At 38.5% G+C, this 68354-nt stretch overlaps 1 protein-coding gene across 1 annotated transcript; it reads right to left on the bottom strand.

Annotated features, from left to right (window-relative positions):
• Window positions 1-26518: 26518 nt before the first annotated feature.
• Window positions 26519-67407, bottom strand: CENPF (centromere protein F; the record flags this gene model as incomplete). The annotated part of the gene is made up of 19 exons (XM_080342727.1): window positions 26519-26728; window positions 29047-29240; window positions 31203-31679; window positions 32404-32590; window positions 34190-34351; window positions 35085-35261; window positions 36353-36505; window positions 37060-39360; window positions 41023-44477; window positions 45746-45881; window positions 49567-49689; window positions 51300-51428; window positions 53852-53977; window positions 56694-56896; window positions 58419-58686; window positions 61414-61505; window positions 63310-63425; window positions 65590-65786; window positions 67246-67407. The coding sequence occupies 19 exons, from the start codon at window positions 67405-67407 to the stop codon at window positions 26519-26521; spliced, it is 8868 nt and encodes a 2955-aa protein (XP_080198853.1).
• Between the last annotated feature and the right edge of the window lie 947 nt (window positions 67408-68354).

The following is a 68354-nucleotide window of genomic DNA, read 5'->3' as shown; positions in this document are numbered from 1 at the left end:
TTTAACTGAGTCATAACAGCCATTCATTTGTTGTGCTCAGGACGGATGTCAGCCTCGAGTTCATTGACTACTTTTGCTCTTCTTTTCCCAGCACGGTCCTTCAAAACTTCCTTGCTCTTTTGAACCTCATCAGGAGTTAAACATCAGCCAACTCTTTTAAAACACTTGGTAGGAATTAAATCAGAATTCCCACTGCGAGCCAAAAATGCAGGCATAAGCCAAGGTGTGGATTCTATTTCTAGCTATAATCACTGAGTTTTGTAACATCTGGTAAACAACTTAGGGGAAACCTGTTCCGGCTTTGGATCCCAAGTTCATACTTGAGCCATAATGTTCTGTCTTAGACCTGAAAATAGGAGGAGGCAGCTGTGGAATCAGTCTAAAGTGTTTGCTGGCCCTTCTCACCATTTAAAAAACAAACAAACAAACAAATAAACAAATAAACACATAAGTAGACCTGAAAGGCACTAGTTTTTGGTGGGTTTTTTTTTAATGGTTTAGTTCATTTCATGCTGATTGAGCAATATTATCAGCTAAACTATCTAAACTGTTTACACTATGTCAAGTTTACCCTCCTTTTGTGCACGGGCCTTTCACACAGCAGCAAAGGAGAGACATAATGTTTTATTACCGGCAGGCCACAAGAACTGCTAGGAAAACAGAGTGGGGGCTGTAGTATCTGAATCGTCCTGTGTTTTTCAAGACTAGATTTCAGCTAAATCTCTTTTATTTTCTGTACTTTTGTCACATGGACAAGATATCAGTACAAGTACCAGTGAGATATTGTACAATAGTACTGATAATCAATGCCTGCCACAGTAGGAAGAATGGTAAATTAGCAAATAGATGAGCTTAACAAGAAGGCTGTTGAATACATTTACCTAAATAACTGCTGCACTGGCCGTGCCACATGATTCTATTCCCTGGGAAGCAGCAAAGGGATAATCAGGAGATACTGGCTGTTGTGGGATTCAGGAGAAATGCTGAAACATGACATGCCCCCTTTGCCCTCTGTTAATTATCCCCAGTGTTGGTTTTACCATAAACCACAGCTAGTTCTTAAATCTGTCAGCTAGGACGTGAGATCAGATGGCAAGGGCTGTCTCATTTTTGTTTTTCTAAAAGGAAAAGAAAAAAACACCTATAATTTCAGATAAAAATTTTGCATGTTCTTTTCTTTGCCGTTCTTAGTCATTGCTGATTATTATCAAAAAGTATTTGGAGAAAGACAGAATGGGCAGGTGATCCTTTTCTCTGTATGTCTCTTGCTGATGAGTGGGTCCACGTGGCTGGGCCAGGCTGCTCCATGGTGTGTCCACAACTGACTATCAAACAGACTTGTAAAAAGTACACGTGAAAGCCAAAAATGTGACCTGGAAACCTAAGAATGACTTCCACTCTTAGCCCCTTCATTCCTGCATCTGGCTAGTGTGCCAGATCACCTCAGAGAGAGGTTGTTTTAGGAAGAGAAGTGTAGGAGGGGAGAGACTTAGGAAGGAAGTGACCTGGTATTACTGGCAGCTGATGGGTGTTGAGAGAAGACAAGATTCTGCAGCCTTGGAAACGTGAGAAGGGGTGCAGGGAAAAATGTGAATGAGAAAATATAGTGCGTGAGAAAAAGGAAAACCAGAGAGATCAGTGCTAGAAAGGGGGTGAGGCATACAAATCCCTTAGCCAAGGTGTCAGCAAACCAGGGTGTGCTGCAGGAGCCCTGGGGCTGCCTCACGCGGGCTGAGGCTCATACAAACCCGATGGTCTGGGCAGTGAAACCTGGCGATGCCAGGAGAGGGGAAGGAGAGTTGCTGTGAGACATTCTGGCCTAGGAGCTTTTGCTAACTACTCAAAACATAAAATCGTCAGGCAGTGGAATAGTCCTTGTTTGAACAGGCTCGATGCCATGTGGCATATTTATACTAAAAATATCAGTGAAATACTAGACGAAGTGCGTTTAAAACCTGTGGCTCTTTGACCTGGAACATTTTATTTTCTTGTCCTTGGCAAGGCGTGGTGAAGGCTCAGCCATGGTTCAGGTAGACAGTCATTGTCCTGCCTCACCTGCATGAAACGAAAGGGTTGTCAGGCATTGGAACAAGCTCCCCAAGGGCAGTGGTTGAGTCACCATCCCTGGACGTGTTTAAAAGACACATAGATAAGGTTCTTAGTGACATGGTTTAGTGCCAGTATTAGGTTAACAGTTGGACGTGATGATCTTGAGGGTCTTTTCCAACCAAAATGATTCTATGAAATGCGGAGAGGCACAGATGTCACTTTTTCCCAAGGCCTCACAAGTCATTCGCACCCCCATGAAAGAAGCCAGGTAACCTGGCTGGCGGTGCTGTTGCAGACTGCCTTATCTGTTGTTTTTCATGTGACTGCAGAATGCAAAGTCTTTAATCAGAATTGGGGGTACTTTGATTGGGCACTGTTGAAACCTAGATAAAAGGGGAAGGTACTAATCTCTGCATGAATGTGATTGAGCAAGTACATTTTGTTATTTGTTCCAGTGAGTTGTATAATCCTGCTTCCCAGTCATCCAAATAGGATTTAGCATTGTCAACCATGTTTTTCTTAATAGGATGATACGATGAACTCATGTCCATGCAAGACTGGAAAGCCAGATTACATGCCTTAGGAGACTATATGTCGGTTTTAGCTGTTAGTGAAATCTGGTTTTTTAAATGATCAGGTCAGAGCCTTGAGGACACCCTACAGGGGAATCAACAAGAGATGGTGTGCCTCATAAAAGAGCCATCACAAAATTGGGAGGAGCCAACCATTTAGTGCGGCATCTAAGTGGGGTTTAAAAAAAAAAGTCTCAGTTATTCCTTTTCCAAAAGGAATATTACTTTAATTAGAACTCTGTGACCCTTCTGCTGATTCAGAAATGCACAATAATAAATTCAGGTCTGTGCATTTCCCCCTCAAAAGAAAACCTTCAACCTGGCTGCTTTGCCAGGTTTCAACCATTATTCTGTCATGGTACTAGTAGGATGCACTGCAAGTACATGGCTTCAGAGGAGGAGCTGCTTCTTATCAGCAAAATATTTGCAGCATTTTGGGAGCAAAAGTTCTAGCACATCACCACAATTGCATTGTAAGGGGGCATTAGGCTAACCAAGAACCAGTTGTGCATTTTGTCAGGAATAAGTCAGTATTAGTAACAGTAACAACAACCAGCAGAAGTCTCATTTTGCTCCCCTGAAGCCTTGCCAGCCCCCTAGAATTGCCTGTTCGAGGGGTCTCTAAAGCTAGACCTCTGGGCAAGGAGCAGAGGACATCTCTGCTGCCTGCTTGGCAGTACTGACACGTGCCACCATGTGCCAGAGCTCTATGGGGCAAGGAAATTCTGACAGACGCATTTTCAACCCTAAAGAACCATACATAGCTCACAGGACCCCAGTGGACCCAACTTTACCAATATTTTGTGTGTGAAACCTTAGTTTCAGCTAGGGCTGCTGGGGCTATTATTTTTTAAACACTATGTAAAAAGAGAAAGGGGGTTTCTTTGCACATTACAGTTTACATCCCTTTTTTTGAGGTATTCTGGGAAGGACCACAACAGGTGAAAAAGGTTAAAAATTTTGGTCACGTATCATTCTTGTTTGCATTGCTAAAAGGAAGGTTCTGGCAAAAGATGGCAAGTTGTGATAATGCTTTGTGGTCTTGGGCAACTCATATGCCTTTTCTTATTCCTCTGTATTCTTGTTATTATTTTAAAACAATGTTTTATATGTATAAATACATACTATGATATATAATATTAATTCTTATTATGAGAATAAGTATTGTTATTGCTACTCTCGCTTGCATATTTCCAGTGAGATTGGAAGATCCAAAGGAGTAGGTTTGTTTCTGTCTTTTTTGTCTGGGGTGCTAGCAGAAGTGTCACCCTACTCTTTTCAGACCAAGTTTGACAGATACTGCAAGTACACTTACATGGCTTTTTGATCCTCACAGACCGCAGTGACAGCCTGACTTGGGTCACCCAGCTCTTAGTACATGAACTCGAATCATTACTTGATTGCCTCAGCTTTTCTTCTGTTTTGCCCTGCTTCAGCTTCTGTCTAGGGTAGAGGAAAGAGTGGGCAGGAGGTAGGAACAATTGAGATAGGTTGCCATACTCTCTTATCCCTCTAGTAGCTTATTACTGTGTGAGTGACATAATGGAGTCCTGAGTTGCATTTATTTCAAGTTAAGAGGTGTGCTGAGCATGGAAGCATCAAGTGCCAACTCTAAAAAGCAGATTGTCTTCTTTGTCTGCTACTTAGTATTAAGAAGACAGAAGAGCCTTTAGTGGCAAAAAGAATGAAGAGTAATACTCTATGACTTGACCATTGATTAAACTGGAACAGGTTGTGTTTGCTTATTTAACATGTACAGACAAGGATCAGCAGAAAAGAGACAGACTAATTCAAGCCCTTGAGAAATATAAGAAGGATCTTTTATATGGTCTGCCTGCCTCATCATGCAACTCCAGAAGTGTTTCTCCAAGCCAGCAGAAGGTATGTGATATTCTGACAGCACAGGATCTGTCACACACATAGTACTGGGTCACGTAAGAGCCCAGTTTCCCCTTAGTTGGCTGTACTCTGAAGAGCTGGGAAGTGCCTGTAACACTTACTAAGTGCAGGTTTATTCAGTGTAGTTCTTCATAGTCGAGTCGAACACAATATTTGACTCTCAGTTTTGGGATTTGGCAGCTGTCCTCTCATCTGACTATTGCTATCCCCACATGGCCTGAAATCACAGGTACTCATGTCATGACAACATGTACATGACTAAAACGTGTCCCTGCACTGACAACATGCTAGTCACAAACCCACACATCTTCTCTTCGCTCTTTTGGCAAATGGAGTTAGAACTTTTAACAAAGTATTTCCTGAGTGCCCAGCAAAAAAAAAATTACAGCTTATTTATTAAAATAATTTTTTGGTGTGTGTGGCAACATTCTTATTAGGATGATTTCTGTACACAACATTTTCAAGAGAACTAAATCCCAATGATTTTCTTACTATTCCCACTGAATGCAATGCAATAACTTCACGTTGTTCTACAGTATCCTCTGAATTTCAGGATGGTGTTTACTGGTAAAAGTAAAACCCTAAAGTAAATAATCCTAATTCTCAGTATTCTGCCAGATACCAGAAAGTGTACAACCTCGTGCTACTGTGAGTAAGCCTGTTCTTCACTAAATTCTGCCAGAGGGCCTCACCTCAATAGACAAAGACTTGCAAAACGTTTCATTCTGCCGTAGTCCAGAGTCCCTCTGGGACAAAGATTCCTCAGCAGACTATATTTAGATTGTAAAAATTTATATTTGTTGAGAATTATAGTGGGTTTACCACTAGATTACCAGTGATGCTGTTTATAAAGAATGTGATCCAATTCAAACACCTGCATTATTTTGATTTGTAAAATCTTGCTCCCACTGAGAGAAGCATCAAAATGTTAGGCCACAATTTCATCTCTTGTATTTCTGAAAATAATAGTGGTTCTCTTTGAATTCAAACTCATGAGACAGAGTCACGCCCATACCTGCATGGGCATACAAGGAGAAATAACAGAAGATGCCATCAAAGAAGGACTGTAAGGTTGCCACTGAGTTCCATAGATGACAATGCACAATATCCAAGGCAGGAAAAATGTCCTGTTCTCCCTCTGTGAGCCCTGGCAAGTAAGATGGGATTTGTGTAGTTTCCCAAGGCTAGTTGTCATTAGCAACCTCAACCTTGTAACAAGAAGGAAAAGGAAACTAGAAAAGGGACTAATTAACTAGCTCTATCGCAGCGGCAGGGTGGCTTTACTCCTAACGGCCATTCCTGAAACTCGGCAAGTCATTCAGACCACTTGAGACAGTTTGAAGACAGGTTCTTAAAATTCCTCCTGTGTGAATCAATTTGCAGGAGACATTGATTTCAGTGAATTTCTTTTGTGATTTTTCTGTTGGTTACTTTGTTCTTTAACTTACAGGCAGGGTGGTCACTGTTGGAAAATGGTCACCTATATTTGACATCGGGCAGGAACAGCTGCTCCAAGACAAAGAGAGAGCAGGCCCCCTCCATATCATCTAAGAAGATCACTTCAAGAACTCTGTTGCCAGGTTCTACTGCAAGAAAGAATACCCATACCCAAAGCAGTGCTCAGCATGCTTTGTCTCAGACTCCTGTCCACAGCTCTGGTACAGACAGATCATCTGCTTCACCACTCCAGCCATCTCACAGGCATTTAAGCAGTCGTAACATGAAGAAAACATTTACAAACTCTTTCAATAAAACATATTCTGGGGACCTCCTTAATAAGCATTCGATTTACTTCACAGAAAAGACACAGTATTTTACCCCTCGAATCTTAAAGACATCACACCAATCTTTTCTTGTAAAATATAGGTATTATAATCCTCCTCCTCCAAAAAAGATCTCCCCTGGCAGACCATCACTTCAATCAGCAGATGTCACTGATGAAAAGAAAAGAGAGTTGCACAGGTACTTCCTCAGTTTGTTTATACATCAGTGCTAAATGTGAAGTAATTTTACTTTCAAACACAATATTTTAAGAATAACTGATTTTCACTGTGCTTTCAATCTTTCAGATTTTTAGAAGATGCACATGTGAGACCACATTCAGATCCTTTTTCTCAGCAGCCAGCTGAGGTTGGTGCAACCAGTTCGTTCCAAAGGAAAAGAATGAACCCCACTGTTCATACAAAAAAGTTGTGTGGAAAAGAGATGGTAACAGAATCAGTGGCCTTGGGAAATATACATTAAGAGCAAAACAACAAAAAAAATTGAATTATCTTGTGAAAAGTCGTTAAGACTGCAATTGAGAGATCCACATCATGTGTGGCTAGACGGGGTCAACTGACTTCTGTGAATAAAACAGGAACAGCTAAAGTAACTGGTCTCTCTAAGCAACACAGATGAGGCCTTATGCGATGTGAAGAAGAGTGTGTTCCAACACAAATGTGTTCTTCTGAAACCAGATCTTTTCCTACTTGACTGGCATCTTGCTGCACACTAAACTTTCAAGCAGTCATTCCAGCTTTTGGTTGATTTACAGCCTTTCACTCCATCCAAATAATAACTTGGAGCCCAGACACATCGAGGCGAAGCGCCCATCACGCCGCCCGCGGGCCGCACAGGACTTTGGCTGGCGGCCGCACTCCTTTAGTCACCTGGGTTTTCAAGATGAATGGGGGATGAGTGTAGTGAATTTTAGTGCTCTTCAAAATCAGGGACGTTTAACAGTAGTCAAGGCCATGCATGATAGAGAGGTTTTGTATGATTTCTTGGCCTGCTCACCCCTTTGCAGAGTCAGTGTTGAATTTCTATAAAGCCAAGCAAGGCATCACAGGCGTGATTTGTGGTAGTCTTATGCTACCTGGGACTACTCCATCCCTTGTTCCAACCACCAAAACCTTCATTTTACAACATTATCAACAGAAGCTCCTTTTTCCCATTTGATAACCCACAGCAAAAGATAATTTCAATAACAATCTGCTTTTCTAAGTCTTCTTTCAAAGTTACACATGTATTTTGCTTGTCCTCTTAAAAAAAAAGTTTATCTTATTTGAATGAGATCTGCTAATACTTTCTATTTTGTCAGAAATTTTCACTCCTTTATAGCATATGCATCCTTTTTCCCAGGTTATACCTGCTTGTTTCCATCTCTGCTAAGACAAACCTACCTAATAATAATACTTGTTATTTTTTTAGATGAATGATTGACACTCAAGACATTTATTTCACGGAGCTGGCCTGTCGGTTCAGGGTGATGTCGTTGTGATTTTTTCATGTTATGAAATCAGATCATTCCCCCTGATGCTCTGAATGGAAATCTAAAATGTTAATATGAAGATAATTTTTAAAATCTGGTTTTTCTCTTTACTTCTTTGTGGCAGAACTATGAATTACGGATTTCCAGTTCTGAAATGCCACTTTCTCCAGGATCACAACTTGAAGAAAAGTAAGTTAAATATTTTTTTGTCCCTTTTAACTATTTCTAAGTTTTATATCAAAATATTAAAGTAGGAATCTAGTGAAAAGTTAAAAACATGGCACAAAAGCCAATTACCAGCAGATGTGTGCGGTGAGGAGACGGGACTCTGACGGGGATACAGGATTAAGCTACTTGCTTGGGAAGTGTGGGATTAGAAAGTTGGAAAATATTTTCCAAGTCATTCCATCCCCTCTTCTTGTTGGCAAACTAAATATGTTAAGAATAAGTAAATAATAAATAAATAAACAATGTTAATAAAAATTTATCTTCTGATACCTGCACTTTGTTCTTTAACTGATTATTCACAAAATGGATAGATATTCTTGATTAATGAAATTAATGGATTAAATTAATAGATCAACACAATTACATAGTTGACCAACAGAGCTGTGAAAATCAGTCATTTGAAAAAGCATTAATCTGGATAGTAAAACAAAATGCAGACTAGTAAACAGGTTCATCACTTTTGAATACGTTGGCAAAATTCTTTGGGTTACTTAATTACTCTCAAACTGCTACCTCTTTGCATGATATTTGTAAACCTTATTTGTATTCAGTGTATGTTAAAGAAAGATGCTAACAGCTTGTGTATTTGTATAGAGAAGAAGAGTATCTTCGTTTTCTTCAAGATCTTACAAATGATATCTTGATTAGAAATTGTTATCACAAAGAGTAAGTGCTTTGCATTTCTTATTTATTCCTTTAAGTAGCAAAATTTTGACCAGTTATTCAATCAGTGTAAATAATTGGTGGCTTTCATGAGATTAAAGTGAAACTTGAAATTTTAAGTTTAATTTGATGAATATTTTTGTGACTGCACCTTATAGGAGTCATGATCTAAACTGAAAATATTTTCAGACAGCCTCGTATTTCCCAGGGACTCCTAGTAGAAACATGGAGACATCATGTTTTCTGACCCTGTTCTCAAGCTCATTCCCTTATGTAGTACAGTGGGGTGAGAGACATTATTGACGTAATACAAGTCTCATTCCAGTTCCCCATCAATCCTGAGCTAGCAAGCCAAGGAACTACAATGAGTCTTCCCTAGCAGAGTGCATCACAGCAAGATTTTGTATTTAGAGTTCTTCCTCCCCTCTATGAGAGCTAAATAAATAATTGCTTTCTTGAGGATGTATGCGCTATCACATTAATGATCCACAGGCAAAGACGAGAACCAAATTGAGGTGGTGCTGCTGGTGTCTAACTGCAGCATCCTCTGCTGGTTTCATGTTCCATAGGTGACGTCCTGTCACACACACACCCGCCACCTCGCACTCCCATTTCTAATAGAAACCTGTCACATTTCTAATATTTAGAGAGCTGTGGTAAACCAGAGGTCTGTTTGTAGGCCTGCTAAAAGTGACAATGTTGTGTGCTCCTTTTCTATACCGTTTCCTGGCCAGCATCTTAAATGGGAGAAACTCTTCCTTCAGTAGAGGATTTAACCCGAATGTTTAAGATTTCAGTCTTTGTCAAGTGTGGTGCTTTGACACTGGAGAGGTGCTAACCCCCTGGAATCAGACAAACTCAGTCTGACACCAAACCAGGATGCTTCCCCATCAATCTAGAGGATTTCAGTTAAAATCTCTAAGTCTCTTTTAAACATACAGGGTGTTTCAAAAGATGGACCCAATTTCAAAGCTATAGTGATTTCAAATTGGGTCCATCTTTTTGATACACCCTGTATTTTTTAAGCAACAACACAGGTGGGTAGTTTGTTTTCTGAGCAATCAGTTAAAAGTAAGAGTTCTCCTCCTTCTTTCTAGGTATAGCCATTTTCAGACAAACTTCAAGGCCCAAGTTGAAAGTGAATTTTCTGGTTACACTGGGAGGAACAGTAGTAGATCTAAAAACCACTGACTCACCACACTTTCAAAAGGTTGCCAAGTATCATGCCTGCCATACATATAGTTAAAAAGAAGATAACATCAAAATAATATAGACTCTCAAAAAGCTGCTGTGTGTCAGCCACCGTATTAACAGGAGGATTGCTATCCTTCAGAAAATAAGGTTTCTCTCTGTTGGCTTTAGATGGAGGTTGTTCAGATGCTGTGCACTCTTCCCTCAGAAAGAAAAGTTACTAAGAAAACATGAAAAATCATCCATTGTTTTCTTGGATAGCCTCTAAGAACTTAACTTCTCCGCAGAATAAAAGTGAATAATCAATAGTGTCCTTTTATTTTAAATCAAAAGTTTAATTTCTAAATAGATTTTGTGATAGACTAGAAAAGACACAACTAATGGTCTTAGCTAACCTGCTGCAGGATTACCATTTATTTAGACCAGTTTCTCTACAGATAGAATTGTAAATGCCCTCCCAATTTAAATATATGAAATACAACCAAAGCAGCTTCACTGGTCTCTCCAGATTATTGCAGATATTTTCATTTTTATGATTGAAAATTCAACCATCAGGTTAGATTTAAATGAGTTATGATTGTATAACATGGAGACCTAATTTCCATAGTCAGTTAGGTCTTAGTTTTTAGTGATGCTCATCACCATGAGCAGATCTTTTGCTTGTGATAGCTATCAATAAAAATACCAAGAGCACTTTCTGAAGGCATCTCTCTTTCCCTAGCACACCTAGTTAACAAAACTTCAACCTTCAGTGTTTCCCTTAAGGGTTACTGAAGAGTGGTGGGACAGTACTTCACGACAGCAACAGGAAGACTCAGGCTCCATCAGAGTACATTGCATTGCAATAGAAAGCATCAATACACTTGTATTAAATGTGGAAGAAGAAATTGGAATTATACACATGAAAGACTGTCCCTGGTACAGTTCCTGCCAAACCGCATGCACTTGGAATAAGAATATTCAACGACCTTAAAAAGTTTAAGATTTTCTTTTTTAAATCCGTTTTCAGGTACGGTAGGGACAGGGAGGGAATGGCGCAAAAGTGAGAAGATGTATTTTAAGTGATCTGAAAGACATGCTGAGTGGTATTTTTCATTTGGAAACATGTGGCCTTTGAGCAGTCTTTTTTTTTTGCACTGATGTTCCTTTTTATTCTTTTTTTAAGGGCATTAGAAGATGTATTTCAAATGCACATTAAAAGTAAGAGGCATAACCTTGATGAGGTGAGCAAAAAAACATCTATTATTAAATACTCTGTCACCTCTAGTAGAAATATTGTATATCAATGCTGAGCAACAATTTATGGCAGATCAACTGCTATGCAATTTAAATACCAGGCGAGGAGAAACTACCTCTGCAAAAGCAGCAGGAAGGGTGCTTTCCATGGAGGGCTGCTAAAGAGAGATTTTTCCTACAAGTTTTTGCATATTACCCTAATAAGGTTTCTATAAGACAGATAATGTACTTAGAATGCAGGATGGCTTTAATTACATAAAACCTGTTTACAAAGAACATTCGTTGCTGCACTTTTTTGCTGTGACTGCTATTTTCTGGAGTAGAACAGCAAGAGAGACTTGTAAGCTGTGACTATATTCAGTAAGAAGACCCTGGTTTTTAACAGCTTGCTTTTAGGTATTTTGTCACCAGAGCAGAATAGAAAACTCTAAATGTTGAACATTAAGGTTCCCCGTGTGGTGCCTTCTGAGAATTATACACCTCAAAATGTTTATCTGAAAATCTCACATGCTGAGAGGAAAACCACCTATGGAGAGACAATAGGAAATGCCAGACACAAACACGCAGTCACAGTTGTACCTCTCTCCTCTGCTAGTCTGGCATCTGATCTGGGATGAGTGAAAGCACCTCTGCCTGTGTTAATCCAGATCTCAGAGCCCTCTCCTGAGAGCAGGGCTTATAACTGCTGTTTGAAAAATCTGGAAGAACACACTGTTTTCCTTTTTGAAGTCACTCACAGAGAACATGGTATTAGCGGTGTCGTTATCTTTGCTGTTATCCAAGATGAGTTGAAGCATTTGCCCATGAAATAGGGGAGGCAGACTCCAAGGCCTTAAACAGACTGGGGACACCCAAATCCAACACCACACCTCGTGAGCAGATGACTCAACTGGACTTTTGAAGCAGCTCCTCTAGGTTAGACAACAGGAGCAAAAAATGGGAGACACTTGCACTATAAGCTGAGGTTGCAGCACTCACTTAAAAAGCACTGAGTTTTCCTTCTTCCCAATAACTGCAAAATATAGACTCTTTCTTCTTTACGGTTCCTGTATTAAAGACAAAAAAAGACATTCCTAAGGGTCTGGAACAGAAGTCTGAGTTCCACAGAGTAAGAGTTTAGTCCCAGCCTTTCAGTTGCTCTGCCAACCAGCTACTAGACAGAGGGTCCCAGCCCGAGCACAGGGGGTCAGGCGGCTCTTTTGTCTCACACTTCTCCCAAGTCCTGTAGGAAGCAAGTCTGCTAATTCTGGCCTTGAGAGGGATTTGTTGCTCAAGCCCTCCCGTAGATCTGATTTTAAGGGCCTCTATACAAGAAGGCATTTTGTTTGGTCTGATGATCCTGAGGATTCATGGTCAGAGGTTTGGACTTTTCATTTTAAAGCTCAAGGTGCTGCAGCAGATTCAGGTGGGAGCATTTCCAAGGAACTGGCAGAGTGTGGCTTTTAAATGGGCTACCTTTGGGCTGATTTGTTTCTACAAATTTGTATTTTCTTTAACACTAGGCATGCGGGAGTTAGGCATATGCTTTGCACAATGAATAAATAATAATCAAAGGAATTATAAAATAATTAGAAGACAGAAGGATATTTTGTCTTTCAAAGTGTCACAATTAGGAGACGCTGGTTTGATATCTGTTTAGATGTTGTGACAGTCAGTATGTAGCAAGAATGTTTGAGGAATGATCCAAGCTGAAATTAGTGAATTTTAAGTCAGTTTTTGGGGAAAAAAAATCAGCAACAGAACCTCAGTTTGAGAAGGTATGTCATTCATTCACATCTGACTAGAGGATGCCAAACATATTTCTAAGATGAGCTCCTGCAAGGCTCTGAGTGCCTTAGAGATAGAGCTGAGAATCCTTTACAAGGAGACTGAAGGAATTTAATTCCTTCTTCCAGAAGGCTCCCAGAGCTTCCAGAAGGATGAGATCGTAAAGAGTAGTGGATTTGGACTATATCCTGTTGTGATATGTTTGATGTCTAGCAATGTGTTGTTCTGCACCTGAGTAGAACTTAAGCCTGCTGTTTTCCTCTACAAAAACACTGACTGAAGACTCTGAAGAAACTTAGACAAATAAAATTAACTGACGGAGAACAGATTTAAAGGATTTTTTCAAATATATATTTGCATGTTTAGTCATGCAACGATGAAAAGCAAAAGACCAAACTGCCCCTATACATTAGAGGGTTATAACATGTGCAGGAGAAATAACCATTGTTTTGAAAGATCAAGTGAGATGTGTAAGCATAGTCTACACCAGGAGAAGCTTGTGGGCAATAACATTTATTAGAACAGGCAGAGTTCCCACAAGAGAAGTAATGGAAGCTGAATCGCTTTGAGACTTTTAAAAGTGAATTAGCCAGCAGATGGAAAGGAATTCCATAGTGATTACAGTTTTTGTCCTACAAAAATATATTTTTATCTTTTAGTTTCTTGTCTTCAAACCAAACTATTTTTGTTCACTATCACTGTGTTCTGGATGAGACAGACAAAATAAGAAGATGGAAACATTTGTCAAGGTCTTTGCAGTGTTTTTTTTACCCATGCTGGATACCTGCCAGCTTGTTATTTGGGTACTCGCTTCCCTGGGCTCCACTCTTCTGTGTACTTGCTGTACAAAACCAATGCTCCTCTCCAGATTCCTGCTGGCACTGACTCCAGCATGGTGTCTGACATCTGTGCCCTAAAGCAACAGGTCTGCTGCCAGTTCATGCTTTGTGAGGATGCTTAAACCCATCCAGCCACATTGCCTGACCCACCGCCCACGTCTGGCCATGCAGCCGCTGAGCAATCCCCAATGCTTACACCTGTGGCTGTAGCACCTGTAGCCTCTTCTGCAGCTCTGAAAAAGAGAGTAGCAGCACCACTTTTCTGGGGGAAAAGGATGTGCACTCAGTAGGGTGTTACATGGGGACTGAGGAGGAGAAGAAAGCAATTAATTGCTTCATTCAGTTAGAAAAAAAAATTATGGTAACTGCATAGCAGGGAGGGAGAGAATGAAGAAAGACTACAGGAAAAACATACACAGAGAACAGAGGAACAAAGACAAGATCCTTTTAAAATGACCAGCACCTTCCCCCTTGGTGTTATTCTCTATGAACCTACATGGCAGAGTTATTGATGTGAAGTGGGAGCAGAGAGGGCAGTTCTTTCACTGGAATCCAGTCCATTTTTAAACTGGTTCATCAGGGTGCTCCCGAGGAGCAGTTTTCTTTGCTTTAGAACATGCAATTGCAAATAACGTGCCCAGGAGCAGGCATGCACCACACCATGCAGGTTCCTCCATTTTCTGTAGTAATGAAATGATCTCCACTCAGGAAAGCTTGTGAAAGTTTTTTTTAGCTAGCCACTTCTTCAAAACCAACATCGGGCAGTTTTATACCTGTAGAAGTGCAAGGATGATATTTCAGCTGCCGAATAAGTGGCCTCAAAACTTGATCCATATTCAGATACAATTCAAGAAGCCATCAATTCCATGAAAAATATTTCCTTAAAAAGAAATGAAATACTTGTTCTTGCTAAGAGGTAGAGGTAAAATAATAGGTCTTACAATGCAGTAAAGTGGAAAAATTGTCACTCCTGGGCTTGAAATAGCCACCGGAATGGGTCTGTGACTGCATAATTTCAGGAAATTTCATGAGAAACCAACACAGCACCTGCAGGGGTGAGGGATCCGGTGCCCGTCTGTCTCCCAGTGAGCAAATTATTCCAAGTAACTTATTTCCTGGAATTTTATCATTTAAAGCCAAAGTTATATCTTAGACTTGTTTTATACCTTTGCTTTTAGGAGGATCATAAAGTGTTTGCTCAGAAAAACTGCGGTGTAAAGCCACCAAATGATTTAGCTGAGGTGAAGGGGAGGTGGAAAACAGCTGGTAAATGACATCCAGTAGGGTTCCCAAACATTCCAGGACAGGAAAGCAGAACAGCACAGGCAACTGAATGCCCCGGTGGTGTGGAAGCTGAAAAGCCATTTTACTCAACCAAAAAAAATTATTTGCTTTGATTACTGTGTGAATATAGCCTCAATGATAAGACCCAGCAAAAAGTGTCATAGGGTCTTTTATAGCCAATAGTGGAAAGATCTATTTTTACATTTCTAATGCAAAAAACCACCCAAAACCAACACATCTTTCTTTTCTGTACCACACTATCCTGAGTCACAATGAAGCAGACAAGGGAGAAAGCAACCTCCACTTAATCCCTGGCACTATCTCCTACATGTTCTCTGCCCTTCCCTTCTTCAAGTGCCATACCCTTTCTACTTAGCCCATCACGTCTCATGGGATTGCCTTAGGAGGAGACAGATCAGCAGATGAGTGTGGTTTAGGATGCTAATGCAATAATTACTGGCTTAATCATCAAAGTGAATAAGCAATTTACCAACAGTCCCTTCCAGCGCTGCACACTGTTACCATTTAAATACAGATTTTTTTTTTGTAATGTACCATAATTAGATACTGCGTATGGGAAAGTTTTAAAAGTAAACCAGTAAAAACGAAAATGACTGCTCTGAGATGAGCAGAGGAACCAAGTTTATTCTTCTCACAATAGAAAACGTCAGTGATCTGCTATGTGGAAACTTTCTTTCAAACCAGTATTGACCCAGTGGCCCTACTGCAAACAGAAGGGAAAATGTCCTGTGGAACAAGTTCTCTTCTGCACGGGACCTAAAGTAGGAATCTTGTCTTTTGGCTAAGTAGCAGGGCTAACAATTCCAGAAATTCCGGCATGAATAGCTTGATTTCAATTTCTTACATTTCTTCTGAAATTTCAACTGGATATGCTCATCTCACTGCCTGCTCTGGTAGCGTATACTGAATAGCTGAGTATTCTGAAATGTCGCTTCAGTTCTTCCCATTCCATATGCACTCTCAACTGTGTGTGTGCAGTGGCAAACACCGTTTTCTTCAAGTACACAAGTATCTGTGTCTGTAAACCAGCATCTCTGTACACAGAGAAAATTGGAAAATATAAACAAATGAGTATCACTAAACATGGTCCATCTCACAGCCACAGGACATGGACACAATAGAATCTTCACACTCGAGTAGCTGTCAGCTTTCCTTACTTTAGCCACTGAAACCAAGCTTAACCCAGACCATACTCTAGTTATAGGCCAGGAAGATTTAGAGGGAAAAAGCGAGGAAAAGGGGACACTCATGTTGTTAAAACACTGGATGAAATCTGCTGGCTCAGCACCGTGCAGGGCTGGGCACAAGCTCTCCCAGTCCTCAGCCTTCCACTGGATTTTTCCTTTCGGTTGAAGGTTCATTTTAGCAGCCAAACAGAACACAAAAGATATGAAATTATCTTATAATATTTACAAAGAGCTGTCCTGTGGATAGGTTTTAATAACTTTAAGATTAGTTCAGAAATTATGGTAAGAATCACCTCAGAGCCATGGAAGAGGTTTTGAAGTTGCTCTTTTCACTGTTCTTGGGTATTTCTTAATGTCTATTAAGGCCATAAACTTCTCAAAAGACTAAGAAATCACTTGACATTGAAGACTGCAAGTTTATCTGTGAGGTTAACTAAGCACATGCACAGAGAAATCCATTGGATCGTTGTTGCAAGGAGTCTGGATTTTTTCTGAAGATCAGTATGCTGAGCTAGAAAAGGGATTCCTTTTAAAGCATTGGACATTATATGTGTCTAGCTCATGGAAAGTGGATTATCCATCATCCTTAATATGTTTTAACAAGAACAACTAATTTCCTGTTAAAATGCTTAAGATCAAATGCCCATCATAGTGACCTTCAAATCAAACTCAAGTCTTAAGATTTTCCCATCAAGCTCCTCAGGAACTGCAAAACAGCTTCTAACTCCACACTTTTTTTTCCCCTCTCCACATGACAGCTTCTAGACTCCATTTTGTGTCATGAATACCCATAGGTCATCTTCCACAGAACAGGAAGAGGCCATCACGGTGAACATCTCTTAATAAAGCAAAATTCCATGAGGATGCTGTAGCAATGCTAGTTAATTAACCCACAATCCGTTCTCCACTTGAGTCATTCTTACTGTAGTATTAATAATTTCCTCAGTCTTGATCAAATCAAACCACACTGGTCAGGAGCTCTCAGGGTACTCAGGAATCATCTGCCATTCAGAATCTACTTTTGTATTTTTCCAGATAGTAGACAGTCCAAAAGTTCACCTAACTGGCTGGAATTTGAACTGCAGACTGCATACTTCATCACTGTTTTCCTTTCACCCACTATGATTACACTGGAGCACTGATGTATTTAGCTCAGTTAGTCTTGGCTCTTTGTGAGGCTGAAATAGATGAAGACATGAGTCATGGGAAAAAATATCAAACAAACAAAGCCCCCACAAAATAGAAAACAAACAAGCAAAGAAAAACCCAAGCAAGCAACCAACCAACAAAACTGTTTTGCTTCACTGAGTTCTGGAACTTGAAGCCAGTGTCTTACCTTTGAGTAACCTGTGCACATGGACTATATGGAGTCCCAGGCTATGATTTAGTAGCAGTGTTCCACATTATTCTCACAAAGAAAAGTTAAATCTGCTGCCACCTTACACAACATGTTTTGTGCAGCTCCTGCTCCATGACAGCTTACTGCAAGCAGGCTCTTATGTTCCCACAGGCACTTATGACAGGTCATACCAAAGGAAGGGGCACCAAGGTGAGAGCCAAGTGCTTTGTTACGTGTGCTATAGGTGCCTAAAGATGTTCCTGTAGAGACACAGAAGTACCCCAGATGTTGCTTGAGTATCGCGAGTGCTGTAATAGATGCAATCTTGTCAAGCAGCGCTTTCTTCTAACTTTGTGTAGTATTTAGCATAGATGGAAACTGCATTCGCAATGTTAAAACTGAACTCTTCACTTTAAAGTCACAAGAATCTTCCTGTAATGAGTTGTGCATCCTGACGAACTTAACTCCCGTGCTGTCACTGCGGCGGCTGTTTCAGGCACTTGGCCTTTTGCTGTGGTCGGTTGAACAGTCATCTGCAATGACCAGCTGTTATCTGCTTTACTGACATTCACGGCAGGTTTGGTCTGATATTGGATTGCTTTTCACCACCTCTTCTGCACTTTTGCCTCAGTCCTTCTTCCCAGCACGGGATGCATTCTCCAGGGGGATTTAGCTGTGAGGGAGATAATCTGGACTGCAAAATTTCTTGCAAACAAAAGAGAAAATCTCTGAGACGACTTGAGTGAGCTATAGGAAATAAATGAATGAGGTAGTGGGGACAAAAGTGAAACACCTACTTAACTGAAACCTCATTTCAGTCTTTTTCTCCAGTTAATTAAGTATTGAGGAAAATGGATGTAGAAAGCACATTTTAAAGCAATCAAGTACTGCCAGAAATCAAACCAGCAATTTGAAAAGAGAACAACACTGCTCTCTGGCATCTGACAAAATAAGACATTTGACAGGGAACAATATGTGCAGTACCGGTTAATTGAGAGACGAGAAGAATAATCATAGCTGCATTACTCAATTTATAGACGTATCTCCAGTGTACCACAGGGACAATGCGAATTTGTGGAATCCTCCTGCCTGCTACAGCAAGCCAGCAATTGCTTACATACCCATCAAGACTTTTACAATGTACCCGAGGCAGCAATGCAGAAATAGCAACTGTGGTGGCTGAAACCGGGAAACTTGCCTCTAAAATGACTGTAATCCCACAGTTTCCTCTGCTGGTGAAGAGATATGGGTTAAGAACAAGTAGAGAAGAAATCTTCATTAATGTTCACTCTCTCCTTTGTTAGATCTCATCCATCAGAACACAGTACAGCCCTTTACCAGTTCCCAAGGTATGGAATATGGCTATTCCAGCACCAGTCCTACAACAGGTTAGGCTGAATGTGTGTTTTTGCAAAGCATCAGCTTTAGAGTAAAGACAAAACTTTAGTTTTCCCATCTATTAGTTCTAAGCTGTAGCCAAACACAGTGTGAACTCTGCCCACGCAAACTATCTACATTTTGGAAGCTCTGGCAGAACTTTGAAGGCTATATTCTCTTTCCTCTAGTTGATTCACTAACCTTTCGAGTTTTTTTAATGCCACTTTAGCACATTAAAAGGATGCTTACAACACAGACAGTACGCTGCTGTGTCAAAGAAGCCAGCAATGGGGATCGAAACACCTGAGCAAACCAATCATTTGGTTCCCTTCCCATTCATCCTAAAAACACTATGTAAGGCAATGTATAGTTAATGGGAGATTGTTATTTAGATTCTTTTATTCAAGCCAATATTTCCACATTCGACAGCCCGTCTCAGCAGAAGATTTGTTGATCTGAAGATAGTAACAGGAGCCAGACAACAAACATTTAAATAAAAAGAGTCATGAAAGAGCAGCTAACCAAGTTAAGCAAGCAGCTAAACAACTAGATCTGGAAATCGCAAAACAGGTTCTTTCCCTCTGTAATTGCTCACAAGAAATGGACAAGAAAAAAAAAACCAAATTATGAAGTATCAGTAACCCCCATTCATACTTTTAGCCTCTGTGATCTGAAACTAAGTTAATTCAAAAGGATACAAACTATATTGCTCAGGAGAACTAAAATCTTCAATCAGTGCCAGACAATGACTAAAGCCATACATATATCAGCAAATCTCAACAATAGTCCTGAAAACAGGTTATTTTTTCAGCATGGGGTCAAAAAGAACACAGAACATTTCCCTTTCTCTGTGATGGAAAAGTCAAAGCAGTCCCCAAGCACAATTAATCATTCCCCACTCCCCTGTTTTGCCTCCAGAAAACAAACAAACAAACAAAAAAATCAGTAATCTGATGTGGATACACAGATTTCGCTACAAAGGCTTCACAATATCAGATGCTCTCACACTGTATTTCATGTGTTACTCAGCAGGCCTTCTAATTAAAGGAACCCTGAAACACCATCCAGTAGTGAGAGCAGATTCTCACTAAGGCTTTCGTCTGTTTAATTTATGAAGCACAGTAGCAGAAAAGCAAAATACGGAAAGCTGCTGATTTTTCTGTGTGCCCATCAATCAACAGTGCATTCACCTAAGTGTTGCAACAGCTGAATTGTGAATAGAGATCATGATTTCTCCACTGCTAAAAAAGCTTCCAGGAAGACAAACAAAACAACACTAAAAGCTACGTAAATTTAGCTATTTTTTACTACATCCTGTTTTTCTAAGTTCCATATAGTTTCTGAAGTCTATGCTGAAGTAGGTGCTTGGTTGTGTCTCTGAGTGTCTCAGGGAATACACACACACATAGAGATAACAGGAGATTTGCCTATCTCCTGTCACATCCACATTTTTTTGAACAGTGTGGTTGCAATCTGCTTTCACAGTAGTCCACCATTTATTCAGTTGTCAGCATCTTTATAAAGTTCAAACAGCTCTTTTCTGCAGAAAATTACTGGTGGCCTTATTGCAATTTGTGGCTATTTAGGATAAGATGGCAAAAGCAGAGGGAGATGGAGTAATTTAAAGGGTTAGACAGCTGAAATATCAAACAGCAGGAGCAAGGATCAGGCAGCTGAAGCCATTTCTGGGACAAATTCAGTATGTTCTCACCACAGAGGTGGCACCTGGGCCATGGAGTGAAATTAATTTCCCTACTTTACTGAGTGTTTATGTTGTTCAGCTACGACTAAAAGAAACTTAATTGCAATGTATAGTATAAAGAAAATCCCCATTCAACATGTATTGAACTTTTCTCTGTCATCATCTTCAAGTTTTTAGGCCACTATGAGATTATTTTCCACTACACAAGCCTGAGATTAGACAGATTTGGATTGACTGCAGTTCCAGATGGTATTTTTCTTCCTCTTTTTAAAGTATATTAATTTGCATCAGTTGTGGAGCACATCAATAACATTAGTAAGCTGGATAGCAAGAGAATGTTTCTTCTTTCAGCTCCATCCTTCCCTCTCACCAGTCATTACTGGACTGGCAAGCCCTTCTGAGGGACCCTGCTGGGAGCCAATGGGCATCAACAACACAGGGCTGAACCCACCAGTGTAACCGCAACACAGAGTGGCCTCGGTATGCTGCTGCTTGAGAGAGCAGCACAGGCTCATGTTCAATAAATGTAGTTTGTCCTACTAGGACTTAATTGCCTCACCTGGAGCACCGTGTGCAGTTCTGAGCGCCACAAGATAAAAAGGATATAAAGCTACTGAAGAGTGTCCAGAAGAGGGCTACGAATTTGGTGAAGGGTTTGGAGGGGAAGCCGTATGAGGAGTGGCTAAAGTCACTTGGTTTGTTCAGCCTGAAGAAAAGGAGATTGACAGGAGACCTCATGGCGGCTACAGCTTCCTCACAAGGGAAGGAGAAGGGGCAGGTGCTGATCTCTTCTCTCTGGTGACCAGTGACAGAACCCAAGGGAATGGCAGGAAGATGGGCCAGGGGAGGTTCAGGTTGGACATGAGGAAAAGATTCTTCACCCAGAGGGTGGTGGACACTGGAACAGGCTCCCCAGGGAGGTGTCACAGCCCCAAGCCTGGCAGTGTGCAAGAAGAGACTGGACAATGCCCTCAGGCACATGGTGTGAACTGTGGGGTTGTCACATGCAGGGACAGGAGTTGGACTCGATGATCCTTGTGGGTCCCTTCCAACTCAGGACATTCTATGATTCTATAAATTTTTTTTACAGTTGAACAAGCTCTACCAAAGTGGTCATTGGTTAGACTTTGCTACACCATGTGAAGCGCAGGGCTGAATGAGGCTACCACTGCTGGGCTGCTCCTGTGCTCAAGGCTTGGGGAGCTCCTGACCAGCTGAGTGGGCTCCCAAAGTCAGAGCAGGATCTGACCTGGGAGCAATTTCAATTCTGACGTATGAGAGATCAGTTCAAACATTGGCTCTAAATAATAATCCTGGAAGAGCAGAAGCCAAACAAATTTCCTTTTATGTCTTCCTCTCATTACTAGGTAAAAAGGAGGAGAATAGTTCAAAGCCTAAAGAAAGAGCTGAACATCACAGACCAACCAGACCCTTCCATCAGCTGTGACTGCGCTCGGCAAAAGGACGCCAGCATTCCTGCAACATGCTGTTAACCTCCAAATCTGGGCATTTCAGAGAGCATTCAAAATTAGCTAGGACAGCAAACTAGATTTTACACCAATTACAATGTAAACCTCAGGCAAACAGGAAAATGAAGCAGAGATCCAGGTAATGCATCTTCCTGTGATGTAACACAGTATCACTATGGCAACAAGCAGGTTAGCATGTTAAAAACAATACCAGAGCACTAAAGACTGCATTTCTACAGGGACTTTCACAATCAGAATAGAAAGCCAGGTACACATGTCCTTTCATTGGTTATGGGTAGCTGACACTGACAAAACGCATCCTATGCAATCCTCTTCCTAGGAATTCTGATGAGGCATTTTGATTTTTCCTACCACACACTTGATTTACAGATAGGTTGAAAATGAAATTTTCAATACAGATTTCAAAATATTACATGAATTGTGACCTGAAGTCTCATCGGTTTGCAATAGGACATAGAATATTAAGTCCCATTTTTAAGCAATTTAGGTATTAGTCTAAGTAACTTAAGATCTCTTGAAAATCTTAACCCATATTAGCTCATATGCCAAAAAGCTACTAGAATACATACTAGTTACTGAAAAATAACAGGCATTATAATCTTTCAAAATGCAAAGATTTCATACTTACCGAAATCTAAAGGCTTATAAAATACAAACATGGACAAACTGGAAAGTATGTAATTACTAAAGCCTCAATCCTTTCTTTTAGCCATGATATTTACTTATTTTATTATAACACAGTAGTTCAAATTTGTCTGTTTAAGATTAGACCGCTTTCTAAAGATAGATGGTTTTATTCCACACTCTTCTCCAAGTGGGACACTTTTCAAGGCACCAGATTAAAATAGAAAAACAGTGATTGGGATAAATAAAACACAACAGCTTTTTTTGTTTAGTGGTGCTGTGGGCTTTTTCCCTCCTATTGTCTATTTCACATCCATGCTTCTACATCAAGAGAGTTAGTATTTCATTTTTTTTTTAATTTCTACAATTCCCCACATGATCCCTAAATAGTCTGAAGATACAAAACCGTATCTGAAATAACTTTTACAAGCAGCTTTGCTGTTATCAAAATGCACCTTTTAAGATGGGCCTCTTTCAGTCTCCCTGGAAGATACCTCCAGGCATAGTGCCACAAGGATTGTTCTAATTACTTAATACTTGAGTTAACAAACAACTAGAGATGTTTAAGAAAATGCCACAAGCTGTACTGATCCACCCACAACCATAGGTATATCTAGTTACCAAGGATAGCTTGTATATAAAGTTTTTGTTAGTTTGAACTATATGGAATATTTTGGTTTGTGTTACTCTGTTAGTCTTATTTGAGACAAATGCTAAATTTCTTTAAAGGTCTTTCAGTTTAGACTGATGAGTAATTATTTGTTCTCATAAACTGTGTTCTAATGGACAATCCTGTAAGCAAGGCAGAATAATGGTATGTGTGTGTGTATGTAAATACAGAAAAACATTCTGAGTGCAAAACTAACTCAACTTCAAGTAGAATCTCACCTTTGTGTCATTAGGGAAGCACTTGTTATGCTTTGAAAGTTCAACTTTGAAACAAAAGTAATGCCTTTTATTTTAAGATAAGGAATTTTTTTCAAGGATTAGTACACATTTTTACCCACTTTTGTTGAAAGGAGGGACATCTTTCTGGTAGAAGAATAATGTGAAAATGCCTCTGCTGTGCAACTTGGAGTCTTAGGGCACTACTGCTCCTGTAGAGGAGCTTGATTTCCCTAACACCTGGCCTGGGTAGGCAAGCATAAGCATTATGAATTATTTGGGAGTAATTTCTGTTCAGTCAGATAATGACTGGTTTAGTTGACGTCACCTTTTCCTCTTGCACAGAATTGCTCTGCGCTACCAAGCGAGCCCAATTAGACATTTGAAATCCACAAGTACAAGCTTGTTGTGGTGAGCTTCTTTGTAATGAATCATCCCAAATTCAAGTGCACTATCATGAACTAGATAAGTTATTTTCCTCTGTTGACGACACCAGAATCTTAAGTGCTACTTCCAGGTGCATTACCTTCTTTTAGGATCTCAAATAGGATTTTTCTTGAATGAAAAGAGGCTAACTCAGGACATTCTATGTAGATACTTCTTGACATCTGACCATTTCTCCAACACATCCATTCTCATTACATCAGGTACAAGCCTGCAATGATTTTCATATAAAGTGACACGTTTGAGGCCAAGCACTTGTCAGGGTGAAGGGTGACCTAGAGAACCAGCAGACAGATGTTACTGGTAGAGCGCACACAGTTTGTTGTTGTGGCGTCCTTCTGGCCAACTTGCTGAGGATTAATGGCTGGCCAAGGGCCATTTTGCAGAGGTGAAGACTCATGTCGTAAGACCTTTGCCTATGGTCAAAGCCAGGGCATACTGGGAAGTACAAAGAGATGGACTGGTGGATGCTCAGCTTCAGGGAAAACAGGCAGTCCTCGCTGGGTTTGTTCAGATCAGGTCTCATCCCCCTTGCACAATGTTATTCCATCTGGAAGAAGGGATGCCAAGACGCAGTGCACTGGACCCGTGCACTGGATGCAGCTTATATCTGGTTTTATATTTGGTCTGGCACCTACAAATGAAGCCACTACTTCATTTTGAATCATCCAATAGTGTTTTTGCCACACTTTTCCCAGAACCTAATATTTTTAGAGATAAGTGAGTTTAGTTTTCATTTCTAAATCAACCATTGGTACAGAGTAAAAATAGTAACAATGAACTAAATGGCAACATGTAATCCACTTTTTTCATGGTTTAATTTTTTTAAAAAGATTTATGAAGAATTATTTACAGAAAATTCTACAGAAGATTAATTATATCTGTTCCTTCATTATTATTCCATATGTTTGAGTGACTGTTGATATTAGTAAATATTCAAGAATAAGCTTTGCAGAACTCATATATCATTAATCATTAGATAAGAGAAAAGGGCAAGAAAGGGCAAAAAAGGGCAAGGAGGAGGACGTGGGTAACTATAGACCAGTCAGCCTCACCTCCATCCCTGGGAAAGTGATGGAACAACTTAACCTTGGTGCCATCCTTGGCACATCAAGGATAAGAGGGTCATTAGGGGCAGTCAACATGGCTTCACCAAGGGGAAGTCATGCTTGACTAGCCTCATAGCCTTTTATGAGGAAATAACCAGGTGGACAGATGATGGCAAAGCAGTGGATGTGGTCTATCTTGATTTCAGTAAAGCGTTTGACACAGTCTCCCACACCATCCACACAGCTAAACTGAGGAAGTACGGTCTGGACAATCGGGTAGTGAGGTGGACTGTGAACTGGCTGAAGAAGCCAGAGAGTTATGGCTAAAGGGGCAGAGTCTAGTTGGAGGCCTGTATCTAGTGGAGTGTCTCAAGGGTCAGTACTGGGTCCACTATTATTCAATGTATTCATCAACGACTTGGGTGAGGGAACAGAGTGCACTGTCAGCAAGTTTGCTGATAACACCAAGCTGGGAGGAGTGGCTGACACACCAGAAGGCTGTGCTGCCATCCAGAGACCTGGGCAGGCTGGAGAGTTGGGCAGGGAAAAATTTAATTAAATATAACAAAAGCAAGTGTAGAGTCTTGAATATGGGTAGGAACAACCCCAGGTCCCAGTATAAACTGGAGAATGACCTGTTAGAGAGCAGTGTAGGGGAAAGGGACCTGGAGGTCCTGCTGGACAGCAGGATGACCATGAGCCAGCACTGTGCCCTTGTGGCCCGGAAGGCCAATGGCATCCTGGAGTGTATTAGAAGCGGGGTGGTTAGTAGGTCCAGAGAGGTTTTCCTTCCCCTCTACTCTGCCCTGGTGAGACCACACCTAGAATATTGTGTCCAGTTCTGGGCCCCTCAGTTCAAGAAGGACAGGGAACTGCTGGAGAGAGTCCAGTGCAGGGCAACCAAGATGATGAAGGGAGTGGAGCATCTTCCTTATGAGGAAAGGCTGAGGGAGCTGGGGCTCTTTAGTTTGGAGAAGAGGAGACTGAGGAGTGCCCTCAATGTTTATAAATATACAAAGAGTGAGTGTCACGAGGATGGAGCCAGGCTCTTCTCGGTGACAAACAATGGTAAGACAAGGGGTAATGGGTTCAAACTGGAACACAAGAGGTTCCACTTGAATATGAGAAGAAACTTCTTCTCAGTGAGGGTGCCAGAGCACTGGAACAGGCTGCCCAGGGAGGTTGTGGAGTCTCCTTCTCTGGAGACATTCAAAACCTGCCTGGACACATTCCTGTGTAGCCTTATCTGGGTGTTCCTGCTCCAGCAGGGGGATTAGACTAGATGATCTTTTGAGGTCCCTTCCAATCACTAATATTCTGTGAAGAGAAAATGGTGCCCTCTGCACAGTTCTGATATTTATTTCGCAAACTGGGTTTTGATTGTCCATTAGTCTGAACTGCGATTAAGTCCACATAGTTTTACTGCACCTTACAATTTTCTTTTTCCTCCTCTTGCTCAAGTAGTCCTTGTTCGTTTGGAGAATTTTTGGCTTTGTGCATCATACAACTCTCCCTAGTATTGTCAGAGCCAGTTTTTGTGGATTGTTTATACAGGCAAAGTGGTGACCTTGAAGCAGATTTCAGCGGTGGCAGAGCTGTTACTGCTGGGGACTGCTGTTCGTCATTTACCTGTAATGCAAACAAAAATGTCCTGTTTTACTGGTGATGGAAAACCATATTAGCTTTCTGCAGTAGGTCAAAAGACTAAACATTGGGATTTTGAAAAAAACATACACAAATATTGAAAACGGCAAAACATATTTTGAAGACATTTATCACTTTGAATATACAATACAGTGATACTTGATATCAGTCGTTTTGGCATGGTGTTAGACGGAATATCCACTACACAGCTGGCAAGCTATTTGCTAGGAGCAAAAGAAAAAGCTAAACCAGGAACAGACAGTACTCTTATTCTGCTTACGGAGGTACTAGATATTGTATACTGAAATCTATATTTTATTTTTCCTGTACATACCCTGCAAACACAAAACATAGTTGTCAATTTTTTGCTGACTTCTGGACAAAACCCACTGCTTTCACATTTTAACCGATGTACAGTCAAAGCATTCCATTTAAATTCTACATCAAATTCACATAGGAAAGTGAATGAATTTGCATGTGGATATGACAGGGCACATTTTGAACACCTTGAGAAATTTGCAACAGTTTGAAACCTGATATCTGAAATGATGTACATCTAAACACTTGTCAAAGAGAAGGAAACAAGTCTTATTTCACTTTTAAAATAAGACACACCATTTACTGTATTAATATAAAGCATGAAACAACACATTTTGATGGTTTCAGAAAATGATAAAATGATATTATGAACAATTCCTCCAGAAATTCCTAGATGTATGTCATCTTGAAATAAAACAAACACATAACATCCAGCAATGCAGAGGATAGAAGGGCACAAATTCCTGGAACTGCATATTTACACTTGGGGGAAAAAACAACCTTGAAATCTTTATTTCTGCTATATAGTTGAAGGTAAGGAGTAGCCTGTCCTTAGACCTAGACAATGCAAGCTTAGGCAAAGAGGAGAACTGTTTGGGAAATCCTTCCCCCATTAAGTTAAAAACAGTTTATTACTGATTACTTGTTATTTGCTGTAACCTTGACTATGGCCAGCAAGACCTTCCAACAATCTTACACCATGCTGGCAGGTGATTACAACACCACTTTCTGCTGCCAAGGCTTCCTTTCTTTTTTGCACTACTCAGTTTCTTTACAAGCAAAACCCTCCGTGTGTTTCTAAAGTTACGGGAAAACATACATAAATGAGTGTAAATAAAATCTATTGGCATCACTTAATGAAACAGTAATAAACCACAGACCTCCAGGCAATTCTGTAAAAAGCAACAAACTTTGACAAGTAGGGTAATTAACCCTTGAATCCAATGTCTGTGGTTTCACTCTCACTATCAGAATGCAGATTTTGTATTGCTATAGCTCAAAAAAATTATGGCTCTGGTCTGGCTTGTCATCCGAATGGTGCTTTCTGGCCTCACAACCTATCCATCTGCTGAAGTATGTGGCTCTTGCCTTTACTTACGTTTGCTATTTTGCCAACAGACTTTATGTGCTAACACAAAATAGCTGCATTAAAACCAAAACAAAACAATGAAAGTTGCATTCTTGGCTTTATGGCTTCACTTTTGGCTGTGTGGCAGCCTCCACTGACTGCCAAGAGAATGCTTTTGTGTAACCTGGCAAACGGAAAGAGTTTCTATCTACTGGCGTATTTCTACGCATATCTAAAGAAGCGTCAATGTATAATAAATATAGTCTTATTGCTCAGCTTGAGATAGCATGGTTAAAAACCTTCAGAGGAGATTTAGGATAATAAAAGGTTTATTTCTGTTCTAGAGCTTGAACATTTTTCTATAATCTGCAAAGCACTGGCACAACTTAAAAAGAACACCTTATTGTGAAACATTTAACAGTGTGCCATATTACTAAGAACACTTGCAAAGTTAATGTAAACTTCAGTTACTAAACTATTTTTAATAAAAATTGACTTTCAAGACCTAACTCTCTAGTATTGATTTGTTTTCATAACTTTAAAGTCTGGTAAACACATTGAAGTGTAGTTAGTTTCTTTACCATCTAATTGCTCTCTATTGATAGTTTAACAGCCTCTCAAATAACTGTAGTTATTTCACAGCATCTCGAATTTGGAATTCCAAGAAGAGTTGTTAGGAGAAAACTTTAAGCCTCAGTCACAAATTATATCACAGGAACATTTTGCAGATTGCTAGCAGGGTCAAGAGCTCTGTCATGTTTTAGCCATTCAGTATTTATGGTCTTATCTTCACTGTAGTGTTGAGAAATGTGAAGAATTGTATGTCCTCAAACTTACTTGGCAAGATGATCACATTTAGTGGATGTATTAGTTATCTCCATGACTTTCATACCCAGATACATTTTTTTAAATTTACCTTTTGTGGTTTGCTGCCACCAGGTGTCGAACGGGAGTGCTCACCAAGATTATCCGGTTTGCATTTTTGTACATCTTGTGCAGCCAAAGGCAATTTCTCACTTGGAGAAGCCAGATGGGGATTGGTTCTTAGATTTAGGGTTGTCCTGCGTAAAATGTAAGGGCTGACCTTTCCAGTGGGGATATCAGCAAACCCTGAAAAACAAACAGCTTCTATTAAAAACAGCTACATAAGTTACACTTTCTTGAACAGATCTTCTATTTTTTTTTTTTTTTACGATGGAGATAAAAGTAGGTGATTAAAATGATCCATTTTCTTCAACAGAAGAAAATATTTAAAAAGATTGTTGAACAGATCTTGTGTATTCCAAAATTCATATGCAAGCTCTGGAAGCTGTAGATAAAGTACAACAGTAATTCTATAGCAAAGTTTTTAAAACAAGTGTTTGGTCTTTTTCTTTACAGGTACAATATTATATCAAGAATAATTTCAGTCTGAAAACATGTACTGGTTTTACTAAAATTCAATCAGAACACAATACTGTGACAAGACATTCTTGATTTTTCATAATTGTCTCTGCATATAGTGTTATGGATTATCTATTATCTCTCTATTTAGCCTAGAAGTCAAACACTAACTGGCACATATGTCCTCAGGACAGGTGTATTGCCAGAAGGTAATAACGCTGGGCAGAAAATGGAATGTAAATAACGTGTAGACTTAGAAATCCTGACTTCTGGGAGTGATCACTGAAGTTGTTGTAATTCAGCATCTCTATAGCTTGTCCTTTAATGATTGCAATTGCATTTTTATAAAGGGGCACTTAAGAGGTAGCTGAACGTGCAATATATTTTTCAAGCACTGATTCATGTTATTTTCTGTTACAGCAAACCCTTATAATTTCATTGCATTCAAAACAGAATGAACCTGAACTGTCATGAAGATGTTAACATACTACTGCTATGGTCAAGACAGTTTTGACTTAGGGAATTTTAATTGACTCAATGTATTGCCAATTAACACACTTTTAATCCGGTTCTGGTATTGAAAGAAACAAAAACACACAAATAATCAAACACTTGGAGAAAATACCTCTCCTCCCCAGTTTCTGGTCTTCAATTGCCTTGCTGCACGCTACACCTTCAGTGAGGTGATGGGACGGCAGGTGATGGGATGGCAGGAGATGGGAGTCAGATCCTGCTCCTTGTTTTTAATTCAATTGCTCAGACATGGAACAACCCACTGTCAATCATCCTTCTGGGCTTGCACCACCTTCCTCAGTCTCCTCTCAGCCCTGCTCAAGGACACCACCACCAGCCTCAGCCCCGTGCCCTGCTCAGTGTGAAACTTTGCTTCAGCATCACTCCTGTCACTCTAGCCCCAGCACTGGTTTTCTTTCATCTTGGCATTTACTGTCCTTTCCTACGTTTTCACAGAGATACAAACACCTCTGACTGGTTCTGTTTTGGCACATGGTTTTTTGTCCTTTGAAGCCAGCTGGACCCCAGCATGTTTGGCATGGGACATCCCTGACCTCCTTCCTCAGTGTCCCCTGCAGCCCTCGTCACCGGTCACCTGCCAGTCAGACCCACAGCTACTAATAGCCTCTTCGACCTTTGTCGGGAGTGATGCTGAAGGACCTGTGGGGCTGTGGAGGGAGCAAATGTGACTCCATCACAGCACGGTGCTCTAACACTCCAATCTTTGAGAGTAGATTGGCCTTTGAAAGTAGATTCACTCCACAGCTATTCTCCTGTGAGCTACAGTAAATGGTTCAAACAATGCTTTTAAATGATGAGAGCAAGTCTTCTGTCAGCAAAACTTTGTTCCTGTTACAGATCATATGCTTAGCCTTTAATATACACACTACAAGGAACTACAAAGTTGCGACTGCCAGCACCATTTAACTCTTAGCAAAACGGTATTTATTAAACCGACATAAACTTATCGTGCTGGTCTAACACCTCAGCTCCACAAACACTAACTTGGCGCTAACTGGCACGTCTCCTGTTGACTACTTTCACCTATCACCATCACCAAAAATATTTGCATAGTCACCTACTCACCAGAGTAAAACTAATTCAGCAAAACAAGAGAGAAAAAACCCACCTGCTATGGTCAAGAGAATATTTGCCTTTATAAAATGCTGTAAATACCTTTTTTCACTACTTCTGGAAGCCCATCTGGCTCATAGTCTGTGTTCTCCTGACCCAGCAAACGTTGGCAGATATCATCTTTCCTTTTTTTTTTGGATAAAGTCTCAGGACCAGGAGATCTTGGTTCTTCGTTATCATTTCTGTTGTCTTCATATCTCTGCCTTTTACTTGAAAGCTTAGTAGTATCTCCATCTGCCCTCATCTGTTTGACAGACTGATTGCTCAGTGTTAAGGAGTTCTCCGAATTCAGCAGAGGAGTGCTGACAGCCTCACTCGTGGGCTGTTTCAGCTGAGCACTCAACAAACTGACTTGTGTTTTTAGCATCTCATTTTCTTCCTCTAGTTTATAATATTTAACAATTAGAGAGCAATATTTCTCCAAGTTCTCATTTGCCTCTCTGGTTTTCACTTCTGTAGATTCCTGTAATTCTTCCAGTTTTAATTTAATTTCTTCTGTAACGGCATTCTCATCAGCACCTTTCAAAGCAAAATATCATTATTCATATAACTGATGTTAAAAAAACCCCACATATATAAGAATTTATAATGCAATGGTCACACATCTTTTAATTAATTATCCATGTTCATAACTGTGCAACTGTAAAAGAAATAAATGACAGTGTCTAACAAAATCAGTAATACGTTAGACACAATAATGTATTTGCTAAATAGAGAACAAACATTCAAAATTTGAAAAGAATCCTTGACCAGTGCATGGGCAAACATTTTCCCTGCCATTTTGTAACTTCTCAACACTCAAATTTGTAGCCCTAACTTTCTTTATGTAACATTTACAATAACAGAATCTACTAATCTCTCACGAGATGAGCCGAAATATAAAGAGTAAAGCCCAAGAATCAGACAGGAAAGTTTGCTGGAAAGCAATAAAAGAACTTGTACAAAAAATTTTGTTATTAAGAAAAATACTCCCCTTCCTCTTTAAGTCACTTTTAACCACAAAAGTGTAATATTTAAAACATTTATTCATAATCCAGAGTTGCCTCTGATACTTTAAGAGAAAGAAGATGAACTAGATTTTGAAAATGGGTAACACATTTGCAGTTATACTTTTTTAGAGTACTTAATAATCATGCTGTGTATTAGAGCTGTATATGCAAATGGACATTTTAGGGCAAAAAGAAAGTTTTAAAAACTAATGCACAGCTAAGGAAGCATTAGGATTGAATCTAACTTCCATTACCTCCTTTCTCAGACTTTGACATAGTTAGATTTTTCTTCTTCAACAGTTCATCACGTTCCACTAGTTGTTTCTGCAATGTTTCCTTTTCCTGTTCCATCTGCTTACAGGTTTTCATCCACAGTTTCACTTTACTGTGGGCAAATTCATTCTCCTTCTTCAGTTGAACTATAATGTTGACATTATCAGCCTACAAAATAAGAAATGTAGTTATTAAGCCAGAAACATAATTCTGCCATTTACATATTACAGCGTCAAATGGAATCTCAACTGTTATGCAATATTAGATGTAGAGCATGTTTATAATGTTATAATTCTTTGACTCTTTCTGTACAACCTCATTATAGCAGCTCCTTTACTGCGGGAAACATGAAGGTCCTCTTACTAGATGGGTATGTACAGGTAACTCAGTGGAAAAAACAAGAATTTAAATACTAATACAGGAGACTTACTCTCTTCAGAAATACCAACAAATTATGAGTGTTCAGATTAGCAATGTCAAGACTAGCATCCTACCTATAAGAAAGCTGTACAAACTCCGAGGCAGTAGCCCTTTTTCCACCTGTTATCACTTCATTGACGTGGCGTAAGAAAGTGCTGCTTTCCAGGTAATGGTTTTCACACCAATACTCTAAATTTTAAAGTGCTCTCTCCTACTCTGAATCTCCTTTATTCTTTTTGTCCCCAATGCACCATATTACCACAGAGGCAAGGTAATTCAGGCCTGCTTGGTACTCAAAATTCCAACTTAAAAATACTATTCTGGGCAGCAGCAGATAATTCCGCTCTCCGGGGCTGCTCCTTGCTCATCTGGTCTGGTATCAACCAGCGTGCAAATACCACACAAGGGAGCACAGCTGGAAGCTTTGGATGTTACATTTACACTACCATGGCTACTGTTTTCTGTAACTGGCACATATCCTATAGTACTATATCATTGGACTGCTGACATTAAACAAATTAACACCACAGGGGAGGGTCCTATGGAACAGAGGAATGTTGAGCGAGATGAATGCATTGCAATTCAGTGGGTACTTGCAAGTAAATTGAATTGACTGTGTTTCCTCAAGAGTGCATTTAGAGATACTCATTTCCGAAGTGAAAGTAGAGAGTTGGAGCCAGCAATCAATCACACACGGAAGCAGAACAAAAAAAATAAGGCAGATGAGAAAAATGCAGGAGAAAATAATATGGAAATTAAGTTATACAAACAGCTGAACTTCACCTGTGCTACTAGAAAGCAATTCAAGCTCATCTAGAACGGTTTCCAGTTATCAGTTGCTCACAGGCTGTGGAGCTCATATTCTATCATCACAGTTCTTTCGTTTAGAGAATTACACTAGTTAATAATTGTAATGAGACCTCTATATAAAATGGAACTGATAAACTCTCAAGAATCAAAAGCAACGTATCAAGACTAATGTTTAAGGCAGAATATGATATCTTTTATCATCAAAGTAATTCACAGACAGAAAAGAGAGGCACTGCAAAGTGTCTTTGAGTGTGTTCCAACCACGTTAGAACTCAGCTCAACGTATAGCATAGACAACAGACTGCTGTGTTTAGCATCACATAAACCAATTATAAGTGATCTCAGTCATGGCACATGTTACAGAATTTTTCTAATGTAGATCAATAGTAACAATGTTTCGTCTGTGCTCTACAGTCTCATTAGCAAAACTAAGTCAAGCCAAAGTTCTGGAGCACTGGCTCCCAATCCTACCTTTATTTGACTACCTGGTGCCTTGGGTCTCATGTAATTGGCAATGCATGCACATTTTTTTCTTACCTTAGTTTTTAGGAGTTCTTCTAAGGTTTGATTAGCTTCTTTAAGGGAATTATTTAGTTCTTCTTTATTTGACTTCAAATGCTCAATTTCCAATTTTTGTGAGCTGATGAAGTGCTCCAGTGAATTCAGCTTATCTTGACAGGCCTCAATTTCTACTTCATTCTAGAGAAAGAAAATGTGCCTAATTACTATGATACTAAAAAGGACATTGAGTTGTATTTTAAAGATGTATTTAAGAGCAAATCACAGCTCACAGGAATTCCACAGCAAATGTGCTTGGTATCTTTTGAGTTTAAAACTGAAAGAGAAATTTTTCTCAAGTATACATTTTTAATACCAGAATCTTGCCTCTAAGAACTCTGCCGTTACAAAGCCCTTATATTTTACTATAACTTGCTCTTTAATTTACTTTATATTTAAAAGAATGAAAATTGCTAAGAATTAGAATAAATTGTTTGCCTGTGCCCTACTGGTCTCAAGTCTCAAATATTCACAGACATATTTCTGCAGAAAAGATGGTGACTGCTTGTATACAGCATGGCTGACATATGCATTTCCAACAAATTTGCCATTATACACTAAAGTGGTTAGTCTTTCTTCCCCATTCGTATCAAAGTAACCATTTCTTGGAGTGAAACATACTGTTGGTTTCCCTTTTTCAAATGTATAGTCCAAGATAAATTATATATACCTGAACACTTACTGAGTTCTGAGATATATTCACCTTTCACTGCTTGCTATATGGAAAAAAGTTAACACTTACCTAGTTCCAAGGCGAGTATATCTAGAGTTTGGAAATATTGCTAGCAAAGACTATTTCTTTTGCAATAGGATCAGCAAAATTTTGCAAAATTTAATTAAAAACTCACAAAATCCTTCCCATTTTCTGATTTACCTTTCGGTTTGCTTCTGTCAGGGCACCCTGATGCTCTTTCTCTGCTTGAAGTAGTCTGTCCTTGTATTCTGATATTTCTCTTTTCATTTCACTTTCTTTTTCATGTAGATCTTTCTGGAGCATCTCCAAACTCTTAGTCAGTTCATTTTTTTCTGACATAGTTAGATGCAGCTGATTCTGTAAACAGGAATAGCACATTCTTTGGTATTTAGAGTTTTCTCAATGGAGAAACAGTTATCAATTAAACCATCTGACTTTACACCTCAAATGTATTTGAATTTCCAAAAACAACTTTATAAAGAAAAAAAATATTTAACAGTGGCTAAATACACTGTAATCAAATAATGAAACATGTGAACACAAAAGGTAGGATAGGAGGCAAAGGAGTGTCTTCTAGAAAGAAACATTATGATCTGAGGGGTGTACTGAGTGCAAGTTTACCAACAAACACTGTTAAATCAAGCAGTACTTTCAAAATCAAGGCTTAACCTTTCCAAACATTGTTCCTCTGAGAGTGAGTGGAGAGATTAAGAGTCACTTCCCTCGCACTCTCTAAGATGACAAAACTTCATAAGCATTTTCATTTTGATTCATTTTTATAACTGTACTTTGGGCCTGTATTTCCATACAGGATTTCTGAACGTTACAGAAATTTCCTTTTGGTTTTTTTCCCCTCTCAAAATCTTCAACGGCACAACAGAAACTTGTCCCTGGTTATACAATTTTTTAAATAACCTTAGTAGGTCAGAAGACAACTTCAGCTGGTTTAAACACACAATATTGTTCACAAATAAGAAATACAGTCATCAAGATGGTAAAATAACCTCTGAGAAATAAATATGAACAAATGAAAAATAAACACTCTAAAACTATTAATTCTTTGACTTTGTCCTTAAAGTAGTCTAACGCTACTGAAACACTGAAAGTAGCTTAGTTTTAAAACAAACTTGAGAAATGTTATACTTTTTATCTAACTTGCTCCATCTAATGGTTGGATGCCTGTAGAAGAGAATTTCTAGGCACTGAAAGATTTGTGGATATCCACCTGTGGCCTTTACGCCAAGAAAGCATAGTTTCAACAGAAGTAAGAGGGGAAAACTACTAACTAATCATACTATCCCAGACCAGAACATTAAATTTTTGGAAGTTTGAAAGCAGGAACCTCTGATACTGTACATTAGCACAGCTCCCTTGACCAGCCTCCACACATTTACTGTACTTGAGCACCTGGCCTTGAACACAGAAATACTACACATGGAGTAACTTACTTCGCTCTTTTCTGAATGTTCTTGGAGAAGTTGTATTTCTTCTGCAAGCTGGTTCCTTTCTCTGGTAGATTCTTCCTGTAAATTGGAAATCTTCTGTTCAGCATCACTTAGCTTGACTTGCAGCTCAATATAACTTTCAGTCAGTTCATTTACCTGAAATTAAATTTTCCATAATTATTTTGAATGCACGTGTCATGACCTTCAAAGAATTTCCTTATATGCAACAAGCAGCTTTTAAGATGGGTTATTTTCTTCTCATAGATGGTCCAACTCCAAGCAAGAGTCACAACAAGTTAATGCTGTTTTCACACAGCAAGTGTCCAATTCTTGTTTCACTTTCTTTTGAGCTCCCCAAGTACTTATTCTTGATATAAAAGCTCACCCGCCCAACACTAATTGTCTTTCCTCTTTTTCTTCTACAGGAAATAAGAAACTATTCTGCATTATTCAGTTACTTAAACTTCTATGTCTACTTTCAAGCAACCTTCTCATTCATCCTACACAAAACATCATGCTTTCCAGCTCTGTAACTTCAATGCAAACTTATTATTGCATTGGAAACATAATTTTTCAAATAGGATGTTTACTGTGAAAGTCTGAAGTTCAAGTTATTTTAGGATATAATTTATTAAGGAAGTGGTAAGCCCAGGGAACACTTTATCCTTGCTCCTAGAAAGGGAACTCTGCTCTAACGGAAATGGCATTACCTTTTCACATAAGGTGCTCTTTTCACAAAGTGCAGATTCCCGTTCCTTCTCAAGGTCTTTATAAGACACTTTTAGAACATTCAGGATATCCTGAAAGGTTTCATTATCAGAAAAATGTTGTTCCTTCAGCTTCAACTCACTAATCAAATTCTGCAGGCTTTTCTTTTCCTGGTGCCAGCATTCATGCTCCTGCTGCATGTGTGTCATCTCTGAGGACAGCTCCTCCGCTTCTTTCACCCGCTTTTGGAGTGCACCATTTTCTTGCACTTTTTCATCAAGTTTTTGTTTACAATCCGTTAATTCTTGAACAAGTACTGCCTTCATTTGATCCAACTTTTTATTTTCATTTTTTATTTCCTGACACTCCTGTAAAAGCATTGTTTTATCTTGCTCAAGACAAGCCACCTGATTCATCAAGATTTGCTCTTTCGCTCTTGCATCTGCTTCCTCCTTGCAAGAAAACTCAAATTTCTTGCGTACATCTTTGAGCTCAGATTTCAGCAGTACCACAGTATTTTCAAACTCATCCTTGATCTGCATCTTTTCTTCCTCCTTTTCTTCTAGCAGTTTTGCTGTAGTCAAATTTGAGGACTCTAGTTCACAGACTCTTTCTTGCTTCTCTTTTAAATCTTTAGCCAAACTCTCTTTTTGTGAGGTGAGGACATCAATTTGTAAGTTGAAACATTTCAGTTTTTCAGCCATCTCTTCCTTCTCCATTGTTAATGTTTCTGCCTCTGCTTTAGCAGTCTCCGACTGAACAATCGCATCTTCTAGGTTTTTCTCTGACATCTCCAATTCTCTTTCAAGTCTCTCTATTTTATCCAGAAGAGAGTCAGCTTTCCGTTCACTCTCTTTCAGCTTTTCAGCAACATGGCATTTTTTCTTCTCATCGGATTCAATTTTTACTTTCAGCTTCTCAATTCCATACCGCATTTGGTCTACTTCTTTCTGTGCTGAGCTAAGTCTAGCAGCAAGTTCACCTTTTTCCATTAGCAAGCTTTCCAAAGATCTAGAAAGTCTTGAATTTTCCATTTCTGATGATCTTAATTTACTCTGCATCATTTCTAATTCTCTTACAAGCAGCTCTTTTTCCTCATTCAAATCTGTGGCTTTGTTTTGGAGTTTTTCTTTTTCTGAGGCAAAAGACATAGCATCCTGCTCCAAACTTTGCAAGTTCTGCAGAAGTTGATCTTTTTCATTTGATAACTGATTTACATCAGATTTTGCAGCCTCAAACAGATTCATTTGTGTCCTTACCTCACTCTCTAACCTTCTAATGAATTCAGTAGAATCCACATTAGTTGACTCCAGCTCTTTTAATTTCTCTTGGAGCTTCTGATACTTCTGATACAGTTCTTTTTTATTTTCAGACAAAGCACTCAGTTCTTGGCCAATATGGTTTCTCTCAGCTGTGACTGAAACAAGGTGCTCCTGTAAGCCAGCAATAGTTTTCAGGTTGACTTCCCTCTCCCTTTCCAACTGCTGATATTTTGCCTGAAGCATTTCAATACAATTCTCTGTGGACGAGGCACAGTTCTCCATAACAACTGGCTCAGATTTTGGCCTAATCTGTTCATTTTCAGCTGCAAGAAATTGTTCATGGCAATCTCTGTTCGTCATTTCTATATCATCCAATGTATCTGCTGCATTAGACAAACTTAGTTTATGTATCTCCAGCTCAGACTTTGCTTTCTCAGGTTCTTTTTCCCATGACACTACTCCGAGAGATAATTGCTGCTTATTGACAGAGACTGATAGTGTTTTTTCCTTTATGTCACAGTTTTCTTCCTTAACAACTACAGTAGTTTGCTCCGGTTCTGCAGAAGCTGAGCTCTTTGGAGTGAATTGTGCATTCTGAAAGTTCAGCTCTGAGTTTAATTGCTCAACTTTCATTGGTAAGTCAATGTGCTTACGGCTTTCTTCTGTCTCATAGATCAGCTTCACATTCTCAGCAGTTTGTTGTTTTGCCTCCTCCTGAAGTGTTTCAGAGGTTACTTGATTTCCAAAGAAGTCCCCTGCACTCAAAATCATATCACTATTGGAAAATGACAACGCATTGGCAGGGTCTGAAGGGCTGGTTATTTCTCCTGATGTATTTCTACACTCGTGTTCTCCAGAAATCTTCCCAGTATCATCTTCTATTAATCTTGCTTCAGAGGTCTCAGTTACATTTTCACACACAGAGGTGTCTCCTACAGCCATTTTCTCAACGGGGATTAGTTTAGGATTGTTGCTTTTCAGTGCTAAGTTTGCAATAGGCACTCTCAATTGATAGGGACTATTGCTTTCTTGTTCAGTGTTCTGCAAGGGTTAAGAATCAATCCATTAAAAAAAAAGGAAAAGAACAAAGCGCATTATAAAAGTTTGCTTAAACTAGCAAAGCTGCTTCTCCTCTTATGCAAAATAAATTGATAGCATCCTTCTGTACTTCAGAATCTGTTTGCTTACAGAAAGGATTTACACTTATGTATACACATACATCTTTGGCCAAAAGGTTTTAGAGACATGTTCTGGACATGTTCCTGTGCGACCTCACCTAGGCATTCCTGCTCGAGCAGGGGGATTGGACTAGATGATCTTTTGAGGTCCCTTCCAATCCCAAACATACTGTGATACTGTGATACTTAGGGAGAAATTTCAGCCCAATTTAGTGGAAAACTAAGTGCAAAGTTATCATATGCCTCTGTGTCTTGGGAAAATAGTGAAAAATAATTAGCACCACTAACAGGAGAAAGGTTTACTGCTCACCTTCTATTAGACACCAGAGAATCTTCAAGTGACACAGGCCCAAATCCTCAAACTTTCCCTTTTCCAAATTACCACTATCTGTCAGAACTGGGCTTACATTTGGGCCACCTGATACTCTAATTTGAAACAATAAAACTGAGTAATTTCAAAACCTGAGGACTCCAAAAGAGAACTGGGCCTGAAGGCAGCACATGAATGATCTGTATTGAGCACTTCATCTTAGAAAAGCTCTAGCTATGTATGGTAAGGAACAGTATTTCTTTCTTCAAGTGTCTGTGTATCAGTGTGGATGCTCCATGTGAATCACAAGTAACACATGCATGTGGAAGATTTTCTCCTCTGCAAGGAAGAGTTGCTCAGTGTTGCACAGTTGGCCAAAATGTGGAGCTTTCAAGATGTCTCTGAATGTGAGAGCAGTGTTAAACTCTAATTTCTGGGTCTGTGTTGACTGGGCACTGGAGGCCACGCACACAGGACTTAATGGTCGAAACTGGAATGCTCAGAAGCACTCGTTAGATTTCTTTTTATGGAAAGTTAGTCTAATACACTATGTGCAAGAACTAAACTGGTTTTCCTCAATTCTGAGTGAAGTTTTGAGTTTGCCACTCCTCACACAAGGAGCAGCAAATTCTAGTACACTGGTTACATGCCATCTACAGTGCTGAAAGAGACACAGCCAACTGCCACATTTCTTGTTCCCTTCAGTATTTTGAGGGAATTCAAGTTAAAATGAAAATTAACTGTTCTGTTACCAGCTCGTTCTGTTGTTGACAGCACTGAAAGGAATGAGAGATGTGGAAGAAGTCCTAGTTTGTCCTATGAAGGGACATGGGAAGTGTGTGTATCTTTAACCGACTGTGTTAAATCAGATATTTAAGCTTGTAAGGACAGTATAGACACACATCATGGGTCTGCACTAACACGGCAGGATCCACACTGACACAGACCTGAAGAAAAACCAAGGAAGTAGCGCAAAGTATTACACAATTCTAACAGACTAAACTTGTAGGGTTTGTAATTGTTTGCTACTTTTCATGATCCCTGTGATGCGTAAACTAGAATTTGAGGTACAGATTATTTTTCTGCTTTCTCTAAAGAACAGTACTGCTTCTGTGGGACACAATTTTAAACAAATTCAACTTCAGAATTTAAATTTGGCTTCCCAAATATCAAAGGATTCACATAAAACTGATCTGCAGGACAGTAATTACTCACGTTCTCAATATCTGTGCACAGCAGTGAATGAGAACTTAAATCAAGGACTTGTAGTTGGAGTCTTGCTGCTTCCAGCTCCAAAGATAGATTCTCAGTTTGTTTTCTTTCTGCTGCCAGTTTGCACTCCATCTCCATAGTCACTTTATTCAGTTTCTGCTGCCATTCTTCCTTGTCAGATAGATGTTGCTTTTTGAGATGATCTATTTCTTCTCTTTCGGACAGTATAACTTTTTTCAGCTCTTGTATTTCCTCAGTGTTCATATTCTCCTGAATGTGAAATCGGTCTTGGAGCACCTTGATGGCTTTCTCATATATCTGACACAGCATCTGAAGTTCTTCAGTTCTACTCTCAGGGCTATATTTTCTAGGAGAAATACTGCCGGGCTCTCCAACAGAGTCCAATTTGCGACCATTGTGACAATTTTCAACCAAAACTTCTGTTGCACCTCCTGGAATTATTTCTGCAGAACCGTCTGGCTGATTCATTTCCTCTGCCCATTTGTACATACCACTGTTACAAGAGTCAACCACCTCACTTACTTGTATAAAACAGGGACTTTCAAAATGCTCTGAGGAAGAAACTGTGGACTTCGTTTCATCTAATTTAGAGAAGGTATCATTTTGGCTAGAAGACAGTGGCACTCTCAGGGAAGCTGTATGAACATTGCTCAGACTTGTCGACAATGCAGAATTTTCTGCCTTCAGTATTTCAATACAAGACTGTAGCTCTGATATCTTTGAGCTCATACTGCAATGTTGTTCATATAATTTCATATGTTCATTCTGGAAAGACAAAAGCTTCTCTCTTATTTCAGTAAAGTGTGTTGTAACTTCTTTGCTGGACAATTTTAAGTCTTCATAGTCAGGACTGTGTCCAGTACTGCATTCTTTAAGTTTGAAGGACATTTCCTTATTACCAAAAGGCATTCTTATATTGCTGTTATCACTTTGATCCATAAGTTCATCAGGAAAAATAGCTTTATCCACTTTTAATTTTTTATCTGCATTCGTTTTGTTCTCTTCCTCCTCTGCCACTTCATTAATACTTGTGTTGTCATTGGTTATTGAGCCTTTAAATCCGGTGGCTAGTACAATGTTCTCACTCTGCAACCTCTCACACATTTTCTCCAGCTCGCTCAGATGGTTTATTGCTACCTGCAAAGAGGATGCCAGCAAGACAGATGAATAACTTTCATCCATTCCTCTTTTGCCACGATTCTGGGAATCACTATCATAATTATACTGCAATGAGTGGCCATCTTCATCTAGTCCTGTAAGTGAAGAATCTGAAGTTTTCAATTCTTTAACAGACAGTAGTTCTTGCTGCAGTCTCTCTTTCTCTCTCATGCTTTTCTCAAGCTCTGCTTCCATGCCTTTTAAAGCAGTCTCCAGTTGCATCACTTCTAACTTGCAGTTCTCCAGGGAGAGTTCTCTGTCCTCAAAATCCATTTGAAGAAGCTCAAGTTTAACTTGGTATTTATTCAGCTCAGCTTCCTTTTCTACCATGGACTTTCTCAGCTGTTCTGAATGGAGTCTCTGTTGACAATAAACATCACATGTTAGTGGTTCACTTTTTGTTTCTAGTCCCTTTCCCAATTGCTCCTTGTCTTGAAACACAATATCACATTTCTCTTGCATTGTATTTTGTGTTGCCCTGACATTTAACATTTCCTGTCTTGAACAGTGAAGCTCCGTAGAAGGCACATGTTGGACGCTGGAAAATTCTGAGTGCAGCTGCTGAAGTTCTTGAACCAAATCCTTTTTTATCTCTTCTGAGGCTATTAGTTTACATAAGATATCTTTATTCTCACTAAACAACAGTTTCTCTTGCTCTAATTTTGCGTTCTTTTCCTCAGATTCAATTGCCTGCTCTCTCAGAATGCTCATCAAATTTGCATTTTCTTCTTCCACTGATTTATACTTTTCTTGCAAAACTTTAAGCTCTGATTTTATTTCTTCAGTTCTTGATTCAATACGTTGTCTTTCCTCCTTGTGTTTTCCAGACATTTCAGAAATTATTTCTCCTTTTTCCTTTAAACTATCAGAAATATTTTTGTTAGCTTCCAGTAAAGTTATTTGTTCCTGCTCTAAAGCTCTGCTTAAATCCCTAAGGGTTGCATTTTCTGCAGTAAGTTCCTCAATTTTTTTGCTATATGAGCAAATCATTGAAGACATGTCCTTTTTCTCTGAATCCCAAGTTCCAGACATGAGCTTCAGCTGTCTTACTGAATCCTCAAGCAATTTATTATTCATCTTCCAATCCTCAAGCTCAGCTTGTTGCTTTTCTAATCTTTCATTCAGAGTTTGCAGTTGCATGTCCTTTTCCTCAAGAATAGCTAAAGTTTTTTCAACTAGTTTCTGACGTGCTGAAATATCTGCTTGCAGGTCACTGATGTGCTGTTTAGTTTCTGTCACAAAGGTTTCATGCATCTGTTCTACATTAAATAGTCTTTCTTCTGTTTCACCCTTGATTTGCAGTAAGTCTTCATACTGCTGCTGCTGATTTGAATTCAGCTGCTTTTGAGCCACTAAGGAAAGCTCAAGAGAAGAGATCTGATCTCGTAAAATGGCCAGATCCTTAGGTTTTCCTTCTTCTAGAAGAGCTCTAGCACATCCCTGATCCTCAGCAACAGAGTTATTTGCTGCAAGTTGTGCCTTATCTAAAACAGTCTTCTCTTGATCACTTTGTAAATTAATTTCTCCATCTTCCGTAATTTCTGAAGTATCTTTTGCTTTTACAAGACAACAGATTTTTTCATATTCACCAAGTAGGTCATGATAACATTGCTCCCGTTGCAGTCCTTCACTCGCTGATAATTGTAGCTTTTCTTCTAGCTCGCTAACTTGGTTTGTAAGCTGCAATATTTTACAGGACATATTTTCTATCTCTTTACAGTACTTCTTATCAGAAAATTCAGCTTTACGCTGAAGTTCATCAGAAGCTTTTTTCTGTTCTTCTAATTCTGTACATTTACATTCCAGCATGTCTTTAAGTTCTCTAATCTCTGTGCTTTTCCTGTCACTTTCAGTTTCCATCATTCTCAGTTTCTCACTACACTCATGATTTTTGATTTCCTGACTTTGAAGGGAACTCTCCAAGTCATTAATATGAGTCAGCATACCTTCCTTTTCAGACTTAAGTTCATTTATAAGATGATCATTTTCATTTTTCCATTGAGAAAAAGCAGTAGCCTCTTTTTGCAATTCTTCACATTCTCTTTGCTTGAATCCAAAGAGTATCTGCAAAGCTTCTGATTCTTCCTCCATTTTACTTATTTTACAGTTTTGTTCTTTAATCTGATTTTCTTTTTCCTTCAGCAGGTCTTGGGTAGAATCTTGCTGTTTTTCCATGTCAGCTAAAGCTCTTTTCAGATTTTCCAGCAAAACGGAGCTCTCTTGCTTTTTAAATTTCTCTTCCAGTAACTTCAGCTCTGCTTCTTGAAAAGCATTCTTATCTGTAAAAGAAAACACCATCAAAACTCTGCCAGTCACTTTCACGAAATTGTTATATGAAATAGCACTGCTGGTGTTTTATTTATTTATTTTTATTTTTTAAACAGGACAGGTCTCATTACAGTATGTGACCTTCTCATGGGTCAGTCTTACACTCTGTTTCTGCCAAAGAATGTCTGATTTACACAGTCATTTTCCAAATTGTCATAATTTCTTCCCTGCCTCCACAGGAACGGATTAAGAACTACCAAGGATAAGAATGGGGAGGGGAAAAGCATTATGGTCCACTAACTAGACAGTGAAGGTTGCAAATTTTCTATACAATGGAAAACAAAATCATCAGTTGAAAGAAAATGAAAAGTTTGGTCATTAATTTTAAGGAGAACAGACTTCATCACTCTCTATAACTACCTGAAGGGAAGTTATAGCCAGGTGGGGATTGGTCTCTTCTCCCAGGCAGTCAGCAATAGGACGAGGGGTCACAGGCTTAAATTCTGCCAGGGGAAATTTAGGCTGGATATTAGAAAGAAATTCTTTACAGAGAGAGTGGTCAGGCATTGGAATGGCTGCCCAGGGAGGTGGTGGACTCACTGTCCCTGGAGGTTTTTAAAGTGAGGTTGGACATGGCACTTAGTGCCATGATCTAGTAAATGGACTGGAGTTGGACCAAGGGTTGGACTTGATGATCTCTGAGGTCTTTTCCAACCCAGTCGATTCTGTGATTCTCTGATTCTGTGAAATTCCAAAGCTTCATTTTGAAATCTTACATGAAGTTTGACTGATGCACAGAAATTAACAGGAAGCTATCCCTTTTTTTCAGTCAGATCCAGCAGAACTACGAAGTATATTTTAACTGAATTCCTGAAACAATGTGTTCTCAATTAGAAGCAAACACTGCAAGCAAGTCTCAACTATCAGTGGTTATGCAACATTTTCCTACCTTTTTTTTTTTTTTAATAATTCTGTGATACATATAAAACAATTACAAAAGAGGAGTTTTCTGGTTTGAACAGATAGTATTAAATTCAGTTTGCTGAAAACTTCAGTACACTTTGATTAATTTCAAAATTGTGTATCTTCAGGAACTATATATCTTCATAGACAAAAATGCATTTTCATTTAGGACAAACTAAATACTGGTTAAAAACACTAATCATATCCCATAGTGGAAACTTTTTACCTAATTAATTATGAAACTTCGAGGACTGCAGGAAAACATGCATCATTAAACATGCAACAGGACTTGTGCAAATTTAAATACGTAACTCACTTTTCATCTCTGCTGCAAAATCCTGGCTCTGCTTTAGAGACTGCTTGATCGTACTTAGTTCTTCTTCAAGTTGGTGAATCTCTTGCAATTTTTTCTCCAGTTGGCAGTCAAGAAGGTTTTTTTGCTGCTTCGCTTCCTAAAACAAAACCAAATAAGGACATATTTCATGTGAATTGCCAAGGAGCTCAAAGAATTCTATTCATTTAAATCAAAAGCAAGATATTCCATTAGGTCCTATTAAGTCTTTGGGCAGCCATGTCTGGGTTCCTAAGCACTGCTTGGGAACATATGCTGAAATATTTTTAACTTCTTGACAGCATCTGCCAGTTGACGTAGTTTAGCGTGTCCCTTGTTTGCACTGAGCAAACACCTCCACATGATCTGCCCAAACAGACTGAGACGGGACAGGACACGTCCTGCAAAATCTGAGCTGATGAAGTTTGGCTACTTTCCCAAAGCAACAAAAGAAACCAATCCCTGCAAATGCATCAAGATTAACAAGTAATGTATAGATCAGATTTCACCTATCGTCTCACATAGAGACAAGTTCTGCTTCCACTGAACATCATCATCATGGCAACACTGGTCAAATTTTATTTAAAAGTGCTTACTCTTTCAGAGTGTTGTTTTGCCATTAAGAGTATTTTGGTCCAAATTAATTAAGTTTTAAAAAAACAAGCAAACAAATAAGCAAACCCCACACCACACACAAACAAAACTATGTAAATACATTTGATCTAGGAAGCCAAAAAAAAAAGTTCTTTTAAGGAAACTAATCCTTTTTCTCCAAACTCCTGTGCTGCTGGACAACAGATGGCATGGCACTGGCACAGCCCAATTGGAAACAGGCCGTCAATTATTCATCCATTTACTACTAGCAGATGGGCAGCAATTCACAAAAGCCAAGCTCAAGAAAAGGAAAGGTCTGGATGAAAAAAACTAGAAGCTTGCTGGCACAGCAGGCTTGTTTTTGCAACAGCATAAATAAATCACCCCAGAACATGATTAAAATTGTCACTGTCGCTAGCAGTTACCTTCCCTTCTACTCATAGCCTGCCCTACACACAGTTTAAAAAAATCCAGTCGCATAAATTTTAAGGAAGAAAGTTTTCTAGTAATCTTAACAATTTTTTTAATAAGTACAAGTGTCCAAACTTCTTGCATTCAAAGCACCATATGCAGATGCAATACAAGTACACAAACCAAACAAACCTGTTCATTAGAAAATCTAGGTAGATCTAAAGAAAGAAAAACAAAGAAGTACAAGGAATTGAAATGAGTGAAAGGTCCAATTATTTTGATTTGGTGCAAACATTCACAATAATCGGTTCTCAGCAAAACCGTGATCCCATAATTTAATGGCATAAGTATCTGATAGTAACTAGCCATTTACACTTACCAAAGCTAGAAGCAAAATAATGAGTTTGGTTTCAATCCAGTCATCAATTCTACTTGCATATTGTTTTACTCAAGTAGGCCATTCTGCAGCTGTCCCTTTAAAAATCAAAAACCAAACCAAAGCGAACTCCAGAACTCAGATACAGGCAGCACTGTTATCCTGGAGAAACTTTTGACGGAGCAGACTTACAAGCAATTTAGGGACAGATGGACCAGTTTTTCTGAGAATAGTTATGGGCTTTACTTGTAACATCAAAAAGTAAACCATATGCTAAGATGCCAAAACTGCTAAACTATCGAGATATCATCATTGCAAAGCTTAGTTGTCCTTATAGTAAGCATAACCAGCATGTCTCACAAGTGTAGCTGTTTTGCAACTTCTTTGGAATACCAGTCTTATTACACTGCGAGGACTAAAACCAGCAGTGGATTAACCAACTGAAAACAACCGTATTCTCCACTGGGTAGTTACACCATTAGCATAAGACTGAAACGACCTCCCTTTGATAAAGGAAAGGCCAATCTCAGTCTTGTTTTCTTTTGCTATAAACAAAATCTACTGTCAACAAAGAATCCAGGACTTTGAAACAATCCCATGTAATTTTTTTGCACTATACTTATTTATGAGAGTGAGGAAGACAAGCCATGTCTTAAGTTCTGCTGACATATACCGTGCTTTCTCATGTGTGAGTCTTAAGCTAGAGAGAACTGTAATGTTACTGATCTCTTCAACTATTAAAATCCCCCCCAGATTAAGCTTCCTTATAAATTTATTGGTTGTGTTTCAATACAACATCACTGTCACCAGCTGTTCACTTGTCTGACCAAGACAAACAAATACGAAGACAAAAAACCTGACTCTAATTACAGCCTAATGAAGCATTCCCAAGAATTTGCATCAAAAAGGTATTTCCACAAGCTAGATGCTTTCTTACAACACGATCTCAAAAAAAATGCATCAAATCTAACCTCACTCTACAATTTCAAAGCCAGAAAGTACACAGGCCCACAATATCTGATATAAACTTTTTTTTTTTAATAAAAATATGGAAGATTAGATTAAGAATGTGCAGAAGCTTGATGGAGGCTTTCCTCTGCTGGCATACATTGATTGGAAGAACAAAAATTATCTTGATTAGCCTTACCACTGGAAGGCATTGGCTATGTTTATTTACTAAATAGGTTTCAAGGGCCACTCTCTAGGATTGAGGCCAAGTGGCAGGCAACAGCACATATCCGTACCACAAAAGTTCTGTCTTCCAAAACAGGTGGCTCTAACCAAATCGCTTGGCTAGGCATGGGCCCAGGCTCATGTAAACTCCCAAACTGGGCCAGGGAATTGCATGAAAAAGTGCTAGTCAGCTGGGCCAAGGTCATGCAAAGTGCTGTTCTAACAATTAACTGTATAAATAGTCACATCCCAATACCTGGGAATGTTCCCAGACAGTTGAATCTACCAGGATGAATGTACTTGAAGTTTCACAATATACTAAAACTGTACCAACGTTTGTGATTATCTGAACAAAATCCACTACTTTACCTCACATTTGCTCATAGAATTTTGACAGGTAAATTTCTGGCAGAAATTATGCCAGATTATTTTATATCTGCTCATGACAACAAGCAACAAGCAAAATAATAGTGTTTAAATAAAACAAACAGACATGGATTACATATGTATTGAGCTGTCTTTTTTTTCTACTCCTGATTCTCCAAAGTATAAAAATTGCATGGAGAGGTCTCTAGTGGCACAACTGTAACAATTTCTAGTGTAGCTGCTCTAACTGCCACCAAAGCAAAACAATATGACTGGGAAGACAAAGAAGACATTAAAGTGAAAGATTACTGCATGTGTAAATATGAGATAATACAGCAGCATCAAAAGTCTTCACTGAATTTATCTTCATTTTGGGACAAGTTTTTATGGCAGTATATATATGCTGGACTGTGATTTTCCTAGGAAAAATGTTGGGTTGTTTTTTTTTAAAAAAAAAAAAAGAGGATATAGTAAGTCTTTGCATACAACCTCTGAGTTTGGCAGAGTCAATGATTCTAGAATTTACTTTTAAAATCAGTCAAGCATTGAAATATTTTTATTTCAGGGCCAAAAGCAAGAATCTCTTGAAACAAAAACCTATTTTTGATAAAAGTAAGTCTAACATGAACTAGAATCATATCAACAGCATTACAGCAATTAACCCCAACCACACAGCCGGTTCAACAAAATGCATTAATCTACATGATGTTAGTGAAGACCTTATTTTGTGTTACAACTAAGATACTTTATTAAGACAATCCATGAAAGTGTTTAAAGACTGCTTATGGGAAAATAGGCTATGTGAGTAAATGCTCAACAGTGCTGTTGTTTACAGATTACTAATTCATGCTATTAATTCTACCAGTTACTCTTCTGCATTCATTACCTCAAAGCTTCTTGTTAAATCAGCTTCCTTAGCCCGTGCTGCCGATAAAGCCTGCTCTGCCCTGCACAGCTGCTGGGTGAGATTACTGGTGTCATGTTCCAGGCGTTGTTTCACTGCCATTACCTGCAAGAACATTGAAAATCGACACTATATTCACAGGCATATATAATTTTCTTTTTAAACTCCCATTCTTGAACTCCAACATTCTATTACAAAATAAAACTACCTTCTTTTATACCATCAAGAACCTAAGGTTGCTTTACTGTGGTTTAGAAAATAGCTGCTTATTGCCTTTCCACTCCTTTGCCTCTGACCAGAAAGATTGTATGTCTCTATAATACATATATTTCTAGGCTGTCTGAAATTAGATTGATACATCCAACTTGCAGCTATGTCACCACAATGATATCTGTAAGGTACAAATGAGACTGGGAATGTAACAGCCTTTTTGCTAAGGCCATGAGAATCAGAAAGTTAGGATCATAACTGCACTTATTGCTTCATTTACACAGATTTCATAAAAACTGAACAGGTCTTAGCTCTTTTGAAACAGTCTTATAATGCTCCAGATCAAAAAAGGAGGAAATGCCATTATCAAGTCAAAAATGAAAAAAAAAAAAGTATATTCTGAGGTCATTAGGTAACAAATTAGCTTTATTGGAATAAGAACTAAAAAGCACCTAATTTTCTGTCAATGAAATCAGTTTCTTCAGTGATCATATACAAAAGAATGTGCACATAAAGAAACCTACACTGAGAACATTTGACTGAATGTATTCCCATAGCTATATTTCTAAAACAAAGCAAGCCTGCAAGAAAGCTGTCGTCAGTTTTAGGAATGCTGTTCCAGTTCAGCCAGGCTGCTAATGGAGCTTTTCAATCTAACTTTCAAGAACACATGTTTCTTTTTAGAAATTCAGTTAGCTCTGCTGCTTTATGGCTGCTATCAAGTTTTTTGAGCTTTTAAACATTCCTCTTTCCTGGTCACCCTCTCTTCAGGCTGGTGCTGCTTCCTAATTTCCTTAAAATTGTGATTTTGTGACAACTACTAAGATCAAATAGCTAGTTGCTACCAAAGCTGTGGAAGACCCTCCTACTGATGTTCCTCTTTACACAAGGCTTGACACTCATCTGATTTTGTGGAGAACCAGTTCAGGGTGTTAAACTGATAGCAAGCACTTGTGCCTGTGTTGTTGTGCCAGTGTACACATAGGCCAGTTTATATATAATTTTTTATTTGCTCTTTTAGCTCCTGTTTCAGCTCTCTGTAAGGTCATATGAGTGGTAGCACTGCTAAAAAAGTACCAGGAGTACAAGGCCAGGGTGTATGAAATGGGGCTGCTGTTCCAAAGGTCAACTACCTGTTGATGAGTTTAGCTCTGTCATCAAACTACACCTCAGCATGTTTTCTATCTGTGATGTCTCCTGTGATCAGCCTTAGTTGCTTCTCTCTCTAATAGATTTATTTTAGCTGCACTGTTCTGCATTCACATCTCCTTCCCTGTGGGAGGTGAACTAGCCCCAAACTTTAACAATCCTTTAATTCACATGTAAATACACAGTATCTCAGTGAGAAATGGTAAATTCAAAACAGCTAATACAAACTGTACAAAACATTAATACAAGTCCCCACATCTTTTTTCTTTTTTCTTTGTGTATAGCTAAATTAAGGCAGTACTGCTGAAACAACTAAACACCAGCTCTAGTAGAATATATTAAATAAAAAAGCTTACTTTGTCAAATTCTGCCTGTAGAGCATTGAAGTCATTTTTGGCTTGCTGTAGCTCCTGATTCAGTTTGTTTCTTATCTGGTTGCACTGCTGATCCAGTGTTTGCAAGGCACGTTGTTGACAAGAGAGTTCCTAGAAAACAGTGGTACAGCAGCAATTAAATAAACACAGACCTGCAACAAGTCTCTATTTGGGTTACTGAAGTGATAATGAATGATTTTCATTAGCAGATACTGCCTGGTCAGAGACAGTTGTCTTACACGGTGAATAACAGTTTAAAAACAACCTTGATGCATGCTGCAAACATCACATGGGCAAGAAGGGCCCTAACCTGACTCATGTCATCTGCTTAAAAACTCCATTACAGCAACATTCCTATCACAGAAAGGGAATAAAAAAAATCAAAAATTAGTGAAAGTAATGGTGTTAAAATTCTTCATCTTAAAGATATTTCATATAAGAATTACATTACACTACAAGTGGACAAATTATTCTCTGCTATAATTTACTCACCATACTATAGAGCTGATTTTTTTCCTAGGAAAATTTAAAAATAATCTTAAAACAATACCTAGCATGGGACTGAGCAACAAGATAATCTTAGAAGGGCAATCATGACAATTGCACAAAACACAGTGTTCCCAAAGCAGACTTCCTGAAGTCTGTAGAGGGACAATATAGTTCTTGTGGATCTTACAACATGCCAAGTAGGCATCCATTAGGATAAACAGCTGTACTTGTCATTTCTCATGAGCCCTGTTCCTCTGCCTTTGGACCTTACAGTTGTGATTCTGCAGGTTTCAGAGGCTCATTAGGATGCAAAACAACAAGAGACATGAGGGCAATAATAAGCAATGAAGGAAAAAACGGGATATTTATCAGCAATAATCGCTACACAAGAGTTGCATTATGCTCTACTAACATATTCTAAGATCCTTCTGATGGGGAAAAGGCAGCAAAGCTCTTGTCCTTCTCTTATTAGAGTAGATGTATAGTTACTTCATACAGGCAAAATGCTTCACTAAAAGACACAGTAACATACTGCCACCAGTCAAACAAAAGAAACAATTTAAAAAAAAAAAAAAAGAAAATAATAATAATTAAAATAAATATATAAATAAACTAATAACACCAAAGGAAAGGTTCAGAATGAAGGAACTAGAGCTGACATTTTCTGCAATGTGGCTGTGGCTCCCAGGTGCATGAACCCCCTGCACACAAGTCAGTGTATTTTCATCAGTCGTACCTGTGGAATGATGCCAGCACCCATCACATTCTGCTGGAGAGCAAAAAAAGTACAAGAGGCCAAAACACTTCCTATACCAGTGAGGCATCCAGTAAACAAACAGCTCTTTTTTAACAGAAAAAGTATAGATAAAGTGTAGAATTGTCATAAACAGAAAATCCTGAAAGATCATTGTTACATACATGTGTGTATACATATAATTTAGCATTTTTTTACATAGAACCCAATATAGGTAAGTCTGCAACTTCATTCCCACACCAGAAGGTGACAGAAGTGCTATACAATTGTGAAGGGGAAGACGTGACACCAGCTGGGTGTCACAGTAGCTGACACCAGTAACTAATGCTGAGTAAAGTACGCAGTAGCTCCAAAGAGCCCTTCTGCAAACCTCTGGTCAGAAGCGTTACCTGAGCTCATGCAACGAGGTCCTTTGGAAACAAGTGCACACCTTGTTAATTTAACAACTAATTCAATGCCTTTAAGTTCCAAAGAATTCCATTATTTCTGAAGCTGATGGACTGAAAAGACTGTGCCTTCTAAGCCCTACGTGTTATAGTATGAGAGAAACCAAAGCAAACCTTTCTTTGTTTAAATAAATGCCCAAAACAAAACAAGTGAAACAGGGTAAATTTAGATTAGATAGAAGGAAGAAATTCTTCACTATGAGGGTGGTGAGGTACTGGAACATGCTGCCTGGAGAAGCTGTGGATGCCCAGTTCCCGGAAGTGTTCAAGGCTAGGTCAGATGGGGCTTTGAGATGGTCTGATGGAAGGTGTCCCTGCCCATGGCAGGGGGGTTGGAACTAAATGATCTTTAAGGTCTCCTCCAACCCAAACCATTCTATCATTCTAGGATTTTTCTAGTTTTAGATGCCAATAAAGTAGTTACCTATTTCTAAGCTAAAAATGAAGCATAAACCAAAATTAGAATAATAAAGAAATTATTTTCTTGTGTACAAGAAAATACATAAAAAAATAGTTCAGATTCCATAGAAACAAGGGAGTCAGTTATTAAGTCTGAACTCATACACTTAATTCTGTGAACAATGAAGCCTATTTTCTCACCTATTTATATCTCAACTGGGTCTTCCACACATATTCTCTGTCATCTAGTGAATACTAACATAATTCCACATGTCTCCAACAGACTCTTCCCTCTATTGGGATGTTTGTTTTCAGTTTGTCAATTATCTTTGCAACTTTTACCTCTCTATCAGATGTGATCACAATTAACTGAAAAGCAGATGCACAAAATAAGCCATGTGATTTCATTTCCTCAGAAAGTCAAAATTAAAAAGTTCTTGCCTTACCTGTTGGTACTCCTTTTCCTTCGCCTTTATTTTCTGTTCTAAAGACTGACGAGCACTCTCAGCGTTTTGTCTTTGGCAATTCAGTTCTTCTGACAATCTTTTCACCTTTTGCTCCATCATTTGGCCCTAACATAATTTAGTTATCAGCCACTAGTGTTAAAAATGCAAGTAACCTTTTATTGACATTTATATGCATTCATATGAAAAGAACGATTTCACCTACTACAATTGTTCTAGCATTCACATAACCTACAGCGTAACTTTAGCTGGTACCATATAAATTCTTAGCTACCCAAAGTTCTAAACTCATACTTGCTTACATTAATGATAATAAGTGTATATATAAAAAGAATATATATACTTTTTTATATATAGTTAAGTGTGCCTGTATACACATGCAAAATTGAAAAATCTTCAGAAAATCAGTATCTTTGACAATTTACAGAAATGTACTGTAATTGACACAAAAAATATATCTTTTCAGTACCTCAGGTTCCTATTAACTAATGAATGACCACTAACTGCTAAAGAACTACATGTTTAGGATGAAAATACGTGGATATTCCACTGAATTTCAGAGTGATTCAGCACATTGATTTGTATAGGAAAAAACAAGAGGCAATTACCTTAGTCTACTTCAGCAAGAACTGAAGAGTGGTTTTCACATTTTAAACTTTAATTAAAAAAGATCAGTAGACCATGTTCTAGGTTAACCTCTACATTAAAAGTATGTCACCTTTTTATCTAATTCAGTTTGTCAGGTTAATACTATTTTACCTAAGAGAATGAAGCAGTGTCCAGTTAACTCCCTGAACAGAAAAACACATTTTTATTCCAAAAACAATCTGGTAATGCAAAATACGTACCATTTTTTTTTTTCCTAAGGGATAAGAAAAATGGCAAAGGATGAATAGGACTGTTTTCCAGCAACAAGGACTGTTTAATGAGTTAGTGAAACAACAGTTGATTTATGTCGTAAGAAAATAAGAGGCAGGTAGTATTGAGATGTCCCGTTATTAGGCTCAAACTACAGGGATCGTGAGCTCCTGTAAGATCACCCAGAAACCTGCCTGCAGAAGGGCTGCAGATCTCAAAAAATGTAAAAATACTTGATAACACAGAGGAGGTGCTGTGGTCCAGGTCTGTGAATAGTACCAGTGACAAAGATGTGTACAAGGGGTGTGACAAAATTAAATTGAGTCTATGAGGCAGGAAAATAAAATCCAGAATCTCAGTGCAGTTCCACATCCAGAGCCCGGGGTAGAGACAGGCAGAGATCCAATTTCAGTGTGAGAAAGAAGAAACAGAACAGAAAGGAGCAACCTTCAGCTGGCAGGACCAAAGGAACCTTCTTGGACAAGATGCTGTGCTGCACCTCGGTTCAAATGGAGACACTCAGTTCTACCACTCTGTGTCCTTCCCCAGGCATGTTCCTGGCAGTATAACCTTCACTGCTCCCTTGCACTGGATTTAATGCCCCCTTGATTCCTTCGTAAAACAATTCAGGTCTCTTAAACTTGTAGAAAGTTAACAGGGCAAAATTAAATATGTGACATCTCAATCATCTAGGAAGTTGAATCAGGGCATTTGGGGAATCCAATAAATGAAGAGAAAGACTTTTTCAGAGGAACTGAGCTGTTAGGTTGGGTCACCTGTCTTCCCACAGACTCACTGTAATGACGGTGCCTTCAGGTAGTCAACGGACTGTGTCAAGAATATGATTTTACCTCACTCCCAGCCAAGACTTCCCCTAAGCCTGTTCCTCAGAGCTAGCAATAACCGAAACCTGCTGTCTCTCTCAAAACGCAGACTGATTGACCCTCAACATGCAAAGGTTTAATTTTAAAGGACAGATACAGGAGTTGTGGGAAACAGCAGTTTTCCAATATAGTTAGGCGACATGTAGAAACTTGCTGACAAAGATAGATAATTATTATACCCTGAAGAGATATACAAAAAAATGTCTTTTTTCCTATCTTGCGGATGAGTCGAAGTAGTAGAAAAAAAAGTTAAAAAGACAGATGGAAATACGAAGATTCAAGGAATTATGACATCTGTACACTACTTTCAAATTTGTCAAATGCTGTGAAAAAGGACTTTAGGAAGGTAACGTGACTTGATTAACCAAGAAAAAGAGACAACTGTTCCTAATTGTTATCTTTTGCAGCTTGAATTAAATTATTTTAAACACTGGCATTCTCTTCTTTGTGTGATTATGAGAAAAAATCTGAACCATTTCGCATTTTTATGCATATGTATTTATATACACTCTGTAAATTCTTGACTAAGCAAATTGTGCTGTCCCTATTGTTGTTTTTGTTATGAATCCAAAGTCCTTAGGATTAGGTTGTGAAATCCCATTTAGAAACTAAATAGATACATTCTCAGTCTTGCATGGCATTTTTACCTAGATTTTATTTTACTTAAGTAATTTACAATCCAAAGCCTATACACGCACAATATCCTGTAGTATAAGCAACAGATACTGCATGAGAGAGTCCATTTAAGGTCAGAACTTGCCACCAGATGTCATTGTTGCTCTACGCAATATGATCAGAAACTCTTTTTCAGAATTTCTGTCAATCTCGCCTGCTCATTAAAAAGATTTCTTCAGGTGGTAGAAGAAGCTTCCAGAAAAGGGTGACTGCTCATGAGTATTTCCATTTTTACAGGTAATATGTATCAAAATAACATATACTTTGCAAAACTTGATCCTCAGCTAAACACTCAAGAAACTTACCCAAGAATCTCGTTTCTTACTAAAATGGCTGAAAACTGACACACGTTAATACTGGGAATGAATTGTAAGGACAGCCAGAAGATGTGTGACGCAACATTTTACCTGTGTGGTAGCTTGATCAAGTTGTGTTCTCATTTGAGTCAGTTTATCTCTGGTTTTGTTCAGAACTTTATCCTTCTCTGTTAATTCCAACTTCATTCTGTCCAGCTGCACTTCAGCCTCTTGATGTTTATTCATATGGGATTTTGTCACTTTTTCTTGAGCTTCCAATTGTTGTTCTAGGTCTTTCACAGTGGAATTTAACTCTGAATTTTAAAAACAGTAAAGGTTAAGAATACTTTCTGCTTGGAAAGGTGCGTCTTCCAGGTAATCAAATTTCCAAGTGTCTACGTATTCTGAAATATTTAGTATGTTTGATAAAAACCCCAGTTCCTGATGCAGGCAAACACCCTGTAGAATGTTCAGCAAGCTAAAAACAAAACTTTCACCTCTTTTATACTACTACATCAATGAATAAAACTATTAAAAACTATTCAGACCAAAAGATAGTTGACTCTTTCCACTTCATAATATATGAGAACACAGCAAAGTGTGAGATCAGGCACAAATGCTGCAAAGGCAAGGACAATTTGTTCCTCTACTGTTTTGGATTTTTTGTTTGCTTGGGTTTTTTCTTGTTTTTAAACACAGAGAAAGATTTCACATGATGTATCTATTTTTTAATATTATTTTTAAAAGGAAACATAACCACTACAAACATTTGTTTGGGGCAGCTGTGAGCCTCTGCTTCAAAGAGGTTTTTCAGCTATTGGGTATCTGTAGACAGAGTATTTTATATTTTAATCTTTTTCCTGTCCCACAGCAGCATACCTATAAAGCGAAACCAAGTGATCTTGTCACAATATATATCATTAAGAATTTACCTTCCAAAATCCCAACGGTAGAAAACATTGATCGGCTACAGGGAGTGTTAGTCAGAATTACTATTATCTGGTAATAATTTTATTAAAAAAAAAAAAGTTTTCCTGATGCTGAATTTATATGGCTTCCGAGTTGAAAATGTTGCCTAGATAGAAGATTTTGAATAAACAGTTTGGAGAGTACAGGAACTTGTAAAAAAGTCCTAAATGAAACAGTGGAAAAGCTCGTCCAAATAGTAGGCTTAAGTAAACATTCACCAAAACCACAACAAACCATTTGCTCTCTTCTGACTATCAGATATCACAAATGATTATTTCTTCACGTCAATACGCACAATACAAGATATTTTGCTTTTTCGTTGCACTTTTGGCATCACACTTCATTCTGCGCTTCCAGTAACATCCAGTATGGACTAACTCAGTTATGTATTAAGCCTGTTCAATCAATGAATTTTTAACACAGGTGTTGCTTGGTCATAAATCTCAAGAGTCATACAAAATTAAAGAAGCAATATAATTGAATTTAACAGTGAGATGTAATAAATCCTGAAGAGTTTTTTTAACTCTGTTTTAAGAGAATTGTTCTATGAGCAATGGAATTATTGGAGAAGGCCATTTCCATATGATGTCCCCTACCCACCCCAAAAAATACAAACTCCTCCCTTCTAACTCTCATGCCCCCTATGTAAAAGATACCACAGGTTGTGGATAATCTCCATGTACTGGCTGATCACAGGAAATATACACACCAGCAGCCAACTGGGCTTGCTGCCAAAAGCAGCAACAGGTATCTTTCTCTTTTCCTCACTAAAGCACTAATTTCAATACCTCTCTTCTATCCACACATCAGCTTTCATGAAACCATATAGGAGACTGCCTCTGGGTTTAAGAGAAATATAGCCGATACCTTGGTTCTGTGCTCTTAGCTGGATCAGGAGTGAAGAATTACAATTCTCAGCAAAGCTGTTGTTGAGCTCGTTCTTCTCCGATATTATACTAGAATTTGTTTCTTTCTCCCATGGAAAAAAGGACATTGTAGAACTTCCTCTTGCAGGTGTTTCTTGATTTCTAGATGGTGTCTTTTCTTGTTGCCATGAAAACACAGATGAGGAAGCCTGATGCCGAGCAATCTCCCTGTGACTCAAAGAGCTTTGAAGTTGAGGCTGATTTATTTTCTGTGCCAAAGAAAAAAGAAGAATCTATCTTTACACAGCTCCATAGCCAACATATAACAAAATAATTAATTTGTTAATATGTAGATAATGGGTTGTGGTCACTTCACATCATGCACCAGTGCAAACTACTGATTCATAAAAATATTTTTTTATACTAGGTAAATTAAATAATTTTAACCCAGTATCCAAGAACAGCTGATATTTACAAACGTAAACCAGGATCTTCAAAAATGTTGTTTGATCCGTGTATAAGTAACAAGTAAAAAGATTTTCATCTTTGTCAAGATAATTCCCATAATTTACCTGCTATATTTCTCAAAATGAAAGTCTACATTTTCACATGCAAGTGCTGACACAAGTAAGCTGCAAGAAATATACAAGTCTAGACTAAAATATCTGACCCCTATTTAGTTCGTTTGGACAAACACAGGTAAATTCAGAGCAGAGTTATTTATTTAAACTTATTCACACAGAATACCCCAAAACTGCAGTAATAAAATACGCCAGGTACCAGCTTTCAATCTCTTCCTGCAGAAAAATTAAATAGAGCCAAAATAGTATGTGGGGGTTTTTCCTCCTTAAATGAAAAAAAACCACCACAACTCAAACACTAAAGCCCCGGTCATACTTTTTAACTGGACTTTCAAATACCTCTCATTTTTTTTTAAACTAAAGGCCTAAAGCAGGTAATACCCAGTCTGACTTCACAGTCCAACCAGAAAATATGTTGTTACATAGGAATAGCTGTGCTAAGACTGGAAATCTATGTAGTCGAGAATATTTTCACCAATCCTATAAAGTAACTTGTTTATAGATAAAGAATATAAAAACCTAACCATGCATATATTAATTATTCCCCTTACATGCCACTTAAATTCATAGAGTTTTGAGTCAAAAGTTGAATCCAGGAAATTAAAAGGAATTAGTAATAATTTTTGCTGAAATACTTTCTCTTTCGGATCTGTTTGTGTTTCAGTTTTTTTACAATACTCCGTGAAAAAGAATTCTGCCATTTAACACAGTACAGTGTACTAAAATACTTTTTGTCCTGAGCCTGCAGAGCTGCTATTGTAATGAGCAATAGGGAAAAATAGGGAAATGACCATTCCCTGTTTCCTCTCTTGATCCTCACTCATCTTTGTACCATCCACTTGTACCATAACTGTTTGGAGATGAGAAAAACAGAATTTGCAATGAATATTTGAGATGTGAGAGCCATTTGGTTATATATAGGCAAAGAATATTTTCTCATTAGTTCTTAATTCTTTTCCTAAAAAAATATTTTTTATCATTGCTGAACATAATACTGAAGTTTTCTGAGAACTAGCCACAATAATTGCTGAATCTCTTCCTGGAATCATTTCATTAAATTTGGAGCCTGAATGTACTGGGTATGCATATGTTTTCCAGATGCATTACTTCACTTTTTATATTTTTTTTTTTCAGTGAATTTAACTGACTATGTTAATTATTGCAATTATTTAGTATTACAAAATACTGTGTGGTCTCCAACCATATTATTTAACTCATTTTCAGATCACTAATGAATACACTAAATAGCACAGTCCTCTCTACCAGTCCTTTTCAGGCACCACTGTTATCGTTCCTTAGGTGTAAAAACTGACCATTTATTCCTAGCCTTCAATCTTTACCTTCACATTCACAAGAGCTCCCCTTTATCAAAATTGTTTCATTTTTTTCAGAGTTTTGTGGATATCCAACAACATCATACTGAGTCACACTTAACTCTCATATTCTTTGACTTATTCTTAAAAAAATAAAGACTCTGAAAGTATGTGAGGCACAATTTCCCTTTACACATAAACACTTGATCTTTTTTCCATACACCATACTTATGTATGCATCAATAAACATATTGCTTTAAGCTTCTAACAATTTGCCCAGGACAAAAAGTTGGCTCAACTAAACTACATGTCTAGGAATCAGCACTGTAAGCTTTTTTTTTAAAAAAATGGCATCATCTTTGTCACCTTCCAGTATCAAGAGAAGAATCAAATCAGTTGCACATCACAAGGATTCAGCAGTCCCACACTGCAGAGCCCTATCAATTCATGGGTAAATGTTATCTGTATCTGGTGAATTTTTTTATTACTATTCATTTAATCAATCTATTTTAAGACTACCTCTGACTTTTGAAGTTGTGCCACAGATTCAACCCCAATAAAGAAAGGCTCTGATATAGAAAACTTTGTAAGCCTTTAGATAGTAAATACTAAATAAAAAATTATTTCAGCTTTTCTGCAATGGCCCCTTTTTCCTTGAAGGCTTTCACATCTTAGTGATCTATTAGTCTTGCAGATTCCCTAATACAGTTCCTACTGCTTTTGTGTTTGAAATATTTACTAGTTTTTATTTGCTAGGCGGGCTATTTCTCATAATCTTTTCAAGGCTATTTTATTATTCTACCATATTTAACTTTGCAAAAGTTGCACTTTTTTCTTGTCCTTGCTTGCATGAGACTTCCAGTTTTTGAAGGATGCGTTCTCATTTTATATGTCCTTCTTTCCTTTGCTATTCAATTATGGATTTGTCAAGATTACTTCTGAATAGTAGTACACAGGGATTAATTATCTTTTCTTTTTTTTTTTCAAATTATACTTTTAAGGGAGGCAAAATATATTTCACTAGTTTTCCACTCTATTTTCCAAGCTCCCTCAGCAGTTACTTTCTTTGATATCACATCTACCATTCTCAAGAGATACTTACCTTAACCTGTATGTTTCTCAGTTCTAATTCTAGCTTTTTTCTTTCTTGTACTTCTTTCTTGTATTTTTCTTCTAATTCTTCAAACTTAGCATCTACAAAGACATGATCAATAATTCTTCATAATTTACCTTAGTACACATGTAATCTTTTCTAGCCTATTCCTATCATGGGAATGATAAAAATGAACAGCTATCAGAAGTGTCAGATCCTGAGGAAGAAATAACTGTATATGCAATATGTTCAGTAATTTAGGACCTCAAAAGTACACTGGTGGGATATCTGGAACTTGACATTAAAATGAAATCATAACTGCCAGAATCTTATTTTTTTAATCTCTCTCTCTGAAAAATATGTGTATATAAAATATACATATATACACACTTTAAAAAATAAATATAGGTAACATAGATGTGTTGCATTATATATACACATACACATAGATTATACACCTAAAAAAAAAAGTTTTCCTACCAGCAACCTAATAGCATTAATATTATGACAAAATGACAAAAAAAAATGCTTTGTAGCATTCCAAGGAGCAGTTGAGGGAGGCAATGATCCTATTCCACACTGCACTGGTGCAGCCCCACCTCTAGTACTGTGTGCAGTTTTGGGTGCCTCAGCACAAAAAGGACATCAGAGTATTAGAGTGTGTCCAGAGAAGGGCAACACTTATGAGGAGTGGCTGAGATCACTTAGCCCTCTTTTCTGAGCTGAACAAGCCGAGGAGTGATCTCATGGCTGTCTACAGCTTCCTCAAGGAGTGGAAAGGGAAGTGCTGGCCTCCTCTCTCTGGTGACCAGCAACAGGACACAAAAAATGGAATGAAGCTGCGTCAGTAGAAGTTCAGGTTGGACATTAGGAAAAGGTTCGTCACTGAAGAGCATGGTCAGTCACAGGAACAGGGTCTCCAGGGAAGTGGTCATGGCACCAAGCCTGGCAGAGTTCAAGGAGCGTCTGGACAAAGCTTTTAGTCATATGATTAAGTTTTTCGGTAGTCCTGCAAGGAGCAGAGAATTGGACACAATGACCCTTATGGGTCCCTTCCAACTTGAGATATCCTATGATTACACAACCTTAAAGAATGTAAGACTCCAGCTTTCAAATGAAAAAACGTCCCAGAATACTATTTTCAATACAGTTATTTAAATTACTTCAATCTAATCCCCATTTCAGGAGTGCCATGCTGAGTGAAATGTTTGACGTTGCCACTAGCGTACCCTTTTTCAGATATGTATAAAGATATTAAGAGGAATAAGAGTGCAAGAACGTATCTCAGATATCTCATCAGAGTAAGATTGAGACGCTAAACTCATAGAACATTTCTTCACAGCAAATAAAGTGGTAAAGAGCATGTGTAATATTGAACTCAGTTTTTCAGCATAGACAGCATAAGGGCATCTAGCTGTAGAGCAGTTCCCTAGTTAAAGAAACTTCTTTTTGGTTTCTCAGTTAATTCAAATAGTTTAAATCTATTTGATGTCGCTAATTTGAAGATAGAAGTGATGCTTTGAAGTGGAAACAGTGCATAAATTGTGCAGATTATCATGCACAATAATACTCTAAATAAAAAATAATTTTCTAAATCAATAACACATGACTGTTGACTGAATTTTAGTTGAAGTACCTATGGTACGTGAAGAAATAAATTTGCTCTTCACTACATGACGGGAAGAGCTGATACTAACAACAGGCATTCAAAAAAATTGCTGCAGTCCGTTGATGGTTATTCTTACTATTCCTGTCTATCAACATAGTGCTGAAGATATTTACAATAAGTGTTCAACCTGCACTAAAATTTTTAAACTTGGAATCTATGGTGCTGTGAATGACAGTCTTATAATAAGCTATGTAACAGGGACTAGGTAAACCAGTACAAGTGTCATGTTCATTTACCATTATGGCTTTGAACTGGTGTTAACGGCCCAGTAAAACTTTTCTGTGGGGTGCCACTGAATGATAAGTCTGCTACAATTGATGCTTGTTGACTTCTCTCAAGCTCACATTTGTATCTGTTTAGGAAAAAAGAAGCAGTAGCAGAAATTAGTAATGGAAAATAAAAGGTTATTATCTATTTTTAAGAGCCTGAAATACACAAATAAGTTACATAATTCTAAAAACTTAGTTTAAAGATCAAGGCAGGATACATATCCTGAATATTTTTAGGTATTATAACACAGAAATATGAAGAGTATATTTTATTTGCAGTTTCAACATATTTCATCAATTAGACAGCAGCCAAAGTTAAAAAACAAACAAACCAACCAACCCAAAGTAGATGAGAATCAGAACTCCTTACAGTCTCTCTTCATGAAGCCGTAGTCCAGCTAAACACACCCAAATCACTGTAAACACTGGTAATATAAGACACTTACTCTTCAGTAGGCATCTTTATGGTAGGAAATACACTACTTTTATTCTATGTTCTGTGCACTTTGAGAAAGCTATGCATACCTCATGAAAATAGAATACCTTCCACCCAACAGTTTATTTTTCACATGTACCATTTATATGGCTACCCAAAACACCACAGCAGACTACCCATTCCAGTGATTTTTGTAAGCCTGAAGAGGTACGAGCTCATTCATTGAAACCAGATAACTAGTTTGGAGGTTATACAGCAACTTTCCTCCTGCCCAGCGAATAGAAATTGATAAGACACTGATTCCAAGCTGCAGCCCATCACATTAGTGACCACACAACTTGTGTAGTAAAAGGGAGGGGAAATGTAAACACAACACCAAGATCTCCTCTTCTAGTGGCTTGTCAGTTGCTGTTAGGTGCTAAATGATCAGTTATCAGCATAAACCCAAACAGAACAAAATAAAAAACCAAAACTGATTGTCAAGATCAACTATGTGTAATAACCAACCAAGCCTTTGTAGTGGACAGCTATGTAAAGTAATACAATGGGAAGGAGAGAATTCAGTAAACTGAACTTAATTTTGGTAATAGATCATAGAATATCCTTAGCCCACAGCCTCTCTGGCATAATATTTGACAGTAAATACAGAAAACATGTGTGTGGTTTGATCAGCCTCGTTGAATCTCACTAGATTCCTCAACAGATCTCAGCAACTCCTGTGTAAGGAGTGGTAAGCTGGTGTTTCTACATGCCATAAATCGTGTTGTTGAAACTTAGAATCTTCTCACATTAAATACTTCAATTATCTTCAGGTTTCCCAGAGGGGTGGAGGAGAAAGGGGGGGGGGGGGGGGGGGGTGGGAAGGGGGAGGGTAAATCAGAAAGACCAACACAGCTCTTCTTCTTGACTGGCATCTATTAGGACACGTATGAGGCATACCACCCAAAAAACCTGGTGTCACAGACTCACCCATCTCTGTGGCAATAATTCTGCATTATTAGCACAAGCAGAATAGTTTGTTTGTTGCATAGGTAGGATACTCAGCCTTATTGTCACACACAGTTTCTAAAATACTTTTATTCAAGGATAGGGGGGTGCCTCTAGTATGAGAGCAAGTTTAACAGATGACAACATTCACTTCACTATGGGCAACTGTTCCTTTTGTATAATATCTTCTGCATTACAGAAGATTCTTTTATTGCATGAATTGCATTCCACCTCTACAGCCAGTACATTGGTACTGTCTCACTAATAACAATGTTTACAAGCTGAGGCGTTATGAATTAGGCACTTCTTTACCATAGCAACTAGATTCAATGATTCAGACATGACACCGTTGTTTTTGGCAGCTTCCTCTTCCATTGCAATAGATGTTCACACCTCCTTCTTCCAGGGGTCATATTTTATCGGTAGACTTCATCTTACAGACCAAACTGTCCATGTACTTTGTTGTAGCTCCAAGCTCTTTGCAGATTACTCTTACCAAGTGACTCAGTTATGATAAAGTTTTTTGGTTTTTTTTTTAATAACAGAATGAATGGCTCCTTTTTCACATGACACTGCAGAATTACCCCAAATTAAACAGGAACTATAGGTGCTAAATCTGTGTGCCACTTGAAGCAGTAACGTAGAAGTCCATATACACACATGCGTATGTAAAAACAGGACAATGTTTTGATATTTTGGTCACAAAATCTCAATGAAGTACGAGATGAAGAGAAACTACAAGACCATGAAGGACATACTAAATGAACAAAAACATGATAAAATAACCACTGTACACAGGTTCAAAACACACAGCAAGTCCTCACCTTTTCAGTTCTTGTTCTAGTCTTTCAATGTCTTTCTTGCTGGAATTCAGCTGCCCTGACTGAATGTTGACTTGAGATTCTTTTACTTGAAGGTCATGTGATATTTTCTGCTTTGCCTTCTCAAGACTATCACACAATTCCATCAAGCTCTGGTTCTCTCTTTTTAGCGTTGCAGCTTCATTTTTTTCATTTTCAACCTAGTTGGAATATAAACCATTTCAAAAATGTCTCAAGTCCTCTCTATGCTTCTGTGCAATTATTATTTTAATAACGAAGTTTATATACTGATATTTTCTTCCTAGCATTTCAAGATCCTGCCAGCACTGAAAATGTCAGATATATGCATTGTTTAAATATTCTTGGGTGTGAACAAAACCACATTTCCTAAAATTCAGCTTGGTGACATTAACAATTTCTATTTATTGACTAGATACAAGCTCATAAAAAAAATTCAAACCTTAAATATTAATAACCCACACTACAGCATGTTTCAAAAAGATGGACCCAATTTCAAAGTAGCATATGTCATGATGGCAACACTTTACGGTTACACAAAGATTTACAAATGGTTTAATAAGTTATCAAGGAGTACTCATTTGAAACTCTATGCCCCGCCCTTTCAAGTGGTAAGAGTTTGATTCATGAGTAGTCCATGGTTGCAAAGATATAGTGATTTCAAACTAGATCCATTTTTTGAAACACCCCATAGACTGTATTCTTCACTGATCACCTCGCTTCACTTTCGAGCCTATCATCTTCAACAACCAAGAATCCAAGAATACTTGGATTCACTAAACAGAGAATGCACAATGATTATCAGGAGTCATGGCTTTGAAATTGGAAAAGGAGCCCGGCAGTAGGGATGTCTTTCTCCTCCCCTCCAGCTTCTGCGGGTCAGGCTACATCTTTGCACAATGTTATTCTTTCAACTGAAAAGTAGTAAGTATTAGCTGCGGCTTCTGAGAGTTTTAAAGCACACCTATTCGAGTCACCCCTTCTTTTCATTTGGGGAGCACAGCACTTCCTCTGAATGGTTGAAACAAGTACCTGGAAACACACAGGAAGAAACTCGAAGAAAACTACTAGGCTTAAGTTTTGCTAGAAAGTTGTAGCAGCCTAAAGAGAATAAATGGCAACCTTTGTAAATTGCCTCTGAGCTGTATTCAAACATGACAAAAATAAATTGACTCAAACATGTCACTTCTGCTGTGAAGCATGGAAGGTGAAAAGAAAAAGAAAACCAAATCCCAAAACACAGTCTCTACAAAGAAAAATTGTCGAACTGCAGAAATCAAGTAAAAGATGACAGATATCTGCAGGAAAGGCGAAACAATAAAAGGCTGACAAGTGTGCAGCTCTGTTATACAAAACAGGCACAGTCATTACTAACATTTTTAACAGTCATAAAGTAATTTCTTCTCCCAATCATAAAGAGATGTGGGAAAGCCTTGAAATAAACATAAACATCTAGAGATGGACAATCATACCAAACACGTATAGGAAGCAAGAATTCTATTAACAGTCAATGAGAACTAAACAGAGAGAAGAAACAAAACACTAATGCACCCCATAACAAAAACCAAATAATATTTTTTTATAATTGTGTTTGGCATGAAGAATGGCATTTTAGGGAAATGACTGCAGTAACTGCATTACCTTCTGCTTCTGTTTTTGCAAAGCTGCCTCCAAAGACTCTAACTGGAATTGTCTTTGCTGACGCTCCTTTTTCAGCTTGTCTACTTGACTTTCCAGCTCATGAATCTTCTGAAGGACTCTTGGGGAGAGGCCTTCTTTCCATTCCTCCACAGCCCAGCTCATATTGACAGGATTCTTGTTCAATACAAAATGGATAGTACTATGCCTGAAACACAAAGACAACTACAATTAGACCTTGAAAGAGATTAAATAAGCCTCCATTTTAATAAAATTGTAAATAAATTACATTTTTTAAGCTTAGCAGTTGTTAAAATACAGTATTTCACAACCATGCAGGTTTCCTGATCTGAACACGAAGCAGCATCTTTTAATATTAGGCCCTATTTTGACACACTTTTGCTCAATTAAGATTTTTAAAACCTCATGTTAATCCATCTCCTAACAATAACAGGGTTTGTATTCTTATAATAACGTTTGACTGCTGTATTTCAGAAAGTTTCTCTCCACACCTTATTTTGAAATTCACACTGCAGAAAGTCATTAGCGCTTATGGCTGCACTGTATGTCCCTCTGTGGTGTTTAACCTGAAAGCCTTGCGACAATCCGTGGCTTTGTTTTAGGCAACAGCTTTGCTCTTTACAGCAGATTTTCAAGCCAACAGTGCTGAGCTTGGGGCACTGAGAATGTTCTTTACTGGCAGAAACAGCTGTACGGCACTTAGTCCTTAGACACAAGTTTAACAAACTCACACAATTTTATTTTTTGCTGTTGCAATTACTTCACCTTCAGAGAATGTGGCATTGACTTGCTTTCTCGAAACACCAGCACAGCTCAGAGATCATTTGTGAGAGAAGAATTACCTCAAAATAATTAAAATTAAGTCTCAAGGACGGACGAACAGAGCCCACCCGGGACTGGGAGGCTCGAGTTGTCACGAACCTCACCAGGTAGCACAACGTCCCCTCAGGGGGACACCGCCGTCCCCTCAGGGGGACACCGCACCACGACCGGCCGCGCAGAGACGGGCAGCCCCGAGCCCCCGCTCGCCCACTCACTGTCAAATGCCGACCAGAATGCAGCTGCAGGCACTCAAACCCCGGCAGTCAGGC

Source organism: Nesoenas mayeri (assembly GCF_963082525.1).
Source record: "Nesoenas mayeri genome assembly, chromosome: 3".
Lineage (NCBI taxonomy): Eukaryota > Metazoa > Chordata > Aves > Columbiformes > Columbidae > Nesoenas > Nesoenas mayeri.
Note: the sequence above shows the minus strand (reverse complement) of the source record. Positions and strands in the feature narration are given on the sequence as shown.